Here is a 70,100-nt window from a genome sequence, read left to right on the forward strand (position 1 = left end):
ATGATTATCTCTAGGGCATATTTCTAACAGTTTCGAACACATATCATCACAAATTGATATGTATGTGTTTTTTGTCGGTGTTGGTAATTTAGTGTTTAGAGTAAAGTTACCTGGGATTGAAACCATTATCGTTTAAAAAATATAAGCTTCTATTTTTTTTGTTAGTCGTCTAATTCATTGTAAGATGATATAGCTATGGTAACGAACTCGTGATACTAAAACGAAAGAGATATATCATTCAATTCCAATGATCGTCAGATAGCTATGTCTTCAGAGCCACAGCATAGAGATTCCTCATCAATCAACATCGTCTTCTAGGCTACTGCACTACAGTTAGGCGAAAGGTGAGTATCCTTTCCTGTGTCCAACATCGACCAGAGCGGTGGCGAAAAAAATAAAGGCTTAGTTGTACGTCGTCTGGATGTTATGGCCAAGCAGCCACAAAAAAGCTAACCGCCGCCCGCCGCTTCATATCGTCAACAACGCCCGGGCCGTAGCGAGAGGTCAAGAGATGCTTAGAGGGATGGCCAACTGCAATGACTAATCTACCATTAGCAGCCTCCTATTCCATATGGAGTCGTCAGAAGAAATTTGTCAAACACTAGAGTCATGCATTTATGGATATTCCTTTAATCCCAGTTGTCTTTTCGGTCAGGTCAGTAGCTTGGCCTTATCACACAAAAAAATTAGAGGCATCTGTTAAGAAACGTGTCATCGCGTGCATACTCAGACTTGCTCTTCCCTGCAATGTTGTTATTGCTGTCCACACGCCAACACTTCATTCTTTCTGGAGAAAGTCGTCTGAATCTATAAGGTCTGGATATGTTGTTGCATTCAAGGACTGAATGTTTTAGCCTTCAACTGGTATCAACAACTTGTTTCTAATTTATTATACCCCTCGTACAGGGAATACACGTATTACGTGGTGTGGATGATGAGCGAGCACCGTGCATGCAGCTATATATGTATTGTACATGGCGAGTAATTTATTGTGTGTATTGTTTGGCCTTTGGTGTATATGTGTCGATTACAGTGTTTCTTGCAAACAATAATGTCAACGGGCAGAGATGTAAGCACTTCCCTTTTCTCGCTTTTAACGACTAAGATAGGTTGTATTCTACTCTACTGTACTATATTATTTGAGTTTGTGAGTTGTGACCATGTTGTTTCAATTGGATGTGTTATGATTTTATCCTATGTCTTATCAGTGACCACATGATTTGTACTAATATATGTGTGTGTATATATATACACTAGTAGAAAAAGGCTCAAAGCCTGCGGGGCGATATATTTTTACATGAGGATTCAGTTATCAACCGTCTGTGTTATTTTTAGTGTCGGTTCCTTAAGAAAACCGCGACTAGAAATCGTATTTCTACAGGAGGTGTCTTAAGAAAACCACCTGTAAAAATCCATAATTTTTACTGGCGGTTTTCTTAAGGAACCGTCTATAGAAATCGATTTCTAGTGGCGGTTTTTTAAGGAACCGCCACTAGAAATCATTTTTATCCTTAATTTTTCGAGCTTTCCAAATGATCTCGTATGATGAAACAACCAAAATAAAAGTTGTAGATCTCTAAAAGTTATGAAACTTTGTAATTGACAACTTTTTATTTTAACTCATTTCGGTTCTCAAAAAATGAATCTGCGTATGTCAAATTTAAAATTTAAAATTTTGCAAACTACCTCGGATGAAAAAAAGTGTCAAAATAAAAGTTGTAGAACTTCAAAAGTTATTCAACTTTGTAGTTAACAACTTTTGTATTTGAGTTCGTCTACGATCTCAAACAAACAATTTACACTGAGTTAGTTGCAACATGCGGACAAAAAACTACAAATTAGACACAAATCATGCTACATGTGGAGTGGTAGTTTAGGGTACGCGCTAGGGTGAGGACGTGAGGTCAGTGGTTTGATTCCTAACAGCCGCGTAGCAAGTCGAATTTTGCGTGAAAAATGTCGTGACGGGAGGGCGGGCTGAGTCCTCTCCTTAAATGTTTTTTTCTTTTAAAACCCCGTTTAATGTTTCTGAAAATAATTTTTACAAGCGGTTTTATTACGTCAATCGCCAGTGGAAATTGATTTTCACTGGCGGTTCTCATTTACCCGCCCGTAAAAATGATGATTTGTGATGGCTCCTAGCACCAACGGTTCTAAGAAACGCCAGTGAAAATAGGTTCACAACTGTCACTATGGAGCTTGTTTGTAGTATATATATATAGGGAAGAGGTAATGGAAGCCCTGGGCTTCCATTAGTATAGGAAGCCCCAGTCAGGTATATCCACGTGCGCCTGATCTGGTTCTGGCTTGGACGGATTCCAACGTAAAACGTGAGCTAAAACAACGTAAATGAGTACGAAATTTAGCGTAAATCCCATATCTGCTTTGTAGCAGCAAACGGAGCCCAAAATTACGGCGTAAAAATCGCGTGCAGCCGATCGTGCGTGGGTTCTGGCTCGAGCGGATTCTAGCGTAAAACGTAAGCTAAAACAGCGTAAATGAGTACGAAATTTAGCGTAAATCATATATCTGTTTTGTAAAAGCAAACAGGGCCCAAAATTACGGCGTGAAAATCACGTGCAGCCGATCGTGCGCGGGTTCTGGCTCGGGCGGATTCCAGCGTAAAATGTGATCTAAAATAGCGTAAATGAGTATAAAATTTATCGTAAATCCTATATCTGTTTTGTAACAGCAAACGAGGCCCAAAATTACGGCGTGAAAATCGTGTGCAGCCGATCGTGCGCGGGTTCTGGCTCGAATGATTTCAGCGTAAAACGTGAGCTAAAACAGTGTAAATGCGTATGAAATTTAGTGTAAAACACGCGCACAATCTCACTTCGCAAGAGATTGTTGTAAAACACATCAAAAAGTGTCATAAATTTGGCGCAAAACGAAGTAAGACTGTTTTTTAATGGAAGCATAAAACACAACAAGAAGTGTCGCAAAAATTATTTTGAAAATGCATAAATCACGATGGTCTCATAGGGCACTTGTTTTGTTCATAGTATATCAAAATATAAAGAACAACGATATTTTGTCAATATTGTTGCAATCATACACGATTTTTTTGACATGACAAAAAACGAGGAGCTAGCCCTGTCTTCGGTACTTCAGACATTTGAAACCATTAGCCTTTAGCTAGGTCGTAGTCAGAAATGGAAGCATCGCTGCTCGACTCTTGTCAAAACAGGTCTGTGTAAGCCTGTATAAAGCATAAAGAGACGTCAGAACAAGCATAAGTAAATCAAACAGAAACCTAAAATAATTCACCAGTTAAAAGACATGGATTGAGAGGAATGATATAATATAAGAGTAGACTTATGCATTCACTTAGATCATGCTGCTCTACAACAACCTGTCACATCATTTATTCATTTTCAGATTCTTGTATCTCCTATCATTTATTCTTATTCCTTTGTTACTTATGGTAAGAGTGTTTATCAACCAAAGGTTGGAGCCTAGACTACAATAAAAATTGTTTATGTGCAAACCTCTTGCAGAAACAAATTGTTTATGACTGACAGCCCTCTTTTGTTTGTACGATGATTACAAGTATACTCAACTTGCTCATGTCTGAAAAGACACTATTATATTTTCTTGAAATTACACAATGTAAAAATGATGCAGGGTACTTATCACCCATAACCTCCAATACCATCAACCAAATGACAGTTATTTGAAATTACATTCAGTCAGATGCATATGCGACAATAAATAATGCCCCCTAAAAACTAATTGCACGAAAGTTTTCAGGGAGTAATGATGGTAAATATAGGGATTAATTATTATTTTTAGGTAGGGTAATAAACTTCAAGAAATTTATAGCTGCTTAAATATGCGAGTATAAGCAATATTACGCTTGATTTAGATACTTAGTCACCGGGCGGTGTCACTATATAACTTAGAGGCCAAAAGTTGTACAAGAAATCACTAATTACATTATACCTTAAACCAGTTTAGAACACCTTATCAAGTGTGGCTTTATGACCAGCAGCATTTATACACCATACTACTACAAATACACTGAGATGGTTGGCATGCAAAGTATTATGTAGAAACTGATAAAACATTATCTTATATCGTAGAGGCATAAGTGACTACTCGTATATACCATAGACTCACCAGAACATATTCTTGAAACATGTCATATCGGTGGGAAGCCTTCAAGGTGAATCCAATGTTGTTACTTGGAGCTTCAAGCCTAGAAGATAAATATGGCATACAAAAAGAGCAGAAAAATACTATATCATATATCAACAAATAACTAAGGGATGTAAATGCTCTCAGAATTATTCAAGAATTATCTAAACTATGTATAAAAAAGAACACAAGCTGCCCACTGGATTTCTACAAAATAATTGACAGATACTGATCTGCTTCCATGATGAATGTGAAAAGTAGCAGAACGTGTTCCCCACTTCTCGACTGAATCCACAAAATTCTAAACTAGAAAACAATCCAGCACAAACTTTTAAAGCCAGCCAATGTTAGTAAACTGTAAGTTGACTACCAGCTAACAACCATATATCCTAGATGGCTAAACATTTCTATCCTGAACCAATAAGCCATAACACTCAAGGATCTATAAGACCATTGCACTCTTTTGTTTCCTATAATAATGCTACTGAACATAATAACTAGGTTGTTTGGAGTAGAATGCTACTAAACCAAATTTGATTAGTAAGACAGTGGTAAAAATGATTAGCACCCAATCTCACCTCCTACTCCTCCCTCCACTCGTTCTTCACTCATGTTGATTAATTCCAACAACACAATATCATCCCCATAGGTAGGGCGTCGCTCTTGCTCCGCTTTAGGCTTGCAAAATTGAAAAGTATAGAGGCATAAATCCATTCACTCGATAGATATGTGAAACTACAGAGCCATCTAAAAATCGAAAACACACAGCTTACAGGTTCACGTATTTGAGAAAAAAGCAACTACAGAATTATATGGAGGTGAAAGAAGATTACTAGAACGGGTAATAAATGTTGCAAAACCAATCTGGAACTCTGACAGCTAGTGCAATAACATAACAGAATGAAGTCAGGGCTAGCTTAGAGCATTAAAAACAGAAAATTGTTTTGACAAGCGAATAGATTATTGGTATAAAAATTACATGTAGGATCTGCATAGCCCTCAAGCAGCTTTCAAAAGATCCATTTACAGGACTGCCTAGGAGAAACGTGGAATTCCCAAACAGCGCTTGACTAAATTCTGCTGAACTGGGGGCCATGGTCAGGTAGCTACGGAACAAAAACGGCAATCCCCTAATTACGTTTCGCTCACACCAGCAGAGATCATAGATTAAAATGACAAAAGAAGATAGAAGATATTGAAACGAAAAATACCATGGGCACAGGACCTCTCGCAGAGCAGCATGACAGGGGGTCCCTTGTTGGCCTTGACCTCTCGCAGAACAGAGAGAAGAATTTCAGAAAGCGGAGCTCGTCCCACTGATGAAACAAATGCATCTCGGAATAACTACTTCTGAAATATCAATAGGAATTAGGCTGCTTCAATAGATCTTCTTTCGCCTGCAAAAGCAACAGAGAGAAGAATTTTAGAACTGAAACAACGTCTAAAACATTCTTCACCATAGCATATTAGTATATTAGTTTGAGACAAATCTTCATTGTAGCTTATTAATACATGTAATTCAAGAATATCTCTAAAATTGCCTCGTGCAATGTTTTTGGATCCCATACAAAAAAACCAGTAATCGGATAGAGAGAAAAGGGACCAATCTGACTTCCCTGTATCGCATCACGCTATCGCGCTGGTTGTGGTTGGGAGCTGGGACGGAACCGTACAAAAAGAGATAGGGTTGGGACGTTGGGGTGTGAATCGACCAAAGTGGACTTACTCGACCGGAGGTGGTGCCCGCTGAGGTTCGTCGCCATTGGCCCATACCACCACAATGAGAAGCACCTTGTGAATATGTATGAGATGAAAAGCGTTGCCACCTACTACGTCTGCCAGCGCGTCGTCGTCGCACCGAAGAAGGTGAGGCAGGCGGTGCTCGCCATGTCTGGTGGTCCAGGTGCTCCTACTCGCCATCCCGTCGGATCACAGAAGCGATCTGTGAGGAAGATGGGGAAGGGAGATGAAGAAACGTCGTCGGCGGCTGTGTGCAATAGAAATGTTAGGGTAAAAAATGTGAATTTGGTGAATGCATTTTAATGGGCCACAACGGTAAGTGAGGTATGATCCAATGGCATGGTTGGACCGAGATGCACAATTAGACTAGGGCTTCTTTTAATTATAGGAAGCCCAGGGCTCCTAATACATAAACTATATATATATGTGTGTGGGGGGGCGCTCAGGGCTTCCATTAGCCCCAACCAGGTATAGCCACGCGGTGTGTGCACGGGTTCTGGCTCGGACGGATTTCTGTGTAAAATGTGAACCAAAACAGCGTAAATGAGAACAAATTTTAGCGTAAATCGTAGTCTGTTTCGTAACGACGAATGGGGCCGAAATATACGGCGTGAAAATCATGCGTACGATCGTGCGTGGGTTCTAGCTCGAACGGATTTCAGCGTAAAACGTGAACAAAAACATCGTAAATGAGTACGAATTTTAGCGTAAATTGTAGACCTGTTTTGTAACAGCGAATCTGACCGAAAATTATGGCGTGAGAATAGCATGTGTCCGATTGTACGTAGGTTCTAGCTCGGGCAAATTTCAGCGTAAAACGTGAACCAAACAACGTAAATGGGTACAAGTTTTAGAGTAAATCGTCGATTTGTTTCGTAGCGATAAATGGGACCCAGATTACAACGTAAAAACCACGTGCGTACGACAATGCGCGGGTTTTGGCTTGAGTGGATTTAAGCGTAAAACATGAACCAAAACAATGTAAATGAGTACGAATTTTAGTGTAAATCATAAATCTATTTCGTAAATGTCTGAATGTATCCCTCTCTACACGAGGTTAACATTTATGTAGTAATACTATAAATCCCAACCATCTTTTGGAGAATCAAACATCTTGTCTAAACTAGAATAAAATTCTTCGGTCTAGCTTGACCTAATCATATCACGACACCAACCAGACATGGAAAATTACTGCCCTGAGACAAAATTCAACCAACTCATACAACCCCTACATGCTCATATGCTAGGTAGTTTAGGTACTCTGCACTCTTTAGAATATTCAAAATGTCTTATAATTTGAAACGAGAAGAGTATAAAAATCTTTAATCATATTCTTTTTGTACGCTTTAGTTTTCAACATTCTTTGTTAACCAACAAGACTGTTGACATGTCAACACAAACAAATACAAGGCATCTGTTTAATGTAGTGGTGTCGTTAAAGTCTTAAAGATATCTAAAATCAACATCTACAAACATGTATATAGAAGTTACATCGGTAATTGTGAACCTAATGGCATTCTCATTTCCATGTTAGATAATTTCATGACACCATGGTAAACAATACACAACATCGGCTATAATTATTCAAGGTTAGTAAGTTTTTGATGCAGGCTTCACTAGTCCTAACCCAGAGCCACTACCCAAATGCTTGAAATCCCTTGCCACCAGGCGTTCGTCATGTGCAGCAAACCCGGTTGCTCCTTTCTCCAATGGAACCAAATTTCTCTCCCTGAATGGTTTGCTGCACTCCAAGCAAGCTTTATCCTTCACTAGAAACTTGTCAGAACATTTCTTGCAGAAGACATGGCCACAAGTGTTGACCGCCACAAGGGACATGGTATTTGTGATAGTGGACTTGCAACTAGGGCACATGTATCTCTTTTCCACTGCCTTCCTGCTCTTCTGATCAGCAGTTTCCTCTGTGAACGAGATAGAGAAGAGCGATTTCAACTTGAGCTTCTCCTGCCCCTCCGGGCAGACAGTGTCGGTGGAGGGCACGTCTACCTTGACCGTAGCTTCAGGAGTAGCTGAAGGGAGCCAGAATGCCTTCATACAGCGAAGGGCTTCGTCTTCAAAAGAAGTGGCATTCACATTATTTGCTCCATGAAACCCATTCTTGTCTTGGGAACCCCTGCGATCATGGTACTGAGGAACAGCTCCATGATTCTGCTGATCAAAGGCATCCAACTCCTTAGCCTTCTGCAGAATTAGCTTCTCCTCCTCCTCTTCTTTCTCTTGCTTTTTCTGGGCCTCATGTGCTGCTAGCTTGCTGGAAGAACAAGGGTAATAGAAAAGTAGATAGTTTAGGACCAAATACTTAATTTTTTTTGTGTCTGCCACGAACAATATGAATTCTAGGTAAGGCAACTATAAGATGCGTACTATTTTAATGATCAGTGGCTAATGAACATGGTTGCTGGTAAAATGTACTTTAGCAAACAAACATACATTTGCGTGAAAACAGTATGACTAATAAATAAATAAGATCTCCCGCATAGATAAAATTTAGTCTCTAAAGCTTAGAAGGGTGAACCAAACACCCCTAATATCCGCACAAAAAATCATTAGCCGCCTGAGCCTTACAGCAGTGATAAACTAGCCTGACGATTCTTCCCACAAATACTCAAAGTATGCAGCCTTCTCTCCTCCCTGCCATGGCGCACCCTACTCTACTCCCCCAATGGCCCAACCAACCACCCCCTAAAGCAAGGACGCAATTAACAAGACAGAGAAGTAATTAAAGAGCGTGAACTGTTGCCGCCTACCGCTTGATGTCCTTCTTCTGGTAGAGGAGGCACTCGAGGATGCACTCCTTACAGAATGTGTGGCCCTTGGGGCAGCAGAGCGGGCCGATGAGCGGCTTGAGGCAGAGGCAGCAGGCGTCGAAGGGCTTGATGGAGTCCTTTCCCAAGCGCTCCCGCTGCGTGCCGTACCCGAGCTTCCGCTTCTCCTCGTACGTGAAGAAGGCGAGGTCGTTGTTGTTTTTCGAATGCCGCTGCGGCATCTTCGCTCGTGCCTCGAATCGTCTTAGCTCGAGAAGGTATTCGCTCGCTTGGAACCCAAGATTTGTTTGACGCGGGGAAGGCAAAGCGGCGAGGCAGGGATTAATATAGTGACGAGAGGAAGACGGACCTCGGTCTGGGTCGGACTCGGGTGATTCCGTGTCCGTCCGTGCACACAAGTGGGCTGGGCCGAGCGGGGTTGACCGTGGGCCGTAGATGTTTTCGGAGTATTGGATAAAATACCAGAAGAACAAATCAGGTGCTAACTGTCCAAATCAATCTATTATTCGATGGATATAATTTGGTTCAATAAAGCATAAAAATATGTGTTTTATTTATTAGATAGGTGTGAATGCAGAGCCAACATTTAAGGTTTGAATCTTTGTGCATAATTTTAACTTATTTTTGCATACAGTAGGAAGGTCATGACGACCTTGAAAACTGGTGTTGTTTATAGTCGATCGAGATGAAAAGATATGGTCGTTTTAGAAATAGTTAGTGAGTGAAATAGTTTTTTTAAAATATAACATTTAAAAAATCGTCTTGCCTTTATTTATGTGTTAGTTTACACAATTTGCATCAATGGATTGGTTTACCTGCAATATGTTCCTAACTCTACTTTGTCTAATGTTTTATATTTTCGAACTCTAATTTATCTATAATATCGTTTAATGGTGATAATAGTTTGACTTTAACTTCATAGTTTTAGATCCGATTTTGAACATTCTTTCATTCAATAAACATACCCATAAACACGCAAGTCAAACTCTAAAGTCAAGTCAAATGCAGATGGTTAAGTTTGATTGTTTCTTTTATCTTTTAAAAAAGGATGTTTAATTTGTCATAATTACAAAAAAAAGGTACGATCATGTCAAAAACAGTCTTTCAAAATAAATTATCAACAATTTAAATACAGAGCATTTGCGATTGGTAACAAAATAGTGGTTTGCAAGAAAAGGATGTCTATACGTAATTATCGAAATATCAACGGTGACAGCTCGATTTCACTTGCCTAGGCGCTCCAACAGAGACGGGTATGCGCTCATGCGATTCCACTCCATGGTCGCTTCTACCGCTTCAGTCGCTGTCGATGAACCAGACAATTCTATCATGCGTTTGAACTCGCACAAACTAGCATTGTTGACTTTGCACAAACTAGCCTCCTAATAGACTGCAGTGCTACTGGGTCCAACCAAATGAAGCTTAGCTACACTTGGACTAGTTGATGTCAGTTGTGTTTCTCTTTTTTAGGTCTATCTTATAAGTATATCTTTTCTAAGGGAAGGGAGCGTGTTTGACTTGGAAAGCAGCAGTTGTTTACTGGGCTAGGATTAGCTGACTTCAATGCATCTTAGTCTAGAAGGTCAACAGGAACATTATGTTGTATTATAAATACTATATGATTTTAGGATGACATGATATATGCGTCGTGATGGAAAACATTGCCCAAAAAATCAAAGAAAAAGAACTATATATGTGAGATGGCGAGCTATCTTCACATTGGCGTAGTAGTTAGCAAGCTGACCTGACTTGGAAAATGATAGCTTGATCGATGAGACACGTCGATCATGCAATGAATATTGTCGGTACTCTGAAACAGGGGTACCCCTTACTACAGTATGAAGACGCGGTGCCCACGCGACTATCTCTAGTCGCGTGGTGAACAGCACCCGACCCCACCGCGTGGACGGCTCCAGGGCCGCCACGTGGCCAGAGAAGACAATATCCTTCAAGGTATCAACAGTGGGTCCGGACCCCCATGGGAAAGTGTCGGACCCCTGCATATACAGACCGGACCTCCGGGTAAGGTCCAGGACCTCCACGGGCGCAAACCGGACCCCTAGGACGGGTCCTGGACCCCTTTGTGTAGGGTCCGGGACACTCATAGCAGGGTCCCAGGATTCCAGGACAAAGAATACCCAGGCCTTAATCAAGGCCAGACGGGGGTCTGGAGCCGACACGTGTCCGGACCATACCGTGCACGCCTCTGTCCCCACTCAGGCGGAGCCCCGATGCTACCACGTGGCCTACTGCCCGTGACGTAAGCCAGCGGGCGAAGCCTGACGTAAGGCCTCTAGGTCGCGCGGCCTCTGCATTTATTGCGGATAAGGTGTGCCGCCTGTCCATTCCACTGGCAGGTGATGTGCCACCTCAGCATTTAATGAGACCTGTCCACTCCACTGACAGGCGATGTGTCGCCTCAGCATTTAATGTGCCCTGTCCACTCCGCTGACGGACGGCGACCAGACCATCTTGCAGGCGGCGTGCCTGTCCATTCCGTTGGCAGGCAGTACGCCCGTGCTGCGGCGTACAGTGTGCTCATCATCACTCGCGCGTTACCGAGGAAGCAGACGCGACATATCAATATCGTATGCACTACGGACATTATGGCGCTCTGGAGATCGCTCAGGCATTACAAGCATTAGTTACTTCCTTCCATTTTGCCCCTGGGCCCACATGTCGGGGCTCAGTATCCTTGTATGTGTCCCTTGAGCTATAAAAGGGAGGGCACACGACATTACAAAGCAGACTCAGACCCAACTTAGGCTCACTTACACGCTCTCACACCCACTCAAACTCACAAGTTCATACAAGCTCTCAAACTCAATACTACACACAGTGGAGTAGGGTATTACGCTCCGGCGGCCTGAACCACTCTAAACCCTTGTGTGTTCATGTGTTCTTCCCGATTCCATCTAGCAGGCAAAACGCTTAGGCCCCTCCTCATCTTAGGATTTAGGGCGGGTGAGTTCCACCACCCGGCCGAAGAATTTCCTCTCCGACATTTGGCGCGCCAGGTAGGGGCTTAGGCTTTAGGTTTTTGCTTGTTTTTCTGCTCGACACCATGGTCCACATCGTCGAGCACCATGATTTCATGCCCGAGGACTTCCTGGTGGAGGAAGAGGCTGCGTCTTCCACACCACGGGCCAGCAACCGCCCTGCGCCTGGTGCTGCTGTTGTGCACTCTGCGCGGCAGCACACTCCTGCGCAAACGTCCAGGGCGCCTAGGGCACTGTCTGCGGCCAGAGAATTGCTGTGTCACCCTCCTAGCTCCACGACCTCGTCGGGGGCCATGAAGTAGTGGCGTGACGACGTCGATCGTCTGCTCGGCATGGCGCATTCTGGCTCGGCCAGGCCCAGGCCTCGGTCATCCCGGCATCAACACGAGGCATCGGCGTCAGTGCGCTCCCCCTCGGTGAGGGCCGAACTGACTGAGGACCTGCGGGCGGAGCTCAACTGCAGGCGTGCGGGAGAGGACGCTCCAGTCTCTCTGGAGAGGTCTGATGACCTGCGGGCAAAACTCAACTGTAGGCGTGCAGGCGAGGATGCCCGTGTCTCTCTGGAGAGGCCGCGTGAGCGCCGGCTAAACGTCGAGGGTCGCAACCTCGACTACGACTTCGCTGCAGTTGCACCGCAGACTCCAACGGGCGCCCGAATTCAGGCGGGTGTCCCATTGGCCGGTGTGGGCTGCGCCGCACTGGCGGATCATCTCCACGTGGCGGCCTGGCCATCCAAGTTCCGGCCACACCTGCTAGAGAAGTATGACGGTACGTCAAACCTGTCGGAATTCTTGCAGGTTTACATCACCGCCATTACGGCAGCAGGTGGAGACACCGCCGTAATGGCAACATACTTCCATGTAGCCTTGTCTGGGCCAGCCCGGACTTGGCTCATGAACCTCACCCCAGGATCGATCTACTCCTGGGAAGAGCTCTGCGCGCGGTTCACAGCGAGCTTCGCCAACACTTATCAGCAGCATGGCGTGGAGGCCCACCTCCACGCAGTGAGGCAGGAGTCCGGGGAAACTCTCTGGGCGTTTATCTCCCGCTTCACCAAGGTACGAGGCACTATACCTCGTATTTCTGATGCTTCCATCATCACCACTTTCCGCCAGAGAGTACATGATGAAAAGATGTTGGAGAAGTTAGCCACGCACGACGTGTAGACTGTCACCACACTCTTCGCTTTGGCTGACAAGTGTGCCAGAGCTGCCGAGGGCCATGCATGGCACTCGGCACCACAGACCGGGGTTGCCCAGACGGGTGGCTCGGGTGCCGTCGCTCAGGACGGCAAAAAGAAGAAGAATAACCGCGGCAACGAGAGGCTGTCGTCTGCTGCTCCGATCATCGCAGTTGCGACTGGGGGCCGGAGTGAGCGCAACAAGCGCCCCCGGCCACAGGGAGGCAATAGTGGCACATGCCCTGTGCACCCCCACAGTCGCCACAGCGCCGCGGAGTGTCGCGAGATCATCGAGCTCGCGAAGCGCGTCAGCGAGCAACGCGAGCAGACTTCCAAGGATGGCTCCCCACCTCGTCGCCGGCCTGGCAAAGAAAGGGTCGACAACGGCGAGGTGGCCACGGGAGAACGGGACCTCGGGTATCAGTCGCTCGAAGGGGTCCTAAAGGATGTTTTCACCGAAGACTCCGACTCCGGTGACGACAGCTAGTCGAGCTACCGGGGAGACCCCGTTCTTCCTGGTCTACGGGGCCGAAGCCTGCCTTCCCCCGGAAATCCTTATGGGCTCCCCACGGGTCCAGTCGTTTGATGAGTCTATGCAGGAACAGCTACGGCGTGAGGACGTGGACTTCATCGACGAGCGCAGATGGAAGCAACGATCCGAAACGCACGATACAACCAGGTGCTACCACCAACGGTTCGTGCATAGTAGGAAGCTCGGGGTCGGGGACCTAGTCCTACGACGAGTACTGAACCAAGAAGGGCTCCACAAACTCTCCCCCAGTTGGGAAGGACCCTTCAAGGTGACGGAAGTATGCTGACACACGTGTGTCTGCCTTGCCACATCTGAAGGAGTGTCTCTTCCCAACCCCTAGAACATAGAGCATCTCCGTAAGTTCTACTCATAGGAGCAAGTCTGAGGGGTTAAGGTTTCTTCTTTTTGTAACTAGGTTATGCATATGTGTACGCCAGCCCGGTGAGGTCCGCCCTCATAAGCCCGGCCTGTTGGTCTGCACCCATGCATGTCAAGTTAAAAAGAAAGAATTTACCCCCTCAGATGTGCTTCTGTGATGATTTTATTCTGCTGCAGTTTTCGGATATGATTTTTTATCTAACCCACCCATACAGTTTTCCACCTTTGCTGGTATGATGACATTCGAATTGAGTAGCCAGGCTTGCAGTTTAGGATGCATCTACGAAGGCAGAGGGGTCCGGCAGCCTGGGGGACAGTTCTAGAGAATGGGTACTCGTTCCCTAGGGTGGTCCGGAGCTGTGTAGCCGCTTAGCTTGGTTTCGTACCCTAAGCCTGCACGTTCCACCACTATGTGACGGGTACCCTAGTATTTGGAACTATAGTCCTGTGGGTCCGGCAACCTAGGGTCCAGTTCTAGAGAACGGACACACGTCCCCTAGGGTGGTCCGGAGCTATGTAGCCGCTTAGCCTGGTCCCGTACCCTAAGCCTACACGCTCCACCACTCTGTGACAGGTGCCCTAGTATTTGGAGCTATGATCCAGGGGGTCCGGACGCACGGATTGGCTTCCCGGTCTAAATCCTGCAGGTCCTGTTGCGTGAATCAAAGGATGGCTGATACCAGACGATTGGTCCTATGAGTGTGCTACTAACACTCCCTAGCTGAAGCTGTGTACAGGTCCAGGTCCTAGTCGAGGCTACCTCCTGGGGGCCGGGTCACCAACTCTTTCTTAGGTATGTTGGTATCCAGCCTCGACACGCCGAGCCTACATCCTAGGGGGGGCCAAGTACAAGGAGAGGAGTTGGTAACACCAGACACAGCAAGAACAAATGCCATACAGATAAGAGTTGTTTAATTGATAGTTCCCAAAAGTATCTTACAAAAACAAAAGTTATTACATCCGCCTTCAAGCGGAGCCCTAGCCTCATTTCTACAGGTATGAACTACTCGACATCAGCAGGGTCACGCTGGAAGCGCGCGGCCGTCGTCTCCACGACATCTTGTACGACCTCCCGGGCGGCGTCTTCAGTGTCGGCAACCGGACCAGCGATCACTACCACCGCCCGTGGGCATCCTCCCTCAGCGCCGTCGTAGTGTAGCTGACGCCGCAACCGCCGGGCGCAGGCCTGCCGCTCACCCTGAACACAGTGGCGGCCACTGGGAACAGCGGCGCTAGCGGCAACCCGGTGCTACAGCTTGCCAACGGCAGCGGCCTCCTCGATGCGTGCATCAAGGCAAAGGAGCCCTCATTGCTGGAGGCAACGTCGAGGCCATCAAAGCCAAAGAGGTGGAGGCGCGGCAGCGCACGACGCTCGGCAGCCTGGCCGCTGAGACGGAGCCAGAGCTGGACCTGTTCATGGAGGCGTACCATGAGGTGCTGGTGAAGTTTAGGGAGGAGCTAACGAGACCGCTGCAGGAGGCAATGAAGTTCATGCGAAAGATGGAGCCACAGCTCAACTCGCTTTCCATCTCCGGAAGGTCGTTGCGCAACACCCTTTCGTCCGTGCGCTGGCGGAAGAAGCGCCACCCCCACGGACATCTTGCAGAGATGGGCGAAGATGGCCGCCTGGAGGATGGAGTGGGGTGAGGTGCTGAAGTTGGAGGTCGAGCTCCTCCAGCAGCAGCAAGAAGAAAGGCGAGATCGGTAGCACCAACCCGTAGGAGAGGTAGGAGACGAAGAGCACGAACTCCCCGGCGGCGAGATCGCCGAGGGGAGAGGCACCGGCGTGGACCCTCCCGGCGAACGCCGGCGCCCCCCATCCGAGCAGGTTGCGCACCAGGTTGAGTGCCCCCTCGGACTGGAAGCGCTCGGGATGAGCTAGCGAGGCCATAGTGACTACGGCGGCGGGAAGCAGAGGAACGCAAATGCAAAGGGGCGCGAAGAGCTCGAAGGCGAAAGGGCGCAGCAGTTGGAGAGAATGCGAAAGCGTAACTGCTACACGCGGGGTGAATCCCTTTTCAAGGAAGACTCTCCCGCTCGCGCCCCAAGACGCCGCAAAAAATCTCGCCCGACGCGCACCAAAGCAACCCAGTCTATGACACGGGGGCCCGGGTCCACAAGTCATACAGCTGGTGTGCGGATCTCTGAGTGCTGAGAAGGCGAACCGCCACACGGGGAGCGAACTGCCGCCCGCGGTAGTGCGCCTTTTCATCTCCGCCGAAAATAATGGCCCAGTCTCTGACACGGGGGGCCCGGGCCCACGAGTCATACTCCTTGGGCGTCGGTTCCTGGGTGCAGAAAGAGCGACCGCCGCTCGCACCAGTATTGCGCCTCCTCGGGGCCGCCGCAGAAGATAGAGAAGGTGATTTTCAAAACCAATGCAGCGATATCGAGGTGCCCCGCGTGTGACCCAGCGAAACCATCAGGCGTGGGGGCCATGGGTCAGTCAGCTGCGGGGGCAGACGTGGCAGTTGGCGTGACCGAAGGCAGACTGGCAGTGATTACGTAAGCAAGCGCACGGAAGCGGCGTGCCAATCGCCAATCAAGCTTTGGCCCCACCTGCAGGCTCGTATCCTCCCATGAGGTGGGCCCAGGGGCCACTGTCAGGGGTACCCCTTACTACAGTATGAAGACGCGGTGCCCGCGCGGCTATCTCTAGTCGCGTGGTGAATAGCACCCGACCCCACCGCGTGGACGGCTCCAGGGCCGCCACGTGGCCAGAGAAGACAATATCCTCCATGGTATCAACAGTGGGTCCGGACCCCCATGGGAAAGTGCTGGACCCCTGCATATACAGACCGGACCTCTAGGTAAGGTCCAGGACCTCCACGAGCGCAAACCGGACCCCTGGGACGGGTCCCGGACCCCTCTGTGTAGGGTCTGGGCCGCTCACGGCAGGGTCCCAGGATTCTGGTACAAAGAATACTCAGGCCTTAATCAAGGTCAGGCAGGAGTCCGGCGCCGACACGTGTCCAGACCATACCGTGTACGCCTCTGCTTCCCGCTCAGGCGGAGTCCCGATGCTGCCACGTGGCCTACTGCCCGTGACGTAAGCCAGCGGGCGGAGCCTGACGTATGGCCTCTGGGCCGCGTGGCCTCTGCATTTATTGCAGATAAGGCGTGCCGCCTGTCCATTCCACTGGCAGGTGATGTGCCGCCTCAGCATTTAACGAGCCCTGTCCACTCCACTGGCATTACCGAGGAAGCAGCTGCGACATATCAATATCGTATGCACTACGGACATTATGCGCTCAGGAGATCGCCCAGGCGTTACAAGCATTAGTTACTTCCTTCCATTTTGCCCCTAGACCCACATGTCGGGGCTTAGTATCCTTGTACGTACCCCCCTTGAGCTATAAAAGGGAGGGCACACGACGTTACAAAGCAGACTAAGACCCAACTTAGACTCACTTACATGCTCTCACACCCACTCAAACTCACAAGTTCATACAAGCTCTCAAGCTCAATACTACACACAATGGAGTAGGGTATTACGCTCCAGCAGCCTGAACCACTCTAAACCCTTGTGTGTTCTTGTGTTCTTCCCGATTCCATCTAGCAGGCAAAACGCTTAGGCCCCTCCTCATCTTAGGATTTAGGGCGGGTGCGTTCCGCCAACCGGCCAGAGAATTTTCTCTCCGACAAATATGGTGAGCAAAAGTGTGAACATATGCACAAGACGACGATATTCAAGTTTGATTAGTGATTGTTATGCTATCTCCAACAGCTTACCAATCATCATCCCTATATTCAAACTTCACTTTGTGAACAGTGCAGTCTAAAGTGTAAAACAATGTTTTGCATGGGCATAGAGACTATCTTAAGGATATGATAGGTTCCAGCAGGAACGAGAGGCAGCATGTACCGTCATCATGAAGCTTGCTTTAAAATGAAGCAAAGTCTTGAAGAGGTTGTGGTCGTCAGATGCACCGATCTCAAGATATACAATTTCCCTCGTTAGGTTAAGCGGTTAAACCTGAAATATTTAAATGCAAGTTGTGAATGTGTAATAGCTCTACAAATAAGATAGAAAGTTGTCTCGTGAGTGGGATCCATAAATGAACTCATCGCATTTCATAATTTTTGTTTTTATTAGGTTTTCTCTTTTCTTTAGTATACTGGGTGGCATCCATAAATGAAATTGTCGCAATTAAAATCCTCCATCTATGTAACTTGATAGCATGTGGATCTGGTGAGAATGGAGGCCCTACCCTCCTAGGTTTGTGGTGGCTCTGTATCTTGTAATATTTACCATGATTGCTTCAGTTATCTATCTATCTCTTCCCCTCTCTTCTTTCCTTTGGCTTTTATAAGGAATTTATGGATCTGAGTTCTTAGATACTTTTGGGTTCAATTAAAAAGGTGCAAGGACATATCAGAATTATTTTCACCAATGTTTGATTCCTAGAGTTTTCTTGATCTTTTGTAGCTTGAATTTTGTTAACACCTTGAATACGAGAAGATGTGTGCGCAAAATTTCACCTTACTCTAGTTCATTTAGTCGATTTTAGCTTTCTCTCATATGTTTTTGAACAGTTGAAAATTGCATACATATTGAAGTTTACAAGTGGGTTGTTTACCTTTTTTAAACTTTTTGGTGGAACTTATTAATGTGTCCACTCTAACATAGTATCGAAGCTAATGTCTTGAGTTCGAATCTTACCAAAGGTGAGTGGAGGGTGTTGTAGTGTGTCTAACCCAAATACTAGTATGTGTTTCTGTTGTATTTATTATATTGTTTCGAACATATCTCATCACAAATTGGTACGTATGTGTTTTTTTGTCGGTGTTAGTAATTTAGTGTTTAGAGTAAAGTTAGCTAGGATTGAAGCCATTATCGTTTTAAAAAATATTAGCTTTTATTTTTTCCGTTAGTCATCTAATTCAATGTAAAAAGATATAGATATGGTAACGAACTCGAGATACAAAAACGAAAGAGATATATCATTCAATTCCAATGACTGTCATATAGCTGTGTTTGCAGAGCCACAGCACAGAGATTCCTCATCAATCAACACCGTCTTCCAGGCTACTGCACCGCAGTTATGCGAAAGTTGACTATCCTTTCCTGCGTTCAGCACCGATCAGAGCGACGGCAAAAAAAGAAAGGCTTATTCGTACGTCTTCTGGCTGTTATGGCCAAGCAGCCACGAAAAAGCTAACCGCCGCACGCCGCTTCGTATCGTCAACAACGCCCGGGCCGTAGCGAGAGGTCAATAGATGCTTAGAGGGATGGCCAACTGCAATGACTAATCCGCCATTAGCAGCCCCCTGTTCCGTATGGGGCCGGTCAGAAGAAATTTGTCAAACACTAGAGTCATGCATTTATGGATATTCCTCTAATCCCAGATGTCTTTTCGGTCAGGTCAGCAGCTTGGCCTTAGCACATGGAAGAATTAGATGCATCTGTTAAGAAACGCGTCATCGCGTGCATACTCAGACTTGCTCTTCCCTGCAATGTTGTTATCGCTGTCCACACGCCAACACTTCATTCTTTCTGGAAAAAGTCGTCTGAATCTATAAGCTCATCAAACGACTCTTGATTTAGGGCCGAATCTTTTAGTCTTCAACTTGTATCAACAATTTATTTCTATTTTATTATACCACCCGCATAGGGAATACATGTATTACGTGGCGTGGATGATGAGCGAGCACGGCGCATGCAGCTATATTATTGTGTATATTGTTTGACATTTGGTGTATATGTACCAATTACAATATTTCTTGCAAACAATAATGTAAATGGGCTGAGATGTAAGCGCTTTCCTTTTCTCGCTTTTAACAATTAAGATAATTGATAGGTTGTATTTTATTCTATTGTCTGAGTTTGTGAGTTGTGACCCTGTTGTTTCAATTGGATATGTGTTATAATTTTATCCCATGTCTTATCAGTGATCCCATGATGTGTACTAATGCTATAAATAATAATCCCCTTCCCCCTATTGTGTCCACAGTCCAGAGAGGTTCAATGTCCTACTTCGTCTTTCTGGTGCATAAACACGCATGAATCATGAGTTCATAATGATGCACAATTGACAAAGAATATATATATATATATATATATATATATATATATATATATATATATATATATATATATATATATATATATATATATATATATATATATATATATATATATATATATATATATATATGGGTGCGTGTGTAGTAGGGTTGGGTGCCATTAGCTACTCCGCCCTTGGTCCCAAAGCAAAATTTGTTTTAGTTTTTAATGAATTCGTACAATAATTAATATATACGTTTTATATCTGTGTCTCGATTTATTATCGTCAATTTAAATATAGACATAATAAAAACTAAGAGTTAAAGTGAATACTAATTTGGTGAAGAGGGAGGGTATATTAAACAAAGACTAAGATAATGAAAACGCCACCATATATGTTTAGGGTAGGTATTAGTAGCCTCACACAACACTGGTAGCTCGCAGGATGTAGAAGCTAAGTTATACTACTAGTTCATTTTCGAGGGACATGCATATGGACACGGCGCGGCGGCCAGGTCAAGACAATCTCCTCGAACGGCTTCTGGCGATCGCAATGCGCGCGAGCAGAAACGGTTTCGTTGCGCCGCCACGCGCCGCAGCAGCTCAGCTCGTTCGTTCCTCCGTCGGCCGCCGTGCGTCGTCGTCGTCACTCGTCAGTCGTAACGGACCAAAGGCTAGCCAAGCCAGGCAAAGGGCAAACCTGACTTTACATGTATATTATTAGCTCCACAAGTCAAGTTATTAACAATGCTGCAAGTCGCGCGGAGCATGTACATGCGTAGACTTCATCTCAGTAGCTAGCTAGCTATAAATACGCTCCAGGCTCATCATCTCTTTCCCCATTCAAACGCTAGCACGCATTCGACTGGATCGATCGGGCTCACCACATCCAGCCGGTCCTCGCCTTTTGCTGCTATCAGAGCTAGCTAGCTTCGACGATCCATCTCTGTTCGTTTGACGACGATCAAATCAATTCGTGCTCAAGATCAACGATCCATGGCGTACGGCAAGAGGTCGCGGCAGAAGGCCGAGGAGATGGTCTGGCTGCCCGACGGCGCCGACGTCGCGCGCTTCCTGCTGCTCTTCTCGGGCCACCAGCACTACCACGGCGCCAGCGGCGCGGCGTCCACAGACGCGGCTGCCTCGGCGCCCGAGCGGGTGTTCGAGTGCAAGACCTGCAGCCGCCAGTTCCCGTCCTTCCAGGCGCTCGGCGGCCACCGGGCCAGCCATAAGAAGCCCCGCCTCGCGGACGGCGGCGTCGACGCCGCCGCCGCGGCCGAGCCGCCCAAGACCAAGCCCAAGGTGCACGGCTGCTCCATATGCGGGCTCGAGTTCGCCATCGGCCAGGCGCTCGGCGGCCACATGCGCCGCCACCGGGCTGCCGAGGCGGAGGACGCGGTCGGCGGCAGCCCCGGCCTCGGGCTTGACCTCAGCCTCGGGCCGAAACGCGACAGAGTCAGTAAGGCCACCGTGCCGTCGGTCGACCTGGTGCTGGACCTTAATGCCGTGCCGGAGGAGCTCGACGAGGAGCAGGATTGCGCCAAGCTGGGGCTCTCCATCGATTTCCCCGTAGCAGTAGTTGACTTCTTACGTTAAGAACGTGGAATAGATTGATCTTCTCCCGTTCTCCGTTCTATTTTTGAAATAGTATTATCACTACACATTAAGCAGCCCCAAAGGTCAACCTCGAACATTAGAATTCCAGCGTACGGTTTGACTTTCTGCGGCGCATGTATGAAGATACTTCTAAGACTGTCTCTAGCAACGTCCTCTATATTCATCCTCTATATCTATCATTTGCAGTCTCCTCTAAAAATTTCTATCCTCTATATCTCCTTCCTCTCCAACAACGTCCTCTAAATCACGTCCTCTATACTCAAATATCTATATTAGAGACATTTTTCATTTTTATTTTTTGTACATACGTATTTGTCATACTATTAAATGTATTGTACATATTTTAGTTTTGATAAACCGGTTATTTAAAGTATTCAAATGGATAGAGGACCGTTTAGAGAAACTCTATATATAGAGAATCCAGCAGCGTTCTCTAAATTTAGAGGACCGTTTAGAGGACGTTGCTGGAGAGCATAGAGAACCATTTGATCCTCTATATTTAGGGTACAGAACCCTTTAGAGTCCCTTGCTGGAGCTAGTCTAATGCTCTATTGGGGCCGGCTCTATAAAGTACGGTTTGACTTTCTGCGACGCCTTTTTTTATATCTATATCAAGGGCTTGATAATATGGATTGGGATCCTCTGAATTTGTGGATAGGTCACTGACACGCGAGACTGAGCAGAACTGGGTCCCACGTGCAGTGACACAACTGCACAAATGCACAAATTCAGAGGACCCGCGATCCAATATGGTGCGGATTAATATATACACATCTATTTTCTTTTATTTAGCGTGTTCGTTTTGATTGAAGTCAGCTGTTTGGACTGCTGCAGTTGTAATCTATAGAGACAAAGCATTGTCGAAGCAGTACAAGCTGGTACAGATTAATTTCACCAAGGCCCCGTTCCGATCCTTGGAATTATATTTCATTCTAATACGATGTTATCCATGAATTTTTGGTGTACTGTTGTTAGCGAAGAGCATGCTATAAGTCGCGAAGTAAAATGTTGACTAGTGATACATAAAATCAATTTCCACACCTTATACTATAAACTTGGGATAGGAAAATATCTAAACTTGGAAAATTGGTGGCATGCCATATCCAAACCAAATAACTTACTGTACTAAATAAATCCATTTTTTTAATAAAGGGATCCAAACAGCCCTAAGAAAATTTTCGCGTGTCGTATCTAGATTAACTAGTCAAGTGGTTGTGCGTTACAACGACATACAAAATATTAGTGTACAACGATTATATAAAAACAAATACCACATATTATCTGTCGGGGGAGATAATTAGGAGTACCAGATTATCTCCTGGGAGGACACATTAAGGAGAAGTGAAGACATAACCCCCGAGGGGAATCAACCGATGTACCTCCTAAATCCGAGGCCTCTCCCCGAGAGTCTCCCACCTCATGTGGAGCTCCGCCTCGCCCGAAGTCACCGTCGCTCCGACCGTCTCGCCCTAGCTGATCTAAGGCAGATAAGACAAAAGCGCCCGAAAACATGTAGGGGACACTCACATTTAATGTGCATGCCTAATCCACGTCGCGCCGTTAGGAGCACAGTGGCTAACAAGACAACAGTCATATCCGGACGCAACATCATGATTACGCCCCTGCTATAGTACGCGCACGCCGCCTACCATCCCCGATGGGACATCTAATACGACAGGCAAAGCAGACTGACCCTCGGGCGCAAATCTTTGCCTCGCCCTGAAAGGGAAATGTGCCCTTGGGTCATTTCTAAGTATTTTGGTGATTAAGTGTCCAACACAAATGGTTATGTGTTAAACTATGACAAATGGTGGACAAAGTGCAAATCAATACAAAGGTATGATTCTAGACTTAGTATATTGGTTTTTGTGTACTAACATATTTGTCTAAGTGCTAGAATCAGAGAAAAAACAAATGGAAAATACTTGGCTCGAGCAGCCAAGACTCTATTCAGTCTGGGTGCACCGGACTGTCTGGTGGTGCACCAAACAGTGTCCGGTGCGCCAGGCTGGCGCTGGTCAACTAGCCGCTCTCGGGAACTCGACGACGGCGTACGGCTAAAAATCACCGGACTGTCCGGTGAGCCAACGGTCGGCCGAGTCAACGGTCGGCCGCGCAATCCGCGCATGACGCGTGGCCGGGCCAACGGTATGAAGGGGCACCGGACAGTGTCCGGTGCGCCAACGGCTCCAATTCTTCAACGGTCGGCTGCGCCAGAATAGGAAAGAAATATGCATCGGACAGTGTCCGGTGGTGCACCGGATTGTCCGATGCACCAGTCGACAGAAGGCAAGATTTGCCTTCCTGGATTGCTCTCAACGGCTCCTAGCTGCCTTGGGGCTATAAAAGGGACCCCTAGGCGCATGAAGGAGCACACCAAGCATTCTTTGATCATCTCTTAGCACCAAGACATCTCTCTAGCGCATTTGATTCGTTGTGATAGCAATTTGAGCTCCTCTTGAGTTGAGAAATCCGTGTGTGATCTTAGAGCTCAAGTTGTGACTTGTGTGCGTGTTTGTGCTCGTGCTTTGAGGCTTGTGTGTGTTGCTTTTCCCACTCTTACATCTGTGCTTCTTTGTGATCATCCCATTGTAAGGGCGAGAAGCTCCAAGTTGTGGAGATTCCTCACAAACGGGAAAGAGTAAAGAAAGAAGAACACCGTGGTATTCAAGTTGATCATTGGATCACTTGAAAGGAGTTGAGTGTGACTCTCGTCCATTGGGACGCCACAACGTGGACTAGGAAAGTGTTGTACTTGGCCGAACCACGGGATAAATCTCTGTGTCTCTTGTGCTTGTTCTCACTGTGTCAATTGTGGTTCACAAGAGCTCTCCTTAGCCACTTGATTTCCTTGTGCTAACACTTAATCAAGTTTGTGGCTTTGAGTTTCAAGTTTTTATAGGATCACCTATTCACTCCCCCCTAGGTGCTCTCAATTGGTATCGGAGCCATTCTCTTCACGAAAGGGACTAATCGCCCGAAGAGATGGATCCTAAGGGAAAGGGGGGGGGTGGTCAACGATAAGGAGAAGGAGTCCATCTTCAACGAGCCGAGGGACGACAAAGGCACTGACTCTGGCTCGAGTCAAAAGAAGAAGGACGGGAAGAAGAAGAGGCGGATCAAGAAGATAGTCTACTACGACAGCGACGAGTCTTCCTCTTCCCAAAAGGACGACGAATACGAGGAGAAAAAGAAAACTGTTAACTCGAACTTTTCCTTCGATTATTCTCGTATTCCGCAAAGTTTCAATGCTCATTTGCTTTCCATTCCACTTGGTAAACCTCCTCACTTTGATGGAGAGGACTACGGATTTTGGAGTCACAAAATGCGTAATCACTTGTTCTCTCTCTCCATCCAAGTATATGGGAGATAGTAGAAAATGGAATGCAATTTGATAGTACGGATAGTCCCATATTTATCAATGAACAAATTCACAAAAATGCACAAGCTACTACTGTTTTGTTAGCATCATTATGCAGGGAAGAATATCATAAGGTGAGCGGCTTGGATAACGCCAAGCAGATTTGGGACACCCTCAAGATCTCGCATGAGGGGAACGACGTCACCATGCTCACCAAGATGGAGTTGGTGGAAGGCGAACTAGGAAGGTTCGCGATGATCAGGGGGGGGGAGCCAACTCAAACTTACAATAGGCTCAAGACCCTAGTCAACAAAATAAGGAGCTATGGAAGCACGAGATGGACGGACCACGACGTCGTCAGGCTTATGCTAAGGTCCTTCACCATCCTTGATCCGCATCTTGTAAACTCTATTCGTGAAAATCCTAGGTACAACAAGATGACGCCCGAGGAGATACTTGGAAAGTTCGTAAGCGGACGAATGATGATCAAGGAGGCGAGATATGTTTATGAGGCGTTAAATGGCCCAATCCACGAACCTCAAACCATTGCTCTAAAAGCAACAAGTAGCAGGGAGGTGCTACCTAGCAAGGTGGCGCAAGTTGAGGCGGCCGGGCTGAATGAAGATGAAATGACCCTCATCATCAAGCGCTTCAAGACGGCGCTCAAAGGTCGCAAGGAGCATCCCAACAAGAGCAAGACGAAGGGGAAGCGCTCCTGCTTCAAGTGTGGTAAGGTTGGTCACTTTATTGCTAACTGTCCTGATAATGATAGTGACCAGGATCAAGAAAAGAAGAGGAAAAAGAAAAAGACTTACAAGAAAGCGAAGGGCGAGGCACACCTTGGCAAGGAATGGGACTCAGATTGCTCTTCATCCGACAACGAAGGACTTGCCGCCTCGGCCTTCAACAAATCATCCATCTTCCTCAACGAGCATCACACCTGCCTCATGGCAAAGGAAAAGAAGGTATGCACTAGGAATACTATTACATATGCTTCTTCAAGTGATGATGAATCTAGCGATGATGAAATAGACTATGCAAGTTTATTCAAAGGTTTAGATAGAACTAAAATTGATAAAATCAATGAATTAATTGATGCCTTGAATGACAAGAATAGATTGTTAGAAAAGCAAGAGGATCTCTTGTATGAAGAACATGATAAATTTGTAGATGTCCAAAAATCCCTTGCTTTAGAAGTTAAAAGGAATGAAATGCTTTCTTGTGAATTATCTACTTGCCATGAGATTATTTCTAGTTTAAAAAGTGTTAATGATGATTTAAATGCTAAGCTAGAAGTAGCAAATAGATCTAGTTCTTATGTAGAACATGTAGTGATTTGCAATAGATGTAAGGACTTTAATATTGATGCATGTGTTGAGCACCTTATTTCTATTGCAAAACTAAATGGTGAAGTGGCTAGTCTTAATGCCCAACTTAAGACTAGCAAAAATGAATTTGATAAACTAAAATTTGCAAGGGATGCCTACACTATTGGTAGACACCCCTCAATTAAGGATGGGCTTGGCTTTAAGAGGGAAGCCAAGAACTTAACAAGTCATAAGGCTCCCATCTCCGCCAAGGAGAAAGGGAAGGCCCCTATGGCTAATAGTGTTCAAAAGAATCATGCTTTCATTTATAGTGATAGAAAATTCTCTAGAAATGCTTATAGGAATTATTCTTATGATTCATATGCTATGCCTGCTTCTAGTTCTTCTATTGTGCATGATATGCCTAGGAAAAATGTTATTCATCATATGCCTAGGAGAAATGTTGTTCATGTACCTAGGAAAGCAAGTAATGAACCTTCTACAATTTATCATGCTTGCAATGCTTCCTTTGCAATTTGTAGAAAGGATAAGAAAGTGGTTGCTAGAAAATTAGGGGCAAAATGCAAGGGAGATAAAACTTGCATTTGGGTCCCTAAGGCTATTACCACTAACCTTGTAGGACTCAACAAGAGTTGGGTACCTAAGACCCAAGCCTAAATTGCCTTGCAGGTTTATGCATCCGGGGGCTCAAGCTGGATTATCGACAACGGATGCACAAACCACATGACGGGGGAGAAGAAGATGTTCACCTCCTACGTCAAGAACAAAGATTCCCAAGATTCAATCATATTCGGTGATGGGAATCAAGGTAAGGTTAGAGGACTAGGAAAGATTGCTATTTCATCCGAGCACTCCATTTCTAATGTGTTTTTAGTTGAGTCGCTCGGGTATAACTTGTTGTCTGTTAGTCAACTTTGTAATATGGGTTATAATTGCTTATTCACAAATGTAGATGTGTCTGTCTTTAGAAGAAGTGATGATTCATTAGCTTTTAAGGGTGTACTAGACGGCAAACTTTATTTAGTTGATTTTGCAAAAGAGGAGGTCGGTCTAGATGCATGCTTAATTGCTAAGACTAGCATGGGCTGGCTGTGGCATCGCCGTTTAGCACATGTGGGGATGAAGAACCTTCACAAACTTCTAAAGGGAGAACATGTGTTAGGTCTAACAAATGTGACTTTCGAAAAAGATAGACCTTGTGCAGCTTGTCAAGCAGGTAAACAAGTGGGAAATGCTCATCACAGCAAGAATGTGATGACCACATCAAGACCCCTGAAGCTGCTGCATATGGACCTCTTCGGACCCGTCGCCTACCTTAGCATCGGGGGAAGTAAGTATGGTTTAGTAATTGTTGATGATTTTTCCTGCTTCACTTGGGTATTCTTTTTGCAGGATAAATATAAAACCCAAGGGACCCTCAAGCGCTTCCTAAGGAGAGCTCAAAATGAATTTGAGCTCAAGGTGAAAAAGATTAGGAGCGACAACGGGTCCGAGTTCAAGAACCTTTAAGTGGAGGAGTACCTTGAGGAGGAAGGAATCAAGCACGAGTTCTCTGCTCCCTACACACCATAGCAAAATGGTGTGGTAGAGAGGAAGAATAGGACGCTCATCGACATGGCGAGGACGATGCTTGGAGAGTTCAAGACGCCCGAGCGGTTTTGGTCGGAAGCCGTGAACACGGCTTGCCACGCCATAAACCGAGTCTACCTTCATCGCCTTCTCAAGAAGACTTCGTATGAGCTTCTAACCGGTAACAAACCCAATGTTTCATACTTTCGTGTATTTGGAAGTAAATGCTACATTCTAGTAAAGAAAGGTAGAAATTCTAAGTTTGTTCCCAAAGCTGTAGAAGGGTTTTTGTTAGGTTATGACTCAAATACAAAGGCGTATAGGGTCTTCAACAAATCATCGGGTTTGGTTGAAGTCTCTAGCGACGTTGTATTTGATGAGACTAATGGCTCTCCAAGAGAGCAAGTTGTTGATCTTGATGATGTAGATGAAGAAGACGTTCCAACGACCGCAATACGCACCATGGCAATTGGAGATGTGCGGCCACAGGAACAAAAGGAGCAAGATCAACCTTCTTCCTCAACAATGGTGCAACCCCAACTCAAGATGATGATGAACAGGTTCATCAAGAAGAGGCGTGTGATCAAGGGGGAGCACAAGATGATCATGTTATGGAGGAAGAAGCATATCATGCCCCTCCAACTCAAGTTCGAGCGACGATTCAAAGGAATCATCCCGTCGATCAGATATTGGGTGATATCAGCAAGGGAGTAACTACTCGCTCTAGATTAGTTAAATTTTGTGAGCATTACTCTTTTGTCTCTTCTATTGAGCCTTTCAGGGTAGAAGAGGCCTTGCTAGATCCGGACTGGGTGTTGGCCATGCAGGAGGAGCTCAACAATTTCAAGAGAAATGAAGTTTGGACACTGGTGCCACGTCCCAAGCAAAACGTTGTGGGAACCAAGTGGGTGTTCCGCAACAAACAGGACGAGCACGGGGTGGTGACAAGGAACAAGGCACGACTTGTGGCAAAAGGTTATGCCCAAGTCGCGGGTTTGGACTTTGAGGAGACTTTTGCTCCTGTGGCTAGGCTAGAGTCAATTCGCATATTGTTAGCCTATGCCGCTCACCATTCTTTCAGGTTATTCCAAATGGATGTGAAGAGCGCTTTCCTCAACGGGCCAATCAAGGAGGAGGTATACGTAGAGCAACCCCCTGGCTTTGAGGATGAACGGTACCCCGACCACGTGTTTAAGCTCTCTAAGGCGCTCTATGGACTTAAGCAAGCCCCAAGAGTATGGTATGAATGCCTTAGAGACTTTTTAATTGCTAATTCTTTCAAGGTTGGGAAAGCCGATCCAACTTTATTCACTAAGACTTGTGATGGTGACTTATTTGTGTGCCAAATTTATGTCGATGACATAATATTCGGTTCTACTAACCAAAAGTCTTGTGAAGAGTTTAGCAGGGTGATGACTCAAAAGTTTGAAATGTCGATGATGGGCGAGTTGAACTACTTCCTTGGGTTCCAAGTGAAGCAACTCAAGGACGACACTTTCATCTCCCAAACGAAGTACACGCAAGACTTGATCAAGCGGTTTGGGATGAAGGACGCCAAGCCCGCAAAGACTCTAATGGGAACTGACGGACACGTCGACCTCAATAAAGGAGGTAAGTTCGTTGATCAAAAAACATACCGGTCTATGATAGGTTCCTTGCTTTACTTATGTGCTAGTAGACCGGATATTATGCTTAGTGTATACATGTGTGCTAGATTTCAATCCGATCCAAGGGAGTGTCACTTAGTGGCCGTGAAGCAAATTCTTAGATATTTAATCGCTACGCCTTGCTTCGAGATCTGGTATCCAAAGGGGTCTACCTTTGACTTAATTGGATATTCAGACTCCGATTATGCTGTATGTAAGGTTGATAGGAAGAGTACATCAGGGACGTGCCAATTCTTAGGAAGGTCCCTGGTGTCCTGGAGTTCTAAGAAACAAACTTCCGTTGCCCTATCCACCGCTGAGGCCGAGTATTTTGCCGCAGGACAGTGTTACGCGCAACTACTGTGGATGAGGCAAACCCTCCGGGACTTTGGCTACAATCTCAGCAAAGTCCCACTCATATGTGATAATGAGAGTGTTATCCACATGGCGAATAATCCTGTTGAACACAGCCGCATAAAGCACATAAACATCCGACATCACTTTTTGAGAGACCACCAGCAAAAGGGAGATATCGAAGTGTTTTATGTTAGCACCGAGAACCAGCTAGCCGATATCTTTACCAAGCCTCTAGATGAGTCAACCTTTTGCAGGTTGCGTAGTGAGCTAAATGTCTTAAATTCGCAGAACTTGGATTGATCTATAGCATACATGTCTCTTATACCTTTGATCATGTTCCTTTATGCATATTGTTGTTATTTATGGTGTTCAAGTTGTACAAGCACTCCCCGGACCTCAAAAGTCCATGTGTGAGTGATGCACATATTTAGGGGGAGATGTGCTACAACTTGACCCTTTGAGACTAACCGTGTGCTTGAGTTTACTTGATTTAGTCTCAAAGGTGGATTAAAAGGAAAATGTGAACTTGGACCATGAAAGACTTCCACTGCACTCTGATGAGAGGGTAACCTACTCCAAGTTCATCTCCATGTCTCTTATTGCCTTTTGCTCTTAATTGACAATTTTGGTGAGGCAATGAGGTTAAAAGGGCAAAAAATGATCCCGTTTTGGTGCTTCATGCCAAAGGGGGAGAAATTAAGGCCAAAGCAAGAAATGGATCAGCTACCACTTGAGAAATTTGAAAATAGTAGAGTTAGAACTCTTGTTTTGTCAAAATACTCTAAGTGTCTCTTTTTGTCAAAAGTTGGTCTCTTCAAGGGAGAATGCTTGATTATGGGAAAAGGGGGAGTTTTTGAATCTTTGATCAATTTCTCTTGGAATACCTCTCTCTATGCCTCAACAAGTGAATTGACTTAGAGATAGGAAATTGAGTTTGATTTGCAAAAAACAAACCAAGTGGTGGCAAAGGATGATCCAAATATGCCAAATTTGAATCAAAACGAATTCTTGTTATCATTTGCATTGATGTTGCACTTCTATGTGTTGCTTTTTGTTGTGTTGGCATAAATCACCAAAAAGGGGGAGATTGAAAGGGAGATGTGCCCTTGGGCCATTTCTAAGTATTTTGGTGATTAAGTGTCCAACACAAATGGTTATGTGTTAAACTATGACAAATGGTGGGAAAAGTGCAAATCAATACAAAGGTATGATTCTAGACTTAGTACATTGGTTTTTGTGTACTAACATATCTGTCTAAGTGCTAGAATCAGAGAAAAAACAAATGGAAAAGACTTGGCTCGAGCAGCCAAGACTCTGCTCAGTCTGGGTGCACCGGACAGTGTCCGGTGCGCCAGGGTGGCGCTGGTCAACTAGCCGCTCTCGGGAACTCGACGGCGGCGTACGGTTAAAAATCACCGGACTGTCCGGTGAGCCAACGGTCGACCGAGTCAACGGTCAGCCACGCAATCCGCGCATGACGCGTGGCTGGGCCAACGATATGAAGGGGGCACCGGACTGTCCGGTGCGCCAACGGCTCCAATTCTTCAACGGTCGGCTACGCCAGAATAGGAAAGAAATCTGCACCGGACAGTGTCCGGTGGTGCACCGGATCCAGTCGACAGAAGGCAAGATTTGCCTTCCTGGATTGCTCTCAATGGCTCCTAGCTGCCTTGGGGCTATAAAAGGGACCCCTAGGCGCATGAAGGAGCACACCAAGCATTCTTTGATCATCTCTTAGCACCAAGACATCTCTCTAGCGCATTTGATTCGTTGTGATAGCAATTTGAGCTCCTCTTGAGTTGAGAACTCCGTGTGTGATCTTAGAGCTCAAGCTATGACTTGTGTGCGTGTTTGTGCTCGTGCTTTGAGGCTTGTGTGTGTTGCTTTTCCCACTCTTACATCTGTGCTTCTTTGTGATCATCCCATTGTAAGGGCGAGAGGCTCCAAGTTGTGGAGATTCCTTGCAAACGGGAAAGAGTAAAGAAAGAAGAACACCGTGGTATTCAAGTTGATCATTGGATCACTTGAAAGGAGTTGAGTGCAACTCTCGTCCATTGGGACGCCACAACGTGGACTAGGCAAGTGTTGTACTTGGCCGAACCACGGGATAAATCTCCGTGTCTCTTGTGCTTGTTCTCACCGTGTCAACTGTGGTTCACAAGAGCTCTCCTTAGCCACTTGATTTCCTTGTGCTAACACTTAATCAAGTTTGTGGCTTTGAATTTCAAGTTTTTACAGGATCACCTATTCACCCCCCTCTATGTGCTCTCACGCCCGACGCCAAGTCCAGCCCTCGGGTGCAATCTCTGCCTCGCCCGACGCTGAGTCCGCCCCTCGGGCGATTTCTCCGCCTCGCCCGAGCTCGGCCTCGGCCACCTACTCCACCATGAATCCCGCGACGGCCACTCCGCCGACTGTGGCACACGTCAAGGGACGACTCAACCAAACGTCTCGAGAAGACTTCCGCCTCGCCCGAGCGGGACTCTGACCTCGATAAACGCTATAGGGAATCACAGCGTCACCCCGAGTAGGAAACCCGCAGATACAAATCAATCATACAGTGCACCAATATATAATTCCAGGGGGTGGGCGCGGGGAGGACATGGGGAGGGAGGTTGGGGACGAAGATGGTGTAGACCTGAAGGGAGGCGAGATAGAGAAGTGCGTAGGACAACGAGTTGATTCGTAGAATTTTAGGGCTATTTGTAAAAGTAATCCATATTATTGGCAACTTTGGTTATATCAACAACTATCCAAATTATTGTTTTTGTTTATCTGAACATTTTAGTAATCCAAAATGATGAATACATTCATAGCGGAGTGGGGAGGGTGGTTGTGGGGAGATCCGAACGAGCGAAGGCAGCGTGGGGAGGGAGACTCGGGACAGAGATGGTGTGGGCCTAGAGGGAGACAGGACAAAGAAGTGTGTTGGACAACATGTTGATTCGTAGAATTTCAGAGGGTAAAAATGATGCAGGACGACCGTTGAAACAAGTGCTTTAATATAGTAGAGAAATGTAAATTAGCCTTAAAGTCATTTCTATGTTTTGTTTAGGTGCTTGATAACCATCACAACCATATGAGATATACTACACAAAATCGAAAACTTCCTACCATCTAGTAACTTCATACAGTTTTGGCTAGAACCTTAGGAAGTAAATAAACTTCCGATGGCTATACTATTACCTCTAAGAAGTTAGCCAATTTGGTTAATGTCGTCAACCGTTCCCGCCCGCAAACCCCCCCACACAAAACCTATCCGCCCCGCAACCCCCCCTCCCCTTGAAATGACAGATATAAAATTCCATATGGATTTAGTACAAATTCGATTATTTCCCCATTTTAAAAGTTAATGACGCGTAAAAAATTATATAAATTTTATTCTTATCTATAATAAGGTGCTTGCATAATAAAAAACAGCATACAAATTATATATATATATTTTAAATATCAAATCTTTATAAGAATGATGATCCACTGTCCACTGCTGCCCACTTCCCACGCCCAAAACAAGTTCACCTCCGTGGCGCGTGTTCCGAAAAGTCCTCTTGTTGTGGGCGGGAGAATGGAGGCGTAATATTTCGGCGTCCCCGAAATTTGCTTGCACCTTATTGGCCGAGCCACCCCTCCCACGGATCGTGCCCTGCTGGCAACATTGCAGCCATCGGTGCCCCTCTAGATCCAACCATCCACTGTCCTCGCACGCGGATCCACGGGCCCACCAGCCTCGGCAGCCGAGTTGTTTAAACTTTATAAATACCCGTCGCCGCCTGCTACTTTCCCATCAACTCGCAATTCCGCATTCGTTCCAACTCCTGAGCACTTTCTCCTCGTCCCCGACAAGCCAATCGAAGCCGAGATACGGCCATGGACTCCACCGGCACCGGAGCAGGGGGTAAGGGGAAGAAGGGAGCGGCCGGGCGCAAGGTCGGCGGGCCAAGGAAGAAGTCGGTGTCGAGGTCCGTGAAGGCCGGGCTCCAGTTCCCCGTCGGCCGCATCGGGCGCTACTTGAAGAAGGGCCGCTACGCGCAGCGTGTCGGCACCGGCGCCCCCGTCTACCTCGCCGCTGTCCTCGAATACCTCGCCGCTGAGGTACTGCAATTTGAGCCCAGTTCTTTGTTTGTACTGATTTGGCGACGGAGTATTAATTCTTGCGTCCCGATTCGTTTTGCTTCCTTGTTTGACCAGGTTCTGGAGCTCGCCGGTAATGCTGCCAGGGACAACAAGAAGACTCGCATTATTCCGCGCCACGTGCTTCTGGCGATCCGGAACGACGAGGAGCTTGGGAAGCTGTTGGGCGGCGTGACTATCGCTCACGGCGGTGTGCTCCCCAATATCAACCCTGTTCTGCTGCCCAAGAAGACGGCGGAGAAGGCGTCCAGTGTGGGGAGCAAGGAGGCAAAGTCGCCCAAGAAGGCCGCCAAGTCCCCCAAGAAGGCATAGACTGACTGTCTGGAGTGATCTGATGTTTAGCAGGACCTTGATACCAGTATGCGGTGATGCGTAGGCTGTAGATGGGTCGAATGTGCTTGTGTGTGTATGTGCCCTGCTGCAAGTTGCCCTTTGCTATTTAAAATGGAAGAAGAAATGCCTTGTTTCTCTGAGGTTGCAATGTCTTTTCCCTGATTTCATTTCTGCACAGCTGTGATTTGTGATATTCAACCTGGGCGACACTGTTTACTGAGATTTTCGATTAGAATTTGCTGTGCCAGAAAATATGCAAATGCGGTAGAACGGTGGATTGTTCTTTACTTTATTGGATTGTCAGTTTTTGAGGAGGCATAGTGTAATTGTTCGTGATTTTTTGTTTTCGATCTGTATGCTAATGACCTTGCCGTTGCTTGAATTTAAATTCTTTAGAGCTAATTCGGTGACCCGGGATCGGAAGGGATTGAGGGGGAAATTAGTTGATTTCCCCTCAACTCCCTCCAATCCTCCCGGGTTCCCTTAGTCACCAAATCAACCCTCAATCCCCTCTAATCCTCGCGAGATTTCCTTGTCACCAAATCAACCCTTAATGATATTCTTTATGTAGGCTTTAGTTTTCAATATTATTTTTTAACCAACAAGACTGTTGACAGGTCAACAGTAACAAATACATGCATGTAGTAGTGTCGTCAAAGTCTTAAAGCTACCTATAATCAACATCTGCATACATGTATATTGAAGTTACAGCGGCAATTGGGAACTTGATGGCGTTCTCATTTCCAGGTTCAGCAACGAACATGCAAACTGAAGCGTGTGGCAACTAACGAATGTGCTAACTTGGTTCTCGAATATTTGTTGTCCGTTGATACATTTTCAACCAAAATGAGACATTAAAAAGAACATAGGGAGTACCTTCTTATGAACCAAAACAAGCTCCAACAAAGGAAAAAAACAGAACACTAATGAATTGGCAAGATAAGCTTGGGGATCAATCTTCTAAGTGAAAGCCAAAAGACTAGACATATGAAAGAAAATGGTGTCATCTGCAATAAAGGATGTCCTACTTGCTTGTGCTGTTTGCAACTACAAAAAAAAAACAATCTTCCAGGTAAAATTTGTGAATATACAGTTCATTAGATTATAGAAAGTTAAGGGATATAGCATAAAAACGATGAGCTGATACCAATTCACAACTTGCTCAGGGAATAAAGTATACAAATGCTTTTCATTTTAATTTAATTCAATAAATGAAACCAAAGAACAAATGAATTCAGAAGATAGTATTGTTGATGTCCTGGAATTCCAAGCTTAACACCCTCACAAGTTGAAAGTATATTGGCATGTAGTCCTGTAGGGATGTAAACTGGTAGAGATGGTCGATAAAAATATATTTAGGCCCCTTTGGAAGGTAGGAATCGTCCATTAATTTCACTTGAACCAGTTTAATTTTCACACGAAAACTGTTTTAAAGGTGACCTTAAATGAAAAGAATCTAGGTCGGTCAGTTTTTTTTTTATATTTGTCATTTCAATTACTTATAAACGAAAACTGCAGTATGGGACCACAACAGAACAGGGGAAAAACAATTTAACTTGTGGTCTGCTTGCACAGATAATGTATTAGGATTTTATTTTGGTGCATGTTTCATATTGTACCATATTACGTGAGTATAGTTCTGAATGAAAGAGATCCTGTTCAGTGTTCACCAAAGAAATAAGAACTCTGCTGCTAAAGCATTATTCTTACCTAAATTATACAGTCAAATTATCTTTCCCTTGCAGTCATCCAAGTTCTCCATCAATGATAGCTAGGGAGATGTAAGAAAATGCTTAGTAGTCCCTGGCTTAGTAACTAGTCAGTGGGCTACATAACATGTATTTAATTCAATCGAATCACCCAAAACAGGTATTTTCATGATGCAATATCTGTGCATCCGCTAGCAGATTTAAGACTAAGCTAGGAGCCACTCTTTTACATAAAAAGCCATGTTAATTGCAATATCTGTGCATCTTCGACTATTAATTCTTTGAAAATAGGTATGATAATCAATACATTCAGCTTTTGAGAATCAAGATTAAAGAGTATGTTATATATATTTTAATGTAGATTTGCAGAATGACTAGGTCAAGAAACCAACAACTTTGGAGTGGTTCAGCTGAGAAAGATGACATTAGAGCTCATTTGCACTGTCATGAATTTTCTAAAGCACGGTTGGATAAATGGCAACTAAACAGCTGCGGTTAAAAGTTTGTGCACGTCACAATTAACATCAGTAAATCAAGTTTGTATTGGAAGCAAGTGAGCAGAGTGTATAGCAGATACGATGTACCCTGACAATCCATTGCTTTCTCAGATTTCTCTGCCTCTGTTTGCGATGAATATCTGACACCCAAATCCCTTCATCCTTACAATTTCTTGGTCTCACATAAATCGAGCTGCACTTGATAAGATACAGGGAGCAACATAATAAAACTGAAAATAAGCATTTTGGTTCAATTGGCACAACCAATACTGTTACAGAACCAGATATAACTATCAAGTTTCAGTAAGAAATAAGATTCCCAAGTGCATGTGGTAAAGAGCATGGCAGGGCCTATAATAGTATATAGCACAGGCAATATACCTTCCTTGAGTTCCTCCGTTGCATAGAATGACCATCCTACAAAAACACAATAAAACAGAGTTAATAATGGATGGTGTATGCCACAAGCACACTAAGGGGGTGTTTGGTTTCTAGGGACTAATGTTTAGTCCCTTCATTTTGTTCCATTTTAGTATATAAATTGACAAATATAGAAACTAAAATAAAGTTTTAGTTTCTATATTTGATAATTTTGTAACTAAAGTGGAATAAAATGTAGGGACTAAAAATTAGTCCCTATAAACCAAACATGGCCTAAAGTAATACTAGTAACAGGCAGCATTTGACAACATACTTGATAAGACATGTGATGCCCTGTGAACGGAATTTGTACTACAGCTTCATCACCCATCAGAGCAAATATATAGTAGAAAGTTCACAAAAAAGTTGCCAAAAAGGATACATTGGAAACGTCACAGCAGCTTTCGATTTATTGGGTGTTATTGAGGTAAATATTAACCAATGAGAATCATCTACAAAACACAATTGACCAGACATTCAGGAGGTGAAGATGCCAGCCTACCACACATTCCACCAAGATGAAGGCACTGAAGTGCCGTAGCTGCTGAGAATGCTGCTTCAACGCAGAATATACCAAATTCATCAGCATTTGTTATGGCCAAGTAAAGTACCTATGGAGGAACCAGGAAGCAATCAGGGTAACAAAAATGGAGAACCTTTTTGCAAACACTCATAAAAATCATCGTTGTCGCTATGTGTTGGCACCAGATACGTTTTGCAAACCCTGAAACCCACATTCTCACCAGCAAAGATTATTTGATCACGCATTCACAAGTTGTGGCGCAAATGGAATCATCATTTCATCACATGGTGAACCATATGGCTGCAATACATAGTTACCGCTCATAAATATATCCATGCCGAAGAACCTGAGACTGAAACAAACCCATGAGCTTTCGACCTCATGACCCTGTATCTTCATCGGTTCTCCACTGCCCGGTCAAAATCTTAGATCCCAAATTACCAGGGCAGAAGAAAATTAGCAAGCAGGGAAGGCACCGATACAACTATATTCCAAAATAGGGGCGTCAAATCTAAGAGGCCCATTACAATCCGGCACGATTTATGAAGCAGGCAAGCTAGCTACTGGCCTTTGTTCACCCGACGAGAACATCAACGATTTCACAGCACATACATAGGCGGGGAGGGGTAGAGGACACGACGAAGAACCCTTGTAAGAAGGGGAGACCTAACAAATCCGTGGACGCTGCAGGCTGCTCAATTGCTGGTGAACTTGGTGACGGCCTTGGTTCCCTCGGAGACGGCATGTTTGGCGAGCTCTCCTGGGAGGACGAGGCGCACGGAGGTCTGGATCTCGCGGGAGGTGATGGTGGGCTTCTTGTTGTACCGCGCGAGCTTGGCGGCCTCGCCGGCGAGCTTCTCGAATATGTCGTTGATGAAGGAGTTCATGATGGACATGGCCTTGGAGGAGATGCCGATGTCGGGGTGCACCTGCTTCAGGACCTTGAAGATGTAGATTTTGTAGGTCTCCACGCTCTTCTTGGCCTTCTTCTTCCCCTTCTTCTCGCCGCCCTCCTTGCCGGAGGACTTCGAGGCCGGCAGGCGCTTCTCGGACTTGGGCTTCTTACCTGCGGTCGTCTTCTCCGCCTTCTCCTCGGCCGCCGGCTTCTTCTCCGCTGGCTTCTTCTCGGCCTTGGGCGCCATCGGGTCGGGTTTGTCGGGGTCGAGGGGGATGGGGGTGGACTGGATGCGGTTGGCTGGAGACTCGGGAATGGAGGCTTTTCTTGGTGTGCAAAAAGGGGGTGGTAGCTTTTGTAGAAGGGCATGATGGAAGGAGATTGGTGGAGATGGGTGGACGCGGATCAATGACTTGGCGCGAGCTGCAGGCGTTGGATTTGGGCCGCCGCGAGAGGACGGACGGCGGAGATTGGATCATTGAATCCCGTCAGACTAAAACCCGGTTGTTTGGACTGTGTTGCAGTATAGAGACAAACAAGAAACATAAAAATTCTGTATAGTTTAAAATTTTAAAACCAAGCGAACAGGGTTAGATGGGTCAGGCATGGACCGTCCAGTAATGTCCTCTATATTTATTCTCTATATCCGTACTTTACAGTATCATCTAAAAGATTTTATCCTCTATATCTTCTTACTCTTCAACAATGTCCTCTAAATTATGTTCTCTATACGTAAATACCTATATTAGAGACATTTTTTTTTATTTTTGTACATACGTATTTGTCATACTCTTAAATGTATTGTACATGTTTTAGTTTTGTTAAACCGTTTATTTAAAGTATTCAAATGGATAGATGACCGTTTAGAGAAACTCTATATATAGAGAATTCAGCAGCGTCCTCTAAATTTAGAGGACCGTTTAGAGGACGCTACTGGAGAGCGTAGAGAACCGTTTGGTCATCTATATTTAGAGTACAAGAGGCTTTAGGCTGTCTCTAACAACAAACTCTATACACTCCTGTACGCTAAATTTAGCGATCCAAGCGTCCGCTACATCCTTCAGCAACGAACGCTAAACCAGTCGCTAAAGTACCGGACGATGTTCGTACACGCTATTCTCAGCGATTCATTGTGCGTCCGCTATCTGTCCTTCCTGTGAAATCGAGCACGGACTTGGGAGGTGGCGGCGGCAGCGGCGATGACCGTGGAGCACGCCGCCGTCGACCAGCAGCGCACGGAGTCGCTTCATCCGGCCAAACGCGAGCATCGATTTCTTGGGCTTGGTTGGAGAAAGCAATCGTTGTTGGGAAGAGAGGCAGCGATGTTTGTAGCAGACGACCGAGTGGAGGTGGCGCTAGCCATGGACAGAGATCTGAGGAGCGGCGACGGCGGCCATGAATGGAATCGAGGAGCGACAGCTTGGTCTGGTGTTGTAGGCGTAGCGTGTTCGGCCAAAGAAAAAGGCTAGGTGGAGGACAAGCAACCGAAAACAGCCAAAAAAACATGAACATACAGCTCGTTATTAGTTTTTTAATTAATATATATGCTAAAAAAGTGACGTAGCACAAAATGTTAATTAGTTTTTTTAATTAAGTACATTAGGACAAATTCAAATTACATGCAAAAGATAGAATAAATATGATAGTTTATAAATTCTATCAACACTGTAGATATAGAGGATCGAATTTAGAGAACGTTGTTGGAGATGCAGAATATATAGAGGACGAAATCTTTTAGAGAGTGCTGTAAAAGACAGAGAGTATTCTTTTAGAGAACGAAATTTAGAGGACGTTGCTGGAGATAGCCTTAGGCTGACTCCAGTAAGGACCCCCTAAAGGGTCCTCTATCCTAAATATAGAGGACCAAACGATACTCTATGCTCTCCAGTAGCGTTCTCTAAACGGTCCTCTAAAATTAGAGAACGCTGTTGGATTCTCTATATGTAGAATTTCTCTAAACGGTCCTCTATTCATTTAAATACTTTAAATAATCGGTTTAGTAAAACTAAAATATGCACAATACATTTGAGAGTATGACAAATACGTATGTATAAAAAATAAAAATAAAAAATATCTCTAATATAAGTATTTGAGTATAGATGACGTAATTTAGAGGACGTTGTTGGAGAGGAAGAATATATAGATGATGAAATCTTCTAGAGAAAACTATAAAAAAACGAATATAGAGGATGAATATAGAAGACGTTGATGGAGATAGACTTAGGGGCTATTGCTGGAGCCAGCCTAAATGTATGGATCAGTCATACATGAGTATAAAGTTTTTACTACAGTTTAAGCATGCAATCAACGCACCGAAAAAATAACTATATAAATTATGGTATAATTCATTACAGGAAAACATATCTAAATCTATAGCAACAACTTTTTATGAAAGAATATTATATTCACTATATATACCTTCTAGTTCAACAAACTTAAATTTATTATTTTATGATGTTTCTATGTTTTACTATGATATTTAAAGATCCAGTCGAAATAAATATAAAATAAAAAGAGAAAATTACTTATGTATTCAGTTTTAGGAATTGGGGAAAGATCTATGTCTATTTTTTTTGTTGTAGGAGAAAAGGTGACTTTCATGATAGTTAAATAAAGATGTAAAATGGATCTTTTTCACTAAAAAAGGAATATGAAAAAACGTGGCTTAGAAATATTCGGTACTAGCCCATGAACAAAGGCGTGTGAGTGAGATGGCTCAGGAGGCTACATCAGAGATTTTGGGCCAAATTCTGATGAAGCACAAAATTGAATGCCGCATTCGTGGTAGTGAAGCGAGCATCTGCATCGTGTGGCCGCAGTTCGTCGAGACACCACAACCCAATCCGTTTGGATAGATAGCTGGTCGCCCGCCCGCCTCCCTTCTTCCCACCACACCTCCAGTCCTCCACTGACAAGCCGCCGCCGCTCTTCCACCTACCTCTCCCCGGCCTCGCACCCATGGCCACGGCTTTGATGGTTGCAGCCACCACCTCCTGCTCCCCGGGCCGCGCCGCGCCGCGCCTGAAGCCGGTGGCCTCCTCCTCCTCCAGCAGCAGCAGCAGCTCGGCGCGGCCGCGGCGGCCCTTGGCGCAGCAGCTCCCGCGGCTGCTGGCAACGGCGGCGGCGGCGGCGGCGGTGGCAGCTGCGCCGCTCCCGGCGCTGGCGGAGCAGATGGAGAAGGCCGCACTGTTTGACTTCAACCTGACGCTCCCGGCGATCGCGACCGAGTTCCTGCTGCTCATGGTGGCGCTGGACAAGCTCTACTTCACGCCGCTAGGCAAGTTCATGGATGAGCGGGACGCCAAGATCCGCGGTGAGCTCGGCGATGTCAAGGGCGCCTCCGAGGAGGTGAAGCAGCTGGAGGACCAGGCGGCGGCCATCATGAAGGCGGCGCGCGCCGAGATCGCGGCGGCGCTTAACAAGATGAAGAAGGAGACCACCGCGGAGCTGGAGGCCAAGCTGGACGAGGGGCGCAGCCGTGTGGAGGCCGAGCTCGTAGAGGCGCTCGCCAACCTCGAGGCGCAGAAGGAGGAGGCTGTTAAGGCGCTCGACGCCCAGATCGCCTCGCTCAGTGATGAGATCGTCAAGAAGGTGCTCCCATCCGCGTGATGAAACCAAACCGGCCCTGCCTTATCCTACGACTATAGTTACATGAACATCATAAATTAATGATAATTTTGAAGAAATTGGCCGATGACTCCGACACTGTACTCATGAAAGATTATTGGATGGGTTGTGTCCACCGCCTGTGTTGGGTGTGGATTGTTGTAGACTCGCAGTGATCTTTCTCGATAAGCTTGTACAGTTCAGTACATACAGACACACATTGAAACCATATAGATACAGGATACATTTTGCCCTAGTGAGTTCAACCATTAAATCTTAAGTTATACTACCCGTTCTCGAATATTTGTCGCTAACTTGAACTAAAACACAACAAATAAAAAAGAAACAGAGGTAGTACAGGTAAGCCAACTTTTTTGCAATTTGGCCCTTTTCGGGTTTTTTTCCCACATTTATGCCCCTGACAGTTTCATTTCAAAAAATGGACCCTTAGCTCGGCGCCGTCATCATTGGCGCCGGGCATGTGTGTGCCGGCGCCAATACTATTGGCGCTTATACGTCAGACGCCGGTGTGATCTGGATTGACGTGGCACGTACCTCGGCGCCATAGATCTTGGCGCCGAGGTAGGCGCCCGGTCAACGACGCCTACCTCGGCGCCAAGATCTATGGCGCCGAGGTACGTTCCTATAAATAGTACCCTACGTCTGGCTTGTTGCTGTGCTCATTTCAATTCTTCTAAACTAGAGATGTCTAGGCGTGGTAAATATGCTAAACAAAGGTAAGTTTTGGATCTGCCTCTTATTTTGTGAGTCTATTATATTTCTGATTGTTATAGAGTTTATGGAAATTTAGGAAGGGTCCTTTGACCGGAACTGCCTTCGACCCGCTGCCTTTGCCAAGTGGTGTTCCAGTGTGTAACACCCTAATATTCCACTGTGGGTATTTGGGGAAAATCTTTCTATAAAATTTAAATAGATAAGACCATCTTAAAAATATATATATATATTATTAAGATATCCCTTTTAATAATAAATTTGAAGACACTTTTAAACAAGAAACTTAAGTTAGGATACCTTTTAATAAAGATTATATGTTAGGGATTATCTTCTTGAAGAAAAACAAGTAACTAATAAATAGATAAGGATTGATCTCTTGATAATAATTTTTGGTAATGCATTTTATGAGAGAAACATTATAGAATACAAGATAAATTTGTAAATACATAAATTTATTCCATAATGGTATGACTCAAATTATACATTCAAAATTTAGTGCAAATTTGCCACCAAACTTAAATTCAAATCTGGAATAGAAATGAAATAAAAAAAAAAGAAAAAAACAGATTGGTTCTTGGGCTCATTCCCTCCATTTCGGCCCAACCCCCCTTATCCCACTCGTCGGCCCAGCTTCACCCGCGCGTATCTCTCAGTTGAGTCGCGCATTCTCTTTGACATGTGGGCCCTACCGGTCGGGGTCATCTTCCTCACACGAAGGCTGGATCGCGCTGCGGGAATCCAGGCGAGGTTGACCGAGGGCGCCATGAAATTCGGACAGGGCGCGACCGCCTCCACCCCGCGATCTTCGCCGGCCACGCGCTGGCATAACCGCTTCTCCGAACGCCGCGGATCCCACGCGTGGACCAAGTCCGTCGCTCGCGCAACTGCATCGCCGATTTCCTAGTCGCGGACTCCCCGTTTGGTGCAACAACCCCGGGGAATCGGTCTTCCTCCGCCCGGGTAGATCCCCGCTGTCCCTATTTAACTCGTCGGGCCCTCGTGACCTCCTCTCTCCTCGTCCTCGCTCGCGCCATCCCTGCTCTCTAGAACCCCTGCTGCCGCGCGCCCCTCTCTGGCCATTCGTCGCCGCCGCGGGCTAACTTCGATTCGCCGCCGACTTGGCCTCTGTGGGTGCCCGTGTGCCGTCACCAAGGGACCTTGGAAGCTTCGCGAGGATCGCCAGCAATCGGGGTCGTCTGGGGTGTGCTGAATTCCTCATCGGAGTTCAATCATAGCCGCCGTCCGCACTCTACCGTGGCCAGGGTGCCCTTCGCGGCGAGCGCCGGTGAGAACCGTACCCTCAAACTCGCTATGATCCAAGCATCGTTTAACACATTTTCACTTAGAGTTTGGAGCTCGGTGACGTAGTATCGACCTACGCCGGCCAGGGCGCCGCCGGGACGCGGTGGCCGCCGCTGTAGCTAGGCGTCGTAGAAGGTGATGACGGCGCGCCGTTGACTTGACGATGTGCGGTTCAGATTTGAAGTCGGGTGCTATTTCGGTCTAAGTCACGGTTACCGTCCGATTGGAATCGATCGGGTGTGGGCGATCCTGGGATAATTAAATCTGGAGCGTCGGGTGAAGATCGGACGATGCCGGTCGCGTACCGGTTCACAGTATGTTATGGGCCATTGATCGTTCATCGGGCGGTTCTGGTGTCTCGGTAGGATTAGGTCTAATCCAGACCGTGGGATGTCGATCTAATGGCACAGATTGGGCCGTACCCCTTCGCCGAGGCAAACTTTCTAAAGAGCCCTCGGAGTCTTGGTTATTTAACCCGCCGTCCACCGCGGGTAGAATCTGAGTCTGGGATATTTTTATACATTAGTCCCTGTGTTTCTCTGTTATTGGCGCCCAGTCCAGGAAGTTAAGAAATCAGATAAAAGGTTTTAGAAAATGATTTTTAATGCAAAAATAAAGGCTAGAATTTGTTTAATTCATAAGAAATTCATATGAACTCCAAATTAATCCATTCCACTTTCTGAAATTTTATAATTTTATTCTCTACCACTTAGTGTCTCTGTTTTGACATGAAAGCAGTTAGAAAATTAATTTCTCATCTAATCCTATTTTAATCACATTAAACCTTAGGAAATTCATAACTTGAATTCTATAGCTCCAAATTTAATGATTCCAGTTCATGTGACCCTAGTTTAATGTCTAGATTATTACTGTGTATTTATTTACATGTTTGGTGTGATGTTAATATTGCCTATACATTGCCTGTTCGTATTGCTACGATTAGCAGCGAGGTTACGAATCTTGAAGATCATCCTGGTACCTGGAATCTCAAGTCCCAGGCAAGTTGTGCCCTTGATCACTTCTTTTACCCACTCATGTTCTGATTAATCATAATGATCTGCATAGGTTAATTTTGATGGGACCCAATAGGTCACCCTAGTTTGTTCGTCCTGAATACCTTGTTTACCCCTGAATCACTTGGGTAGTTCTGCTACTGCTTTATATGGTTTTGGGTTAATATTTCATTACATCTATGTTCCAATTATGTTGTTATTCTATTTATGTTCATGACAAGATCATTAAATGTTAATTGGAACATAGAGCTTAACTTGAGAACCACGTGCCACCACAAGGGTTTAATGGGACGCCCTTGGCTGACTAATTAGGAAAGCTAGTGGAGGACTACCTTACCCGAAAGGGGCAAGGGCAGTAGGGGAGTGGTCAGTGTAGGGAGGCCCTCGGGAGGATTTTGCTGTGATGGCGGTCCTGCAAGGGATTCCTGGGAAGGCCCTCGGGAGGATTTTGCTGTGATGGCGGTCCTGCAAGGGATTCCTGGGAAGGCCCTCGGGAGGATTTTGCTGTGATGGCGGTCCTGCAAGGGATTCCTGCATTGGAGCTTCCTATAAACTGTAGCGGGTTTTCTGAAGCTAGTGGAACTTTGTAAAGGCCTCGTAGTGTTACCCTGCCTCGCCTCCTCGGTAGAGGTGTATGGGAAGTCGCGATCTCTTGGCAGATGGGTAACATGACTTGTGGGTAAAGGGTACCACCTCTGCAGAGTGTAAAACTGGTATACTAGCCGAGCTCACGGTCATGAGCAGCTCAGGACTCTCTGATGATTAAATTATGGAACTAAATTCAATTTGTCATATGCATTGCATCGCGGGTGAAGTTGTTATTTTTGTTCTACTACTTAATTGGGTTTGGTATTTACCTATACTTAGTAACTGCTAATAAAAGTTTGACCAACTTTAAAAGCAATGCTCAGCTCTAACCATCTTCTTTGGTAAGCCTTACACTTCACGTGAGCTCCCACCTTTGGCGAGTTCATGCACATTATTCCCCACAACTTGTTGAGCGATGAACGTATGTGAGCTCACTCTTGCTGTCTCACATACACCACAGGTCAAGACCAGGTACTGCAGGATGATGCTCACGGAGGATGCTGCGATGAGTTCGTGAGTGGTCTAGGTCGTCGTCTCCCAGTCAACTTTGGGTTGCTGGACCGTTGTCTCCTTATAATGTAATTATTTATTTTGTATAGAACTCCTGTTATATATAAAAATGTGACATTCGATCCTGTGCCACTTTACATCATATGTGTGAGACTTGGTCCCAGCATACCTGGTGTTTATGTTAGCGCCCGGGTTTTGGACCCCTAAAATCCGGGTGTTACAGAAGTGGTATCAGAGGAATGTTGACTGTAGGACAAAACCTAGATAGAACTGGACAACCCTTACATACTTACCTTACTCTAATTCTTTTCTAAACTTATCTTAATCTTTTCTCATCTATTTCCGCTTTACTCTGATTATCCTTACCATTTCCTTCTAAAGACAAATGTGGATTTCACACTTTGAAATCCTATTCCTAGAGTGACTTTAGGAATAGGAGACCTACTCTTAGGAACAAAAATAAAACTATTTTTGTATGTATCTATACACTTGAATGTTTGTTCTTATGATGCTTGTCTGATTTGGATCTTTGATTGGGTGTGATGAGTTGTGGAGTAATTTCCACAATTACATCTGCATATATATATAGAAAAAACACTTACAAAAAAACTAGATAAACTAGATTATCCCTTGTTAAAGTATCTAGCCTAACAATATCCATCTCAGCTTGAAAGATTGATACTCTATTCTCATAGATCCATCTTATCTCAAAAGATCCTAACTTATCCTAATTAAAATATATCTAGCTTCATAGATCCATTCTTATCTTAAAAGAATTTATCTTATCTTATCTTATCTTATCCTAACCACTTTGCTTATCTCACCTCGGAGTAACAATCATGATCCAATCCAAATTAATTAGATCTTATGTAGTTCAAACTAGTCACACTAATCTAACCTAGATTTGATCTAATCTAAAGTGACTTATCAAACATGTTAGATAATACTGATGAAATAGATTAGACTCTACTCTTATAGAACATGTCTTAACTTAGTTCACCCTGCACTAAATTAAGAACGACAGACCGACTTGGCCATATGCAGCTACCTTAACCATCCGATAGTTGCATAACCCCTCGATTTTAACCTAGCAAGAGATTCTAACCTACCTACACCACATAATCCATCCTACTCACATATATCTTAACCATATGTCCTCAACTCGGATGGCAACTCCAAGATTAAAGACCGAAGATGATCAACCTCATCGAGGAAGGATAAGCGCCAATTCAAGTCTTCAAAGACCAAGCTAAATCATCAGATGAGTCAAGATCCACTATGCATGATGGAGACCTTCCTTGCCAAAAATCTTTCTTTCTTATACTTGTCTTGATCTTTCTTACCCCAACTTTCTTAGTAATTGTTAAAACATGGTTATAAGATACCCATGCTATCCTACTCAGCTACTAGTTAGTCTTAAAAAAAACACTTTATCGTTTGGTACCAATTGGAAACTAGAAGCGAAATACAAACAAAACCTTCTATATCCCTTTTCTTAGCAATCTCGAGGACGAGATTTCTATTAAGGGGGGTAGGATTTGTAACACCCTAATATTCCACTGTGGGTATTTGGGGAAAATCTTTCTATAAAATTTAAATAGATAAGACCATCTTAAAAATATATATATATATATTATTAAGATATCCCTTTTAATAATAAATTTGAAGACACTTTTAAACAAGAAACTTAAGTTAGGATACCTTTTAATAAAGATTATATGTTAGGGATTATCTTCTTGAAGAAAAACAAGTAACTAATAAATAGATAAGGATTGATCTCTTGATAATAATTTTTGGTAATGCATTTTATGAGAGAAACATTATAGAATACAAGATAAATTTGTAAATACATAAATTTATTCCATAATGGTATGACTCAAATTATACATTCAAAATTTAGTGCAAATTTGCCACCAAACTTAAATTCAAATCTGGAATAGAAATGAAATAAAAAAAAAGAGAAAAAAACAGATTGGTTCTTGGGCTCATTCCCTCCATTTCGGCCCAACCCCCCTTATCCCACTCGTCGGCCCAGCTTCACCCGCGCGTATCTCTCAGTTGAGTCGCGCATTCTCTTTGACATGTGGGCCCTACCGGTCGGGGTCATCTTCCTCACACGAAGGCTGGATCGCGCTGCGGGAATCCAGGCGAGGTTGACCGAGGGCGCCATGAAATTCGGACAGGGCGCGACCGCCTCCACCCCGCGATCTTCGCCGGCCACGCGCTGGCATAACCGCTTCTCCGAACGCCGCGGATCCCACGCGTGGACCAAGTCCGTCGCTCGCGCAACTGCATCGCCGATTTCCTAGTCGCGGACTCCCCGTTTGGTGCAACAACCCCGGGGAATCGGTCTTCCTCCGCCCGGGTAGATCCCCGCTGTCCCTATTTAACTCGTCGGGCCCTCGTGACCTCCTCTCTCCTCGTCCTCGCTCGCGCCATCCCTGCTCTCTAGAACCCCTGCTGCCGCGCGCCCCTCTCTGGCCATTCGTCGCCGCCGCGGGCTAACTTCGATTCGCCGCCGACTTGGCCTCTGTGGGTGCCCGTGTGCCGTCACCAAGGGACCTTGGAAGCTTCGCGAGGATCGCCAGCAATCGGGGTCGTCTGGGGTGTGCTGAATTCCTCATCGGAGTTCAATCATAGCCGCCGTCCGCACTCTACCGTGGCCAGGGTGCCCTTCGCGGCGAGCGCCGGTGAGAACCGTACCCTCAAACTCGCTATGATCCAAGCATCGTTTAACACATTTTCACTTAGAGTTTGGAGCTCGGTGACGTAGTATCGACCTACGCCGGCCAGGGCGCCGCCGGGACGCGGTGGCCGCCGCTGTAGCTAGGCGTCGTAGAAGGTGATGACGGCGCGCCGTTGACTTGACGATGTGCGGTTCAGATTTGAAGTCGGGTGCTATTTCGGTCTAAGTCACGGTTACCGTCCGATTGGAATCGATCGGGTGTGGGCGATCCTGGGATAATTAAATCTGGAGCGTCGGGTGAAGATCGGACGATGCCGGTCGCGTACCGGTTCACAGTATGTTATGGGCCATTGATCGTTCATCGGGCGGTTCTGGTGTCTCGGTAGGATTAGGTCTAATCCAGACCGTGGGATGTCGATCTAATGGCACAGATTGGGCCGTACCCCTTCGCCGAGGCAAACTTTCTAAAGAGCCCTCGGAGTCTTGGTTATTTAACCCGCCGTCCACCGCGGGTAGAATCTGAGTCTGGGATATTTTTATACATTAGTCCCTGTGTTTCTCTGTTATTGGCGCCCAGTCCAGGAAGTTAAGAAATCAGATAAAAGGTTTTAGAAAATGATTTTTAATGCAAAAATAAAGGCTAGAATTTGTTTAATTCATAAGAAATTCATATGAACTCCAAATTAATCCATTCCACTTTCTGAAATTTTATAATTTTATTCTCTACCACTTAGTGTCTCTGTTTTGACATGAAAGCAGTTAGAAAATTAATTTCTCATCTAATCCTATTTTAATCACATTAAACCTTAGGAAATTCATAACTTGAATTCTATAGCTCCAAATTTAATGATTCCAGTTCATGTGACCCTAGTTTAATGTCTAGATTATTACTGTGTATTTATTTACATGTTTGGTGTGATGTTAATATTGCCTATACATTGCCTGTTCGTATTGCTACGATTAGCAGCGAGGTTACGAATCTTGAAGATCATCCTGGTACCTGGAATCTCAAGTCCCAGGCAAGTTGTGCCCTTGATCACTTCTTTTACCCACTCATGTTCTGATTAATCATAATGATCTGCATAGGTTAATTTTGATGGGACCCAATAGGTCACCCTAGTTTGTTCGTCCTGAATACCTTGTTTACCCCTGAATCACTTGGGTAGTTCTGCTACTGCTTTATATGGTTTTGGGTTAATATTTCATTACATCTATGTTCCAATTATGTTGTTATTCTATTTATGTTCATGACAAGATCATTAAATGTTAATTGGAACATAGAGCTTAACTTGAGAACCACGTGCCACCACAAGGGTTTAATGGGACGCCCTTGGCTGACTAATTAGGAAAGCTAGTGGAGGACTACCTTACCCGAAAGGGGCAAGGGCAGTAGGGGAGTGGTCAGTGTAGGGAGGCCCTCGGGAGGATTTTGCTGTGATGGCGGTCCTGCAAGGGATTCCTGGGAAGGCCCTCGGGAGGATTTTGCTGTGATGGCGGTCCTGCAAGGGATTCCTGGGAAGGCCCTCGGGAGGATTTTGCTGTGATGGCGGTCCTGCAAGGGATTCCTGCATTGGAGCTTCCTATAAACTGTAGCGGGTTTTCTGAAGCTAGTGGAACTTTGTAAAGGCCTCGTAGTGTTACCCTGCCTCGCCTCCTCGGTAGAGGTGTATGGGAAGTCGCGATCTCTTGGCAGATGGGTAACATGACTTGTGGGTAAAGGGTACCACCTCTGCAGAGTGTAAAACTGGTATACTAGCCGAGCTCACGGTCATGAGCAGCTCAGGACTCTCTGATGATTAAATTATGGAACTAAATTCAATTTGTCATATGCATTGCATCGCGGGTGAAGTTGTTATTTTTGTTCTACTACTTAATTGGGTTTGGTATTTACCTATACTTAGTAACTGCTAATAAAAGTTTGACCAACTTTAAAAGCAATGCTCAGCTCTAACCATCTTCTTTGGTAAGCCTTACACTTCACGTGAGCTCCCACCTTTGGCGAGTTCATGCACATTATTCCCCACAACTTGTTGAGCGATGAACGTATGTGAGCTCACTCTTGCTGTCTCACATACACCACAGGTCAAGACCAGGTACTGCAGGATGATGCTCACGGAGGATGCTGCGATGAGTTCGTGAGTGGTCTAGGTCGTCGTCTCCCAGTCAACTTTGGGTTGCTGGACCGTTGTCTCCTTATAATGTAATTATTTATTTTGTATAGAACTCCTGTTATATATAAAAATGTGACATTCGATCCTGTGCCACTTTACATCATATGTGTGAGACTTGGTCCCAGCATACCTGGTGTTTATGTTAGCGCCCGGGTTTTGGACCCCTAAAATCCGGGTGTTACACAGTGCCTATGTGTTTTTGTGGTGATCCTTGTAAGGTCGATAAGTCTGAAGATCATGACACCTATCGACAGAGGTATTGGATGTGTGCTAACTTTGCATTTGAGCCAACTGTTGTTCAACGTCGGATGAATTTAATGGTGAGAATAGTCTTGTAATATGTTTACATTTGTGAATGTTTTTGTAAATGTTTTTTTGCGTACTAATAATTGCACATTTTGTAGACTCCTCCACCGCTATGTGATTTTGAGCAGTGGATTGACACCGAAATATCAGAGAAAGATAAGAAGTGGCTGGAGAATCTTCAAAAGTGGGATGCAGAGGACAAAGAGAGGATGAAAAAAAGACGAGAGGAGCTTGCTGCCGAGCAACAACGTGAAGACGAAGAGAAAATGAGGCGTGTTGCTGAATGCAGGGAAGATAAGGAGAAGAAGCTTGAGCGTGCACGTCGTGCAAAGGAAGCAATGGAGGAGAACCCTGATGCATTTCGCAAAGGCAAATGGCCCCGTTGTACTCAGTAGTATTGGTGTTTTATTTGAAGTTATGTAATAATGAACTTATTATTCGGTAATATGTATTGTCGAACAATGATATTTCGTAATGAATTACCTTCAAATTGATGAAAAATTACATAAATACATAATTGATGAAAAGTAGATTTAAAGCAATTCTTGAAGGCGACTTGAAGCAATTGAAATAGATAACCAACACGCTAAAAGCAATTGATACATAAGAGTATTCTAGTAGTGCTCCCACATTCCAAATTGAGTTGACCCTTCCCCATAGTATCCTCCCATTGTTGGTGTCTGCTGTGGGTGCGGTGGAGACGACGGAGGACCAACATTCTTGTTGTGACAAGGGCAGCAACAATATGGATCTGGGCATACTTGCACCTGTGAAGCACCACCATTGTTTGTGTCTCTTTCTTCCTCATCATTTTTGTTGCTTACTTCTCTCTCTAGATCAAATATCCTATTCTGTAGGTAGGATATGTATTCCGCATGAGGAAAAATTGGACGAGGATCTACCCAACGAGTGAACCCACAATTCTCCTTGACCAATGAATGCTGCATAAATGTTTATAGTTAGTTTCACTGAACAACAAAAGTATTTAGAAAAAAGGACTAGAAATTAATTTGTACATATGCATAAGGACATCTGAAGAAACGCCGGCCTCCATCAATTCCACCCTCAACGAACATCTGCACCAAGCAATCCTCGCCATGCATGCACTTCGGCCAATCTTCTCTCCTATTATCGTAGGACCTAAGTCTAACCTCTTTGTTGAAATCTTTTTTACTTTGAACTAGAAAGTTAAAAACCGCCTCTTCAAAAAAATCTGGACCAAGAGGGCCATCAAAAGACATTGGAGTTAACTTCCCTCCATCCTTTCGTCTCTCATTTACCGCACCCTTGCCCCTAGAAGACCCTGAAGCCATTCTATTGCACAATGAAGCAAATGTACAAAGGATCGTGTATATATAGGCTAAAGGATAGATAGTGTAATAGATTATAAACATCAGATATGTACAAAAACTCTGAAAAGGCTATGTTCTAGTTCTGAAAAGGCTACATGTCCTACGCTATGTTCTTTTTCTGAAAAGGCTATATATACAATCCTGAAAAGGCTATTTTTACACTCTGAAAAGGCTATATAAGCACTCCTGAAAAGGCTACGAAATTGATCTGAAAAGTATAGATGCTAGTCCTAAAATTAATGCTTCTGAAAAGGCTATGTAATAGTTATGTAAAGGCTACATGACATAACCAACAATTTCACAAAATTTCGGCAGAGTTTTCTCTGTTTTTTGTCAATCCAAGACATACTCATAGATAAGCATAACATACAAGTGCATACAATTGTAAACAATTCCAAGCAAGCTCATAAAAGTCTAAACAAGTTCATTACAAGTCCATAGAATTCATACAAGTCCATTAAAATGTCATACAAGCCCGTAGAGGCCAAATGAGTCCATTACAAGTCTATATAATTCATACGTTACATAACAAGTCCATAGAGTCCAAACCAATTCAACGTCTCCTAGTCTTACCCTTGCCTAAAGCGTCGGTGCCTGGAGTGTAACGTTGTGGAGAGCGGTGTCGCCTACGATCCTGTGGTTGTAATGGCTGTGTCGAAGGAGCCCCCTCAAGCTGTGAAGGTCCTATCTCGTCGTGATCGTAGTCGAAGCCAGCACCAAGACCTGTGGAGGGCGTTGCTGTGTCGGTACACGATGGTACATGGACGTCATGTGCAACAGTAGTCCTGCAGCCACAGCGAGCAGCAGCTCCACGTAGGCGCCTAGATAAACGCTGCATGCCAAAGACATATTAGTTTACAACATATTCATAACACGCTAAAGGCTATAAACGATGCATGTGGGCTTACCTGCAAGAAGCTGCGCATGCTGCTGTCGCCCGTAGTCAAAAGTTGGCGATCAATGTCCTCTACCGACCGTCGCAATGTGTTACCCTGTACAACACAATTTGCATCACACATACTATTTATACATGTCGAGTATTAAAATCGAGTAAAACTTACCACTCGATCTAATATGGGTGCCGCCTCCACTTGGGTTCCCAGTCTAGTGGTCAGGTCATACTCCGTTTCTTCATCGTCTGAAGAATCAATGTCGGCGTAGTCTTCCGCTGTCCACTGCTGGCGAAGCTTACAACGAGTCGCACCCTGGTACCAAGCCTGGTACCGCCTGTAATCACTATTGTTGTGCAACTCATCGTTGGAATATACATTCTCAGCACCCGATTCCCAATCATTTACTAATATCAGATGATGTTGACGAAAGTCCGTTATCTTCTTTTGCTTCCGCCGGTCAAATCTACACACAAATCATATCATATAAATAACACAAAGTTAAGAATGATTGATGTTATAAATTGCAAACTGGATTTATAGATTGCGAACTTACTTGTGTAGCTCCTTTGAAGTAGGAACATCTTCAACCGGCCATAGCTGGTTCCTACCAAACTGTCTCTGAACCCTGTGAGGTAGGTGCCACTCAACACACCAGAAACAGACCAAAGGACATTGCATCATATAGAGTTCATCTTCACTGCTGCATACTACACTAAAGATCATCCCAGCATACTCAGGTGCGTTGTATGGCTGCCATGTGACCTAAAACAAAAATGAAGCAATCTATGTTAAGTATAATAAAACAAATTTCATAACGATAAGTTTTTCATTGTTGAGTACTTACGCTAGAGGCAGAAAGGGTGTCAAACTCGTTAACATACTCCATGTATGCCCTCTTAGCTCTCGCAAAAGGAGCTGCCACTTGGTCCCAAATATAAGCATACGTCGGTCGAAGACGATCATTTCCATGAATCATCCATGGCCAGGGTCTAGGCTGGAAAACACGTGGTCGACCAACTGGTATGCGAAACCTGCAAAATGAAATTTATGTTAGTAAGTAATATAGCCTTATTAAATAAAATTTTGAAGACTTCGGTCCAAGACGTACCACATCCATATCTGCAGGAGGTAGACGCAACCGCCTATAGACGAAGAGGAGGACGTACGACGGCAAGCTTCACAAAGCTGCCGGTACAAAAAAGAAAGCACAGCGGAGCCCCAACTGTACTGTCCAGCTGTATCCCAGTCGGTTAGACATGGGATGTACATCCAGGACGCGCAGTCTCCTGTGGCGTCTGGGAAGAGGACACAACCAAACATGTGCAAGATCCAAGCTCGACAATAGAACTGGACTGTAGCCTCATCAGCATCAGCAGGGCACACACCAAAAGACTGACGGAGCCATGTGATGCCTACTCCAGCAGTCCGTTCAACGCCCTCAGCAGGAAGCTCCCTACCAAGAAAGGCCTCAACTCTAGCCCTCCATCCGTCAGAGTCACATTGGCCTGTCACTGCTCTGCCACCAACATTGAGTCCAAGTATCTTCTGTGCATCCTCTAATGTGACTGTCATCTCACCAAAAGGAAGATGAAAACTATGTGTCTCAGGACGCCACCTACATAATTAAAAAAAATAGTGTAAAAGAGCTCAATGATTCAAGAATATTTTTATAAAATCATAACAATACCTGTCCACAAGTGCAGTAATGGCCGCCGAATCAATAGTAGGCAACCCGCGTCGTAACTGGTAAGATATTACATCTAGACCTGCTCGTCTGAGGTAATTAGTGTACCTGTCGTCGAACACCATGTCTAGGAACCCATTGTGTGTCCTAGAACGAAGCGTTGCTAGGTCCTACACGGAAAAATATTATATAAGCAACACCATTTGTACAACAACAAATCTACAAAAGATATTTACAATTAAATACCTGGCCTTCCGACAGAAGGCGCCCCCGGTGGCTCTCGTCGTAGAACGGGTCGAGAAGGTGGAACTGTGCCATCCTACAAAATGAAATTAATGTTAGTAAGTAATATAGCCTTATTAAATAAAATTAAGGTAGTATCATTAAACTAAAAATACAAACCTCGCTAATCTGCCAACGACAAGTGCGTGAATTATGACCAAGTCTACCGCACTTGCCACACTCATACTGCTCGGGGTCGGTAAGAAATGGTGTTCTCCTTCCCCTTCTACTCCTACCACCAACCTGATCCATAACCATCTTGTGCCTCGTCCTCTTCCTGGATCCACGCTTGGTCCAACGACTACTTGGATCAGCGACATACTTTGGGCCATCGTACGGAGGCCACTCACCCGCGTCACGATAAGGAATAAATCTTGGACTCCAAGTCAACACTAGTTTATCAATAGTAAACTCTTGAGGTATCCTCCTCTCTAAGTCAAAGTTACGAGCTCGAGCAGCTGCGATTAGATGAGAACATGGAAAATGGTATTGCCTGGGTGCGCCACAAGTACATGACAAGTCATTAAGGACAACCACATGCTTCCTCGACTCTTGTGACTCGCCGTCAGAAGTAGTACCAGCTTGAAGGAATACCTCATATGTCCCTGACTGTAAGTCAAAACAATCAACAGTGTGTGTGTTTGCCCTTTCCTTTGCCTTCTCTAGAAAGGTCTTAGGCTTTGGAGCCCATCTCTCTCCCTCATTCTGCAATCCAACTGCGTGGGTGTGTCTATCATTGAACCATGCCACAAGCTTGTAAAAGGTAAATGTCACTATAGCAGTGACCGGCATACCACGTATGCCCAACAATAATTTGTTGAATGACTCGGCCATGTTACTACACTGGAACTCATATCTCCATCCACCTAAGTCGTGAGCTCTCGTCCACTTCTCCAAATCCGGCATCAATCCATTCAACCAATCTCTACCTTCGGCATTTGTTGCGACTTTGAGCTTTTCTAACTTTTCTCTAAAGAACTTGTCTTCCAGCTGTCGACATGTCTCCTGGAAAAGCTCAAAGTTATCCTTGACACCATCCTTACGCAGAAGATTCTCAGCAAGGTGTCGAGTACACCACCTGTGATGCAAAGGAGGGTACCCATCGATCTGCTCACGGACCGCGTTGAGTATTCCCTGGTGCCGATCTGATATTACACCAACTTCCCGTCCTGGGCCAACCACATGTATCCGGACCAGTCGCAGGAACCAGCCCCAACTGTCTTTGTTCTCTTTCTCTACCAGAGCAAATGCTAGGGGAACTAGCTTGTTGTTTGCATCAACGGATATGGCAATTAGAAGAGTGCCCTGGTACTTGCCGAGAAGAAACGTGCCGTCAATTGAAAAGACAGGACGACAATGCCGGAAGGCATCCACACACTAGGGAAAGCACCAGAACACACGGAAGAATATCTGTCTCCCATCAATCCATACATTTGGTTTAGGGATGTACTCATAATGCATGCCTGGATTGACCGCCTTCATTGCATTTAAAAGAACAGATAGCTGCTCGTACCCAGACTCCCAGTCCCCATATATCATCTTCCACGCACACTGCTTAGCCCTCCAAGCTTTACCATATGTTATCTTGTACCCATCAAACACATTCTCCACGATCCTCATGATTGTCCTAACCTTCATATTTGGTTCCGACTGCAGTATTCCCATAAGTCGCTTCCCAATGAGGGTTGATGTCAATTGGCGATGTTTCATCGTTAACTCATGTTCAGCACATGTGTGTGGCCCCACTACTTTTGTTATCTTCCACTTTGCGGTGATCTTTTGAATCCTAGCACAAACCCTCCATGAACAGTTGTCCTTGTCGCATACAACCGTGTAACGACGTTTCTCGTACGAATGAAGTACTCTATACGGCCTCTTACGTAAGACTGCATAATGCTGCAACCACCTCTTCAATGCAGTTAGGTCCTTGAAGACCCTACCCTTTTCAATCATCATGCTAGGACCGGCCTCAGGAGCGTCAAGCAGCTCATCATCCCTGCCCTCTGCATTTGCCTGATGAGAAAGACTAAGATCGCTGAACTCATGCACTCTAGGATCCCGACCGTCTGGAAAAACACGTTGCAACATCTTAATGTCACTCTCTGTGAGTTCACCAACCGGGCGATCATCATCTGAATCGGCAGCCATAGCAAAGGCATATGGCTCCTCTTCATTCCTAATCTCAGGACTGTTGGAGGCAATAAAACCATCACCGAAGCAGCCACGTGCCTCAGTCTGAGGATCAACCACAAGAGTAGGAGTCTCTCCTGCAACATGTACAAGATGATCAGTCCCACGTCAAATGGAATGAGCAAAGTGCTCATGGTCCAAAATGAAGATGTAATGCCAATAAGACTTACTGCAATTGGTTTGTGCCAAAGGGATACACGCAGCTAAATCTGTCTGCAGACCATCTCCTGGCTGACTTAATGGGATCAAATTGGGGCCAGATTGAGCATCAGGAACAGTTGGCACGTCATCGATAGCACGATCAAAGTCTTCAGGGGGACGGTCTACTACAACCGGACGCACCACAACCTCCATGAGTTGCAAATGGGTCTTCATAGCCGAAGTAATATAATTATCCCAATCCAGTTGACAATCAATTGGGATGACTCGTCTTATGACATTTGGTGGATGACCGATATTAAGCACTCCGTCAACCGCAATGTCATCATCTTCATGGTAACCGAGCTTTTGTTTAGCCTTTGTAAACAAATCACTCAAGGAGGGTCTACCATCGAATAGTACCGGCACGTGTCGCATGTCAATGAACTTGGCATTTCCATACGGATCTTGTTCCACATTGCCTCCATGATATAAGCTCAAAAAATTGTCCATCTATTTGAAACACCAATTAAACATTCAATATAAAATGTGGATGGTTATTACCTAACCACAACACACTAATTACTAGCTACATAACTATAAATATAACCACAACCCACTAATAGACTAACCACCTTATAAATTACTCATATATAATAATTGAAACTTTTGACAGCACCTCCCCTACACGGGGAGGATAAAAAACATGCACATTTGACTCACTTTCATAATATTCATTCAAATTTGCATTTATCACAATAACTCATATTCATCACATTCAAAAAACAACTAATTATAGCAAAACAATCTAACATATTTAACACTAAATGCTAACACAATAACAAAAATAATCAAAAATTTACCTTAACGGTCGGGGTCGGGGTCGGGGTTGGACGACGACGACGCGGGCGGGGAGCGGGCTCCGGGGCGGGGCGGCGTGTCGCCGGCCGGTGTATGGGCGCGGGCGCCGGGAGGGGCGGGGCTTGGTGCGCCGGCGGGGATGGGGCGCGGCCGGGGCTCGACGTTGGGGCGGCGGCCTTGGCGGTGTGGGCCGGCGGCCTTGGCTGGAAGGGGGCGGGGCGCTTGCCGGGGGAGGGGCGGGGCGAGACGGCGCGCCGGCGTCGAGCAGGGGGCGGCGCGGGCGGCCTCCGGTGGTCGCGGCCGCCGTGGAGCAGGGGCGGCGCGGACGGGCTCCGGTGGGCGCGACCACCGTGGAGCAGGGGCGGCGTGCAAGGTCCGGTTGGCGCGGGCGTCGGCGAGCGTCGGCGGCGCGAGGGGCAGAGGGATAGAAGGCCGACGGCGCGGTTTGAAAATTTTGGTTGAAACTCGGGCGGCTCAGAATATAAGGGGTCGGCGCCATAGATCTTGACGCCGACCCCTTGGTACGAATTTTGCAGACGCGGGGGCGGCGGCGCAGATGCCAGGAGGTCGGCGCCAAGATCTATGGCGCCGACCCCCTGACACGTCGGCTGCCAGGTCAGATTGTCCGGCGTCAATAGTATTGGCGCCGGCACACACATGCTCGGCGCCAATGATGACGGCGCCGAGCTAAGGGTCCATTTTTTGAAATGAAACTGCCAGAGGCATAAATGTGGGAAAAAAACTCGAAAAGGGCCAAATTGCAAAAAAGTTGGTACAGGTAAGCTGTAACCTGTAACTCGTCTTACTCAATATTCGTTCTAGGCCTTGAGCGAGACGGTCTGTGTTGAACCCTCTGCCTCCCTTGGCCAAGTTCAAAGTTGAGATGATGTTGTGAATGGCAGAAAGGAGAGTAGATAATTTAAGCGCCGACGTGTACGTGTTTATATAGGGGTGGCAAATGGCAATTACCGTAGCCTTAATTTACAAATTTAAAAATAAAGAAGACTTGATTTGGTTGTTATATCTTTCTATCTTTATGTAAACCAAATCAAATATATCTCTTACCTTTGGAAAGTATAACCAATCATGTTTATACAGAGAAGATCATATGAGATTGCAATATAAGTTATACTATTTTACAACCCCTACAACCACACCTTTCCTAGTTTTTAAAAATTTCCGACTTTCTTATGGTGATAGTTTTCATGGACCCGTTGACGACTTGATCTTCTGTAAGCACGGAATGAACGGCAAACAATTTTCTGGCCACTTGTTTTTTGATAAAGTGGTAATCAACTTTGTCAGCATTCAGAGAAAGGCGTATCCCTCGCTACTACCAAGACGCCCTCAAGGATCCTTGCCAGGGGACTGATCTCAAACCTCACAGTAGAAGGGTCATTGTGATTGTGACTTCATATCCAGGCCGCTCACTAAACTACATGATGTAGCATATGGAGTTAAGCCCCTGTGTGCCCTGGAGCAATTACGAGTCTACTCCCCAAGACTTTGTATGCTCGAGGGCGATGCAATTACGAGTCTACAGATGTAGGCGAGCAAGCGATGCCCCTCGACGTGTGAGTAGCGACGGCGATGCACGAGGAACGAGGTTTGAGCGGCGTCACGGAAGGCGCGAGGTGCAAGTAGCAACGATCGCGCATGACATCCTCCGATCCGGTGCAGTTCGAGCATCCCGAGTGACGACCTACATCTGTGCTTATGTCGTCGACGACGTCCTCCGGCGACTACCTCCTCCGATTCGTGTTTTCTTTTCTATTATTGTGTTTTATGTCTACCACATATATTATTTACGCTAAAAATGTACGATTTTATGTTTCAACACGTAGTTCGTATATCAGTTTAATACATGCATATTTTGTGTATGCATATTGGAAAGACATATCTTTGATTTATGCTCTTCGTAATTATCATAAAAAATCAAATCAAATCATTTATGTTCGTAAATGCCAGATTTGTACGTCTACCATAAAATTATCCCTAATTTCCGCATGTTTGTAATTCTCATAAAAAATCAAATCAAATCACTTATGTTCGTAAATACCAGATTTTTAGGTATGCTATAAAACTGTCCCTAATTTTTGTTGGCGTTCTTAGTTGGACTGATATTAGGTTTTTTTATCAATTATGCTGCACAATGTAAGTATTTATGTGACGTTGTATAAGAATTTATGTTCTGTGTGACTCATGTCATCCAATTTTTAGCGCACGTGCACTAGAAAGAAAATACAATCCAAAATTTGTAATTACAACTCACTAGAGCTATTAACCTCACACATTGACTCGATATTTACGCTTATAACTGAGAGATTTTATGCTCAAAACTTAAGATTTTTACGCTCGAACATATAGATGTGTCCACCACTGAACATGCCAGATATTTTACGCAGTGTACCACATTGTATAAATACTTACATCATGTAGCATAATTTGTATAAAATATATCATAAACTGGTCTAACAAGCCTAATTGTATGGTTGTTGGAGCGATCCTATATTTATGAAGAATTAAAATATTTAAATAAGTTTTTTGTTTCTAGTCTATTTTTTCCATCCACATTCATTTAAATGATAATAAATATAGACATGCATGTAAACTACATTTATACTTTACTTAATAAATATGTAATTAGTAAAAAACGAATTATATTTTGAGACGACGAGTTAATGGCATGTACAGATATTACTAATACTGAGATTCAAATAACATGTCCAAATGAAAATATCATATGAAAGGTATAGGAGACGCATGGACAACTATTCCTAATGTTGGATAGGAATAAAGGTTCTAACATACATTCATATAACATGTCCAGATAAAAAGTTTCTAGCTGAATATATATAGTCCTTATTACTATTAAGTTCTATATATAGAAAGCAATAACGGCTCAGTAGATTAATCCAAACACCAAAACTTCGCAAACTAGGAGAGAACGAACGCAGCAGCTAGCGACTAGCTTGTTACCATATCCCTAAACACAAGCGCATCCAGAAGCTCATCCGCGCAATCAGAACCTCATCAACTGGCATTTACACTAGGAGGCCGAGGCTCGAGCATGAATCCTGGGTGCAGTGCCTCATGATCCTCAGCCTTAGGCTTGGTTGCTTGCAACAGCTGGACACACTCGTCGACCTTAACCGACAACATCTCCGACGAGCAAAGCAACGTGACCACTTCAGAGTTGTCAAGCTCCAAGAGCATCCCAGTGATTTTGCTCGCGAGTTCGGGCTGCAACGACCAAGTGGCACATTTGACAAGTTAATTCAAAACCCGGCCGCCCTTTCTTATGAATGAAAAAAAAACTCTATCTATCCAAAAATAATAATCATCATAATAGACTAGAGAAAAGGCCAAATTTTATAGATTTTGACCAATAATTAGTGAATATGTATGAAAGTTTAGATCATAAATAAAGTTTACGTCCACATATTTGTGTCAAAACTATCTCTAAGATGATATTGATTTTTAGCGATCGACTTTATGTTATAAGAAAAATTAATGGTCAAAAACTTTTGTATGATTTTTTTCTCTCGTCTAATATGATTAACATTTTTCGATTACTAACGGTAGAAAAAGGATTTACGTGATGCCTATTGTTACTAACGGTAGAAAGAGGACTACCTGATGCCTCTCAACAAGAGGATAGAGCCTGTTCCCAAGCAAGTTCTTTTGTTCCGCGGGTGGAGCGGAGGCCAAATAGTTGCTAAAAGAATCATTCATTGTTGAAACCGGGTCACTTTGATGGATGGCCAAGCTGTTGGCCATAACATCATTTGAGAAGTACTTCGGATGATTGAATCGCTGCAAAAGCTCCAACGTATAAGGTTGTCTAGTGAAAAGGATATAAACAAAAAACAAATATGACTCACAGTAACAAAATCATGAATAAAGCTGCCATATTCATAGCCATCGCAAAACACACACACACACACTGGGGACATATTTGGTGGAAATGCTTTATGTGCAAGCATAGATCACAAAGTAAACCATGCAATAGATGGATGTACTTTCCAATGTTCACGTCATTAATTGAACAGGATAAACATGTTCACCTGTCGAGGCAAAGACATGAATTCTTTAGCTGGCTGTGGATGTGTCATATAGTTCATTGTATGAACTGCATGAGGAAGAGGCATCATATTCCCACCCATCCTTCCTCGGTTGCTTCTGTAATGCCTTGGCGAATTTGGCATCTACAATAACATGGTGAATAAGAGTTTACAGATAAAGCACCAGACAATATGAAATTTTTGATTAAAATCAGGCAAGGAAGGTACGTACCACGGGTGAATGTATTTGCTGGAGATTTGGTGCTGGGGGGAACATACTTGGTCTCCATTCATGACTAAGGCCCATGGGTGGATACACAAAACCATGTCTTGGAGGACCTTGAGGGATATGGGTACTTGGATGGGCAAAATAAACTTGTGGATATCCAGTGGGGATCATAGAGTTCGCAGGTCCAACCATTCTTGCAAGCTGAGCGAAATGTTGCTGCAACTTGGCTTTTCTCTCCTCTTTTCTTTGGAAAATAGCAACATACAATGGTTTCCCAAAAAACATAACACCTGCTTAACCAAATTAAAGTAAACATGTTATTAATCTAAATGTGACAAATGATTGTACCTTTTAAATTTTTTAAAAAAACATGAAAATACCTCGCATGTTGTTTACAGCGCTCTTTGCCTCCTCAGGGGTACTATAGCATACAAATCCAAAGCCTCTACTGATTCCCTTGTCATCACGCATGACTTTTGCTGATGTGATATTACCAAATTCAACAAAGCGAGCACGAAGAGCATCATCATCAACCTCGTCATGAATGTTTTTTATATATACATTTGATTCCTGTCAATAATACATATATACTTAGTCAATGAAAAATGTGACACTACCAAGCGCAAATTTGAATTTATGAGATAGGGTTAGATCAGATCATATCAGTGCGTCTTACATTGCACCTAGTCATTATTTCGTTTCTCTTTTCCTCATGTAAGCGTTGCAAATATTGTTTCCTTTCCTCCTTCTTTTGAGCCCTCGCCACGTATAAGGCTTTTGATCCTTAAAAAATAGGACAAGAGAAACACAAATATGTACCAATAAGATTTTGTTTAACGGAATTTTATCCTATTTAATATAAATTAACATTACTTTAGGAATGAACATACCAAGTAGCATCCCATTCATGGTGCTCTGTGCTTTAATAGCACTCTCAGGGTTTTGGAAACTGACAAACCCAAACCCCAAAGATGACCCATCGGGTCTCTTCATAATCTTCACGCTGACTATCGAACCAAACTGAGAGAACTTCAATTTAACAAGTTCCTCTGTTATGTCATCATCTAGATGCTTCATATATAAGTTAGTAAACTTATCATCATTATTTGCAGATCGTTCACTTTTCTTAATGAACGTAGCTACATGCCTGCACAGTTTGTCGAGAAAATTGTATATGTAAAACATATTATAAATAATTATAATTAATACAAATGGCATGAACATACAATTTTCTGTCATTGAAAAGGGAGCCATTGAGGTTCCCAATTGCTTCATCTGCTGACTCCTGTGATGTAAATTGAACAAACCCATATCCTCTACTGGTCCCATCCTCATTTTTTGCAACTTTGCATGACAAAACGTCTCCAAACTTGGAGAACAATTCTTGAAGGCTGGCATTGTCAACAGAACTACTAAGGTTCTGTGAATTTCATACAAGACAACCAATTAGTACTTATGAATAATATATATAGTTATACACATGGAGGAGATATATGCTTGTGTGTTGTGAGGATATTGCAACTATACCTTAACAAAAATGTTACCAACGCCACTTCTCCGGGCATCTGGATCCCGATTGGACCACATTACCCTTATGGGCTTATCCAAAACCAAGCTATGATTCAACTTATCAAGAGCCACCACAGCTGATAAATGTTAGCAACCTAGTTAGAATCTTACTATGTGACCCCTCCATGAAGAAATTTAATTACTCAACAAATACCTTAAGATATTGCCTATAATGATTTTAAAAATGTGGATAACAAAGTACATGAAAGCAGCACACACTGGATAATAATAATGAAAATAAAGACCATTTCTTATCAAGAGAATAAAAAACTTGTCATATAATAATTATGAAAATAACCAGCCATAACATTATTATTGTTTAAATAGCACAAAATAAAATGTATTGTTCAAGACCATCAGACGAGATATATGGTCGAAAATTACGCAAATAATCAACAGAGCAGTTTAATAATAATTTTTGAACTGGTTCAAGTGTCGTATCCGTGAATCTAGAATGCTTATTATGGTAGTATAAGTCCATATATATATCACGAAAGACAATGAGAAAGCAATAATGCCTAGACCGAGCTGAAATCTTTGTATGTATGCATGCAGGACGCATGAGACCTTCCTAGTTCCTACCCGTCTATGGTGGCAGATCTACTACTAATCCCAATCTCCAAACAAAAGAATTCGAAATATGGCAATAACCAGTATGCATGCACGGAAAAAAATTGCTGCGGGTGCCCGGCCGCGGCCGGATCAAGCGCGATCGACAAGTATGAGATGAGAAAGCATGTACCGTCGGCGCGAGAGAAATAATTCACGTATCCATATCGGAGAGATCTGCTTGTGGCGTTGTCACGGCAAACACGCACGGACGTGACAGTGCCGATCTTGCTGAAAGCTTCGAAGAGGTGTTCTTCCGCCACGTCCTCGTGCAGATCGCCCACGTACAGCGCGGGTACTGCAGCTGCGGCCGGCTGCGCCTCATCAGCGGCCGCCGCCACCGCGGCCGTGGGCGCAGAGTCCTCCTGGCTGTCATCAGCGGCCGCCGCCGAGGCGTGCGCGGACGCAGGCGCTTCCATCTCCGACGCCGGCATATTGAAAGATAGCAACAAGCAGACCTGGAGGCTGGAGCCGAGAGGGGCGCGAGACAAGGAACGGTGGGGAGGCGAAACCGGCGAGCTGGTTTCGGCGACACGACGGTTTCTGCGAGGACTAGGGCCAAGAGACGCCACAGGTAGGCCGCCGCCGCCTTTTAATCTGCGGAGAGCGCGTCGGGTGCGGGAAACCGTTCGCGCGCTGGCTGGCCGCCCGTTCATCGCGGTGGCCCGAACGCCTCACACTTTTGCCTGCGTGATGGGCTCACAAGTAGAGATGGCCAAACGGGCCGTCCGGCCCGGCCCACCCCGGGCCTGGTGAAGCCCAGTCTATTTTAGGCCCGGTCCGTTAGTTACGGTTAGAAAACTGGGCCGGACCGTCTAAGCCGTGGGCTTGTTTTTCTGTCTGAGCCTGGCCCGATGCGGGCCTAAACGGCCTGGGTCGGCCCGTTAAGCACCAAAAAACTGGGCCAAAACGGGCTAAACCGTATGGTAAGCACGGTTTAGTGCAAAAAAACGGGCTTGACGGGCTTAGAGGTAAATGGGCCGTGTCGGGCTAGCCCACCGTGCTTAGTTTCCTGTCTGAGCCCGACCCGCTTATTCGTGTCGGGTCGGCCTGGGCCTATATAAAAGCGGATCGGACCGGGCTCGTACCGGGCCAAAAAACGTGCTTCAGACCGGGATTTCGTGCTTCGTGCTTTCTGTACATCTATACTCAGAAGTGGGCTTCGGCTACGCTCCACGAGAGAGGGTGCTCTCTAGCAATGAGAAATATTACGGCTCTGCCCTCAACACCGTTTTTTTTGCAATTTGGCCCTTTTCAGGTTTTATTTTCACAAATATGTCTACGGCTCTGCCCTCAACACCGTCTTTTTTTTGCAATTTGGCCCTTTTCAGGTTTTATAAATATGTCTTTTATAGTTTCAATTCAGAAAATAGACCCTTAGGTTGACGCCAACCTAACATGTGTCAGCGCCAAAGCAATTGACGCCTAGATCTCGGCTCGACGCCGACGTGGATATGAGTATATGACGTGGCCCTTAGGTAGGCGCCGCCAAAGCAATTGGCGCCTAGGTAGGCGCCTAGGTACCGCACTACAACCGCTAGTTCTTTGTATCACATTCATCTAGTTATTTATCTTCTTCCAAATGACAAACATCAACCTAAATCAGCGACTTGGATCCATTGTTCCTCGGCGACAAGGTAATCTCCCTCCCTTTTTTTCCTTTTTTTGGTTGACCCATTTGTCTCTGATTAATAGGGTTAGGGTTTTTGAATCATTTATAATCGTCATATTATCGATTTGTCGGATGTCTAGGCGTGGTAAATCTGCTAAACAAAGGTAAGCGTGGTATAAAATATAATAACTAATATTTCTGATTCTTATAAAACTTATCAAAATTTAGGAAGAGTCCTTTGACCGGAACTACCTTCGACCCGCTGCCTTTGCCAAGGGGTGCTCCAGTGACTATTTGTTTTTGTGGTGATCCTTACAAGGTTGACAAGTTCGAGGATCATGACACCTATCGACATAGGTATTGGATATGTGCTAACTATGCATTTGAGCCAATGATTGCCCAACACCAGATGAATTTAATGGTGAGGATAATTTGTTAAATAGTTATCAGTTTTCATACGAAGTGATGCATGTTTTATTTTTGGTACTAACCATTGCATGCTTTGTAAACTCCTCCACCGTTTGAGCAGTGGATTGACACAAAAATCTCTCAGAAAGACAAGAAATGGTTGGAAAATCTTAAGAAGTGAGTTGCAGAGGACAAGGAGAGGATAGAAAAAAGACGAGAGGAGTTTGCGGGCGAGCAACAACATGTAGAAGAGGAGGAAATGAGGCATGTTGCTGAATGCAAGGAGGAGAAGGAGAAGAAGCTTGAGCGTGCACGCTGTGCAAAGGAGGCAATGAGGAGAACCCCGATGCTTTTTGCAAGGGAACATGACCCCTGTGCACTCAATTTGTAGCCATAGTCCCTGAGGGTTTGCCTCATCCAAAGTAATTGCGCACAGCAATGGCCTGCGACAATGTACTCGGCTTCGGCGGTAGAAAGAGCTACTAAGTTTTATTTCTTTGAAGCCCAAGACACCAGGGATGTACTCTTCCTATCAATTTTACACCCTGATGTGCTCTTCCTATCAATTTTACACCCTGCCCAATCAGCATCTGAATATCCTATTAAATCAAAAGTAGATCCCTTGGGGTACCAAAGACCAAACTTAGGAGTGTAAACTAAATATCTCATGATTCTTTTCACGGCCGTAAGGTGAACTTCCTTAGGATCGGCTTGGAACCTTGCACACATGCATACAGAAAGCATAATATCCGGTCGAGATGCACATAAATAGAGTAAAGATCCTATCATCGATCGGTATACCTTTTGATCTATGGACTTACCTCCTGTGTCGAGGTTGAGATGCCCATTTGTTCCCATGGGTGTCTTGATGGGCTTGGCATCCTTCATTCTAAACTTGGTAAGAATGTCTTGAATGTACTTTGTTTGGCTGATGAAGGTGCCCTCTTGGAGTTGCTTGACTTGAAATCCTAGGAAATACTTTAACTCTCCCATCATAGACATCTCGAATTTTTGAATCATGATCCTACTAAACTCTTCACAAGTAGATTTGTTAGTAGACCTAAATATGATATCATCAACTTAAATTTGGCAGACAAACAAATCTTTTCCAATAGTTTTAGTAAAGAGAGTAGGATCGACTTTACCGACTTTGAAGCCATTAGTGATAAGGAAATCTCTTAGGCATTCATACCATGCTCTTGGGGCTTGCTTGAGCCCATAAAGCGCCTTTGAGAGCTTATAAACATGGATAGGGTACTCACTATCTTCAAAGCCGGGAGGTTGCTCAACATAGACCTCTTCCTTGATTGGTCCATTGAGGAAGGCACTTTTCATGTCCATTTGATAGAGCTTAAAGGCATGGTAAGTAGCATAGGCAAGTAATATACGAATTGAATCAAGCCTAGCTACGGATGCATAGGTTTCACCGAAATCCAAACCTTCGACTTGTGAGTAACCCTTGGCCACAAGTCGGGCTTTGTTCCTTGTCACCACACCATGCTCATCTTGCTTGTTGCGGAATACCCATTTGGTACCTACAACATTTTGGTTAGGACATGGAACTAAATGCCATACCTCATTCCTCGTGAAGTTGTTGAGCTCCTCTTGCATTGCCAACACCCAATCCGAATCTCTTAATGCATCCTCCACTAGAGGGCACAAAAGAGTAATGTTCACAAAAATGAGCGACTCGAGATCGAGTAGTTACCCCCTTATGAATGTCACCAAGAATTGAGTTCATAGGGTGATCTCTTTGAATCGTTTGGTGGACTCTTGGGTGTGGCGATCTTTGACCCTGAAATTCTTCCTTGTCTTGATCATTGTTATCCCCCTTGATCATTGTCCTCCTCTTGAGGTGGCTCGTCTTCTGTCACACTCGGTTTTAGAAGGTAAACCGAATGCGAACCATGTACGTGCCAGGATCAGCAATTCACGTACACAGCGGTTACATAACATGGACATCATCACACAGTGCTCAAATAGTATTAAAAAGGGGAAATAGTCGATTAAATCATGATGTCTGAGACATCCACATAGTCTTTACAATAAATCAAAGTGCGGAAAAGAAACGTAGATAAACGCGTCCTTCACAGGCAGGCGACTGGGGGTTGCCGCTAACCCACGCCTAGAACTCGTCGTAGTCTTGGAACTCCTGGAAGTCTCCTTCCACAGCTTCATCTTCGCCTGAGCAGTGGTTGCAGTGCTGACAACCTGGGGATGGGGGGTTTGGTGTGTAGAGCAAGGGTGAGTACACATCAACATACTCAGCAAGTATCCTGTTTGGCTGTAATGGACTAGCTTTATGTGGGGGTAAGTCAAGCAGTTGCTTTTAGTTGGTCAGATTATTATTTACTAGTAGAAAGCCAGGTTTTAACATTAACCCAAGTTATTAGCCCGATGTACCCTTTCCAAACGGAAATAATACCACTTACCAGCACCATAGTCATAACCAAAACCATCAGTCTCATTGCCACCTGTAAACCAAAATGTCTCTGATCAAGTACCACTAATCACTGGAGCTCCCTTGGCCGCTCATAACCGCGAGCACGACTGATATATCAGTTTTCAAACACTCTGCAGAGGTTGTGCACTTTACCCACAAGCCGTGATTCCCTTTCTGCCCGGAGATCATGACTCTCCATTGATCACTACCAAGGTGACCTAGCAGGGCATCACTACGTAGCCTTTACAAAGATTCCCCGGGGCTGTAGCCACCCGTTAGGTTTCCTAAATGCACTGCACTCCTCCCCAAGGGGCGAACCAAAACTTGGCAGAGCGAGTCGCATACACCGAGCCCCATTGACGGCACAACGGCTAAGCAAACTACACCCCAGATCCTCTAATTATTCAGCTAAGGGCATCCCATTCCACCCTCATGGTTGCACTGTTTTCCCGGGCGGTCATCCAAAGAACAGGTCCTTCCGGAGAGGCACTCGAGAAACCGCTCGAGCCCCCTTGAAGACCACAAGTATAACATCATAATAAGAGAGTGGAAAAACAGCGTATCATAGATAATCTCATCATGTTCATTGATTAGAGTTAAGCAATAGCATAAAGCTAAACAATAATAATCCAACCCAAATAGGTAAACAAGGATATGGATAACAAAAGCTAGTCAATCCTTAAGTATAAATGTGTAATGCGGGA

General features: G+C 44.8%; 8 protein-coding genes across 9 annotated transcripts; 4 read left to right on the top strand and 4 right to left on the bottom strand.

Annotated features, from left to right (window-relative positions):
* Positions 1–7,197: 7,197 nt before the first annotated feature.
* Positions 7,198–8,966, bottom strand: LOC103639301 (E3 ubiquitin-protein ligase CSU1). Its single transcript, XM_008662065.4, has 2 exons — positions 8,646–8,966; positions 7,198–8,149 (listed from the first exon to the last, which is right to left on the bottom strand). The coding sequence occupies exons 1-2, from the start codon at positions 8,882–8,884 to the stop codon at positions 7,471–7,473; spliced, it is 918 nt and encodes a 305-aa protein (XP_008660287.1). The 5' UTR covers positions 8,885–8,966; the 3' UTR covers positions 7,198–7,470.
* An 11,541-nt stretch (positions 8,967–20,507) lies between these two features.
* On the top strand, positions 20,508–21,670 carry LOC103639302 (zinc finger protein ZAT8). Its single transcript, XM_008662066.3, has one exon. It carries the CDS (start codon positions 20,756–20,758, stop codon positions 21,353–21,355), a length of 600 nt encoding a protein of 199 aa, XP_008660288.1. The 5' UTR covers positions 20,508–20,755; the 3' UTR covers positions 21,356–21,670.
* Positions 21,671–33,420: 11,750 nt separating this feature from the next.
* Positions 33,421–34,236, top strand: LOC103639303 (Histone H2A). Its single transcript, NM_001301447.2, has 2 exons — positions 33,421–33,729; positions 33,826–34,236. The coding sequence occupies exons 1-2, from the start codon at positions 33,505–33,507 to the stop codon at positions 34,078–34,080; spliced, it is 480 nt and encodes a 159-aa protein (NP_001288376.1). The 5' UTR covers positions 33,421–33,504; the 3' UTR covers positions 34,081–34,236.
* Positions 34,237–37,706: 3,470 nt separating this feature from the next.
* On the bottom strand, positions 37,707–38,474 carry LOC103639304 (histone H2B.1-like). Its single transcript, NM_001301449.1, has one exon. It carries the CDS (start codon positions 38,390–38,392, stop codon positions 37,946–37,948), a length of 447 nt encoding a protein of 148 aa, NP_001288378.1. The 5' UTR covers positions 38,393–38,474; the 3' UTR covers positions 37,707–37,945.
* Positions 38,475–41,033: 2,559 nt separating this feature from the next.
* LOC100282566 (uncharacterized) lies at positions 41,034–42,007 on the top strand. Its single transcript, NM_001155474.2, has one exon. It carries the CDS (start codon positions 41,104–41,106, stop codon positions 41,752–41,754), a length of 651 nt encoding a protein of 216 aa, NP_001148946.2. The 5' UTR covers positions 41,034–41,103; the 3' UTR covers positions 41,755–42,007.
* An 8,940-nt stretch (positions 42,008–50,947) lies between these two features.
* LOC103639305 (vicilin-like seed storage protein At2g18540) lies at positions 50,948–51,537 on the top strand. Its single transcript, XM_008662070.2, has 2 exons — positions 50,948–51,076; positions 51,161–51,537. The coding sequence occupies exons 1-2, from the start codon at positions 50,948–50,950 to the stop codon at positions 51,455–51,457; spliced, it is 426 nt and encodes a 141-aa protein (XP_008660292.1). The 3' UTR covers positions 51,458–51,537.
* Positions 51,538–52,721: 1,184 nt separating this feature from the next.
* Positions 52,722–58,520, bottom strand: LOC103639306 (protein MAIN-LIKE 1-like). 2 transcript variants are annotated; one of them, XM_023301068.2, is made up of 8 exons: positions 55,238–55,327; positions 54,995–55,161; positions 54,416–54,922; positions 54,152–54,338; positions 53,861–54,069; positions 53,476–53,770; positions 53,323–53,406; positions 52,722–53,246 (listed from the first exon to the last, which is right to left on the bottom strand). In XM_023301068.2, the coding sequence occupies exons 1-8, from the start codon at positions 55,307–55,309 to the stop codon at positions 52,968–52,970; spliced, it is 1,800 nt and encodes a 599-aa protein (XP_023156836.1). In that variant the 5' UTR covers positions 55,310–55,327; the 3' UTR covers positions 52,722–52,967. The 2 variants fall into 2 exon arrangements, with proteins under 2 accessions (XP_023156836.1, XP_020400012.1); XM_020544423.3 differs by lacking the exons at positions 54,995–55,161; positions 55,238–55,327 and adding exons at positions 58,063–58,114; positions 58,465–58,520 and having other exon boundaries at positions 52,734–53,246; positions 54,416–54,879.
* Positions 58,521–61,140: 2,620 nt separating this feature from the next.
* LOC103639307 (polyadenylate-binding protein 7) lies at positions 61,141–65,603 on the bottom strand. The gene is made up of 10 exons (XM_008662072.2): positions 65,067–65,603; positions 64,283–64,401; positions 63,982–64,175; positions 63,646–63,902; positions 63,432–63,538; positions 63,136–63,325; positions 62,759–63,045; positions 62,530–62,670; positions 62,099–62,278; positions 61,141–61,705 (listed from the first exon to the last, which is right to left on the bottom strand). The coding sequence occupies exons 1-10, from the start codon at positions 65,587–65,589 to the stop codon at positions 61,496–61,498; spliced, it is 2,208 nt and encodes a 735-aa protein (XP_008660294.1). The 5' UTR covers positions 65,590–65,603; the 3' UTR covers positions 61,141–61,495.
* Positions 65,604–70,100: the final 4,497 nt, after the last annotated feature.

Source organism: Zea mays, chromosome 9 (assembly GCF_902167145.1).
Source record: "Zea mays cultivar B73 chromosome 9, Zm-B73-REFERENCE-NAM-5.0, whole genome shotgun sequence".
Classification (NCBI taxonomy): domain Eukaryota; kingdom Viridiplantae; phylum Streptophyta; class Magnoliopsida; order Poales; family Poaceae; genus Zea; species Zea mays.

Excerpts from the sequence above, each read along its gene's own strand:
- LOC103639301 (XM_008662065.4), bottom strand. The coding sequence starts at position 8,884 with ATGCCGCAGCGGCATTCGAAAAACAACAACGACCTCGCCTTCTTCACG. Across the intron at positions 8,150-8,645 it reads CAGAAGAAGGACATCAAGCG|CAAGCTAGCAGCACATGAGG; the intron begins GTAGGCGGCAAC and ends TTGTTCTTCCAG.
- LOC103639303 (NM_001301447.2), top strand. The coding sequence starts at position 33,505 with ATGGACTCCACCGGCACCGGAGCAGGGGGTAAGGGGAAGAAGGGAGCG. Across the intron at positions 33,730-33,825 it reads TCGAATACCTCGCCGCTGAG|GTTCTGGAGCTCGCCGGTAA; the intron begins GTACTGCAATTT and ends TTGTTTGACCAG.
- LOC103639305 (XM_008662070.2), top strand. The coding sequence starts at position 50,948 with ATGTGTTTTTGTGGTGATCCTTGTAAGGTCGATAAGTCTGAAGATCAT. Across the intron at positions 51,077-51,160 it reads AACGTCGGATGAATTTAATG|ACTCCTCCACCGCTATGTGA; the intron begins GTGAGAATAGTC and ends CACATTTTGTAG.
- LOC100282566 (NM_001155474.2), top strand. The coding sequence starts at position 41,104 with ATGGCCACGGCTTTGATGGTTGCAGCCACCACCTCCTGCTCCCCGGGC.
- LOC103639307 (XM_008662072.2), bottom strand. The coding sequence starts at position 65,589 with ATGAACGGGCGGCCAGCCAGCGCGCGAACGGTTTCCCGCACCCGACGC. Across the intron at positions 63,326-63,431 it reads AAATAATGACTAGGTGCAAT|GAATCAAATGTATATATAAA; the intron begins GTAAGACGCACT and ends TATTATTGACAG. Across the intron at positions 61,706-62,098 it reads CTCTTGTTGAGAGGCATCAG|CCCGAACTCGCGAGCAAAAT; the intron begins GTAGTCCTCTTT and ends TGGTCGTTGCAG.
- LOC103639304 (NM_001301449.1), bottom strand. The coding sequence starts at position 38,392 with ATGGCGCCCAAGGCCGAGAAGAAGCCAGCGGAGAAGAAGCCGGCGGCC.
- LOC103639302 (XM_008662066.3), top strand. The coding sequence starts at position 20,756 with ATGGCGTACGGCAAGAGGTCGCGGCAGAAGGCCGAGGAGATGGTCTGG.
- LOC103639306 (XM_023301068.2), bottom strand. The coding sequence starts at position 55,309 with ATGGCACAGTTCCACCTTCTCGACCCGTTCTACGACGAGAGCCACCGG. Across the intron at positions 53,771-53,860 it reads ACTTCAAAGGAGCTACACAA|ATTTGACCGGCGGAAGCAAA; the intron begins GTAAGTTCGCAA and ends ATTTGTGTGTAG. Across the intron at positions 53,407-53,475 it reads CACCCATATTAGATCGAGTG|GGTAACACATTGCGACGGTC; the intron begins GTAAGTTTTACT and ends TGTGTTGTACAG.